Source organism: Chroicocephalus ridibundus, chromosome 4 (genome assembly GCF_963924245.1).
Source record: "Chroicocephalus ridibundus chromosome 4, bChrRid1.1, whole genome shotgun sequence".
NCBI classification, from domain to species: Eukaryota; Metazoa; Chordata; class Aves; order Charadriiformes; family Laridae; genus Chroicocephalus; species Chroicocephalus ridibundus.
Window position 1 is genome coordinate 2,827,976 of NC_086287.1, and position 72,089 is coordinate 2,900,064.

Consider the following 72,089-nt stretch of genomic DNA (forward strand, 5'->3'; position numbering starts at 1 on the left):
ACAGTCTTCCCTATGCAGCCCAGGATTCCATTGGCCTTTTTGGCAACAAGGGCGCATTGTTGGCTCATGGATAATTTACTGTCTACCAGGACCCCCAGACCCTTCTCCTCAGAACTACTTCCCAGCAGGTCCACCCCTAACCTATACTGGTGCTTAGCATTCTTCCTCCCCAGGTGCAGGACCTTGCACTTGCTTTTGTTGAACCTCATTAGGTTCTTCTCTGCCCAGCTCTCCAGCCTGTCCAGGTCATGCTGGATGGCAGCACGGCCCTCCGGAGTGTCAGCCACCCCTCCCAGTTTGGTATCATCAGCGAACTTGCTGAGCATACACTCTGTCCCATCATCCAAGTCGTTAATGAATATACTGAACAAAATTGGACCGAGTATTGACCCCTGGGGGACACCACTGGTTACAGGCCTCCAACTGGACTCTGTGCCGCTGATCACAACCCTCTGAGTTCTGTCACTCAGCCAGCTCTCGATCCACCTCACTATCACCTCATCTAGCCCATACTTCCTCAGCTTCCTAATGAGGATGTTATGGGAGACAGTGTCAAAAGCCTTGCTAAGGTCAAGGTAGATGACATCTACGGCTCTCCCCTCATCCAGCCAACCAGCTATAACATCATAGAAAGCTATCAGATTGGTCAGGCATGATTTGCCTTTGGTAAATCCATGCTGACCACTTCCAATAACTTCCTGTTCCCCTACGTGTTTGGAGATGACATCCAGAATGAGTCGCTCCATTACCTTCCCAGGGACGGAGGTGATACTAACTGGTCTGTAGTTCCCTGGCTCCTCCTTCTTGCCTTTTTTGAAGATTGAAGTGAAGTCAGCCTTCCTCCAGTCCTCAGGCACCTCTCCTGTTCCCCATGACCTTTCAAAGACGATGGAGAGCGGTCTAGCGATAACATCTGCCAGCTCTCTCAGCACTCGCGGGTGCATCTCGTCAGGACCCATGGACTTATGAATGTCCAGATTGGCCAAGTGGTCTCTGACCTGGTCCTCCTCAACTGAGGGAAAATCTTCTTCTCTCCAGACCTTCCCCCTTGCCTCCAGGGTATGGGATTCGTGAGAGACAGCTTTAGCAGTGAAGACCGAAGAAAAGAAGGCATTCGATAACTCTGCCTTCTCTGTGTCTTCCACCACTAGGGCACCTGTCTCATTCATCAGTGGGCCTACATTTTCCCTAGTCTTCCTTTTTCTGTTGATATACTGAAAGAATCTCTTCTTATTGTCTTTAACTGCAGTGGCCAAGCTGAGTTCTGATTGAGCCTTGGCCCTTCTAATTTTCCCCCTACCCAGCTTCGTTATATCTTGATAATCCTCATCAGTTGCCAACCCCCTTTTCCAGAGAATGTAAGCTTTCCGTTTTTTCCTAAGGTCCAGCCAAAGCTCTCTATTTAGCCAGGCTGGTCTTCTTCCCCGTCGGCTCATTTTTCGAGACATGGGGATGGCCCTCTCCAGTGCATCTAAGAGCACCTGCTTGAAGTATGACCAGCTTTCCTGGGCACCTTTGCTCTTCAAAACTGCCTCCCAAGGGACACTCTCGACCATGCTCCTAAACAGGCTAAAGTCTGCCCTTCGGAAATCCAAGGTGGCAGTTCTGCTGGGTCCCCGCCTTGCTTCACCAAGAATTGAAAATTCTACCATTTCATGGTCACTCTGCCCAAGACGACCTCCAACCTTTACATCCCCCACAAGACCTTCTCTGTTAACAAACAGTAGGTCCAGTAGGGCACTTCTCCTAGTTGGTTCCTTCACCAGCTGTGTTAGGAAGTTGTCTTCCACACACTCCAGGAACCTCCGGGACTGTTCCCTCTCTGCTGTGTTATATTTCCAGCAGACATCTGGGAAGTTGAAGTCCCCCACAAGAACAAGGGCAAATGCTCGTGAGACCTCTGCCAGCTGCTTATAGAATATTTCATCAGATGCTACATCCTGATTAGGGGGTCTATAACAAACTCCCATCACGATGTCTGCCTTGTTGGCCTTCCCCTTAATTCTTATCCATACGCACTCAACACTGTCATTCACACTGCTAAATTCTACACATTCAAAACTGCCCCTAACATAGAGGGCCACCCCGCCACCTCTCCTTCCTTGCCTATCCCTTCTGAAAAGTTGGTAGCCATCGATTACAGCACTCCACTTGTGTGTGTCTTCCCACCACGTTTCTGTGATGGCAACTATATCATAGTTTCCTTGCTGAACAATGGCCTCCAGCTCCTCCTGTTCATTCCCCATGCTGCGTGCATTAGTGTAGATGCACTTCAGCTGGGTTAACTGTCCTGCTACTTCCTTGCGGGGACAAGCCCTAATTCGCACCTGATCATGCTCGGACACTTCTGTAGTTCCCAAATTATCACTACCCCTCATGTCTTTGCTACCACACAAATCACCATCCCCCACCATCACTGAGACAGATTGCAAGACCTTGCTAACACTTTTACCCAGAAGCACTGGTATGCTGCTCCCAGGCACCACTTTTGTAATCCTGGTTTCATCCCCATCCCCCTTCAAACCTAGTTTAAAGCCCTATTTGTTTTGTTCATTTATATTTCGTTCTGGCTTACTCATCTTAATTAGCACTTTTTCTTTTTTTGTGTGTGCGCTGTTTTCAGAGGCCCCAGTTTATGGAGATCTGGGGGTATGTTTTGTGTCTGGCTGCTCTGATAATATCCTTTGGTGCTGTTGAAATTCATAGCGTCATCTATCACTGAAATTGTTGCTGCTGCCCACACAACTGTAATGAAAGAGGAACCCATTAAAAAGATTTTCTTGAGTTACAGTAACAAAGGAGGCAGCCTGTGCAAGCCATTGAATTGATTTTCTACCACTCCAAAATAGCAAACGGAGGAAGGCACGTGGAGTCTGACATGCTGCTTATCGGCAAATCAATACCCTGCTTCCTTCCTTGCTATTCACCACAATTCAAAATATTTTTCAGAGGCAAAGTGTTGCAAATGTATTGGCAGCTGCCCCTTCTGCCAGGATAAAAGGACAAGCCTATGCCACAAAATAGTGTGTTAGCAGATAGGGACACACTGAGTCTAAAGCACGGCAGGAGTGCAAGCACTAAACAACCCAAATCCCCTTGGATTACCTGGTTGGACATTTCCCAAATGTGGGAACTGGTTATGGAGTCCATCAGTATTCAGGTTGTACTCGGTGTGGAAATATGAAACTCTAACTTTGCAGCAGTTGTGCAGGCTAAGGGAGGCGACAGTAAGACTACCTCATACGTTGGCACACCTAAGACTTTCTGAAACAAATTTGATCCTGCATTCTCTCTTCCAAATGCACATGGCACCCGTAATTGCATGTGGCCCCATCCCATCAAGTTTCCTAAATCATGGAAGATGGGGATAGGTAGCAATCCTTAAAACACAAAGGGTTCCTACGATTGGTTGATGATTCTACATCAATAGGGTCCCATCAACTGGAGCTACATCTGGGTGGTGACTGGTTGCCAGCGATGTTCCTCAGGACTCGATTCTAGGGCCAGTTCAGTTCAATATTTTTATCGATGATCTGGATGCAGAAGTTGAATGCACCATTAGAAAGTTTGCTGATGATACCAAACTGGGAGGTGCTGATGACTCTTTTGAGGGACAAGAGGCCTTGCAGAGGGACCTAGATAGGTTGGAACATTGGGCAACAATCAATGGCATGAAGTTTAACTTGAGTGCATTCAGAGGAGGGCAACAAAGCTGGTGAAAGGGCTGGAAGGCATGTCCTATGAGGAGTGGCTGAGGACTTTGGGTTTGTCTAGTTTGGAGAAAAGGAGGCTGAGGGGCGACCTCATTGCTCTCTGCAGCTTCCTGAGGAGGGGACGTGGAGAGGTAGGTGCTGATCTCTTCTCCCTGGGATCCAGTGATAGGACGTGTGGGAATGGTTCAAAGCTGCATCAGGGGAGGTTTAGGCTGGACATTAGGAAACATTTCTTTACCAAGAGGGTGGTCAAACACTGCAACAGGCTTTCTATTGAGGTGGTCAACACCCCAAGCCTGTCAGTGTTTAAGAGGCATTCGGGCAATCATGGAATCACGGAATCACGGAATCTTCAGAGTTGGAAGGGACCTCTAGAGATCATCTAGTCCAACTCCCCTGCTAGAGCAGGATTGCCTAAAGCACATCCCTCAGGGCTGCATCCAGGCAGGTCTTGAAAATCTCCAGAGAACGGGACTCCACACCCTCCCTGGGCAGCCTGTTCCAGTGCTCTGTCACCCTCACCGTAAAGAAGTTTTTCCGTGTATTTGAACGGAACTTCCTGTGTTCTAGCTTGTGCCCATTGCCCAATGCTTTTAATAACGTGATTTAGCTTTTGGTCAGCCCTGAAGTGGTCAGGCAGTTGGACTAAGTGATAGTTGTAGGTCCCTTCCAGCTCAACTCAACTCAACTCAACTCAACTCAACTCAACTCATCTCTTCCAGTCTAGTCTAGTCCAGTCTAGTCTACCCTATTCTATCCCATCCCATCCCATCCCATCCCATCCCATCCTGTCCTGTCCTGTCCTGTCCTGCCACCAGGGGAAAGTTCCTGCTTGTACAAATAACAAGGTGTTTGACCTCCCCATGTCTTTTGTGTCATTCATCTAGATAATGTTTCTCTGGTGTTCAAGAATCTGCCATGTCCTCGATGTGCAGAAAGGGAACTAATAGAGTTCATTTGAGAGTCAGCAAAAATCTTAATGTTCGGATTTTAACCTGCACACAAGATGCATTTAGCCCCACCCCAAATCTTGTTGTTGTTGTTGTTGTTGTTTCTGTTAAGCTTGATGATGTATGTATTGACACAAGAGTTCCAGGAAGGACCATAATGCAGGTTTGCTCCAATTCACCCTAATGCAAGGAAAGGAAGAATGGATTACAGCACATAAAAATGTGGGATACGGGAGAGAACAAGTGGATATCAGGTAGCTACCAAGTCATAATTTGATGTTTATCTTTTTAGCAGCTGAGATCTTTTCTTGTGAAAAGAGACATTGCAAAACATCAAAGCAGAGAGCTGCAATACTGGAAAGGCCTAAGTTTAGCTTAATGTGGGGTTCCAGTAAAAAATTGAGTAGCTGGCAACTTGATGCAATAGCTGGGGTTTGGATTAATGAAGTGTTTGTTACCAAATGTATCGTTCCATTGTTAACACTGGCTGATACAATAGCAATTATTATTCCTATCAGCATTTCTATCAGAGTAATGTCTACAGGCTGATACAACCCATGTGACAGACAGGTCCTTCTCTCAACGGGTTATGTGGCTCCTTCTTGGGTAATTAAAGCTTCAGTTATCCAAGGGTTTGACATACATCCATGGAAGGACTTAAAATCCTGTCTACCATTTGAGGTGCTCGAGGGCAGTTGTTAAAATCGGAAGCTCCAGCTAAGCTGTTGCCTGTCTCCTGGAATAGCCAGGCTCTCAGTAATGTTCTCAAACACCAGTTTCTGAACCATGCAAAGAAGTCGTTTCTTGGTTCGGCTGTGGGCTTTCTCGGGTTTTTTTGTTTGGTTGTTGGTGGTTTTTTTAGTGTTTGTTTTGGGGTTTTTTGTGACCTCAACAGTGGCTGTCTAAGGGCACACACACCCTTCACCCGGTCAAGAAGCTTACCAGGGGCAGCTGAGCAGCCGGATGCTCAGTACACTGAAAACCACAGGGTGAAAAAGCTTCTCCCCACGTGGTTTACTGGTCTAGCAGTAGCTGCAGCTTTACCTCAAAGAAAACAGGAAAAGAAGGTACTTTTCCATTTCATTCCGCAAACTGTGATCCACTGAAAAGGTAAAATATCAAGGGGATTCCAACTCATTTCTCCTGCGTGCTGCTAGATTGCCCTGGCCATCTGAGCATCCTCGGAAAGGTGGGGAAAAAGATGAAACAGGAAACATCTCAGTCATATTGTTGAAGCTTTTTAACTTTGTGCAGGATTTTAGGGGCAGAAAAAGCAGCTGAGGAGGCGTGAACATAGGACAAGGGGGCTGAATTCTTCCTCCTTTTCTGCTGAATATTCAGTGTAAGAGGGAAGCTAAAAGGAACAAGACCTGCTGTACTGCCAAAGGTGCGTACTGGCGCACTAGAGATGGCTTATCTCAAATGTTATAAAAATATGACATTAAAAAGTAGCAAATTTGAACCTAAGGGATGGCAAAGCCCAGGAACATGAAGGAAAAGTTGCTTTCTGACTGCCTACTATGACAGGAGAGAAGCAAAGAAACAGAACGGGGACTTTGGCAATTAAACTTCTTTTTAAGGCATCTTATTTCGTTGGCTGTCATTGGGAGTGGGGCTGAGAAATCAACTTTAGCCTTTTCACACCTTCTTATAAAAGGGAAGAGTCATAAACACTATTTAAGTAACTTAACTGTGATAACTAGATGAGATTTCTCCTGGTTCTTTAGATCAGCATTTCTCACTGGAAGTACAGACTGCAGAATTATTATCAGGGTGAGAACTTTACCAGCCCAAGCAGCCTCAAAAGCAAATGAGCCCCGAGGAAAAAAAATGCAAGTAGGTGTGCAATTAAATGTTACAGACGTATAGTAATCAATACAAATTAAATACTGCAAACCATCAAAAGTTAGTAACTCAGAGAAATTCATTTCAGCTTTGACCGCATGCTTTGAAAACTAATTGTGAGCTTCTCCGCCTGGGTTGATGCTGATGTGGGCTTTAACATACGTCAGCATATGTCAGCAAATCATTGCTGACATCCCGGAAGGCTGTGCTGCCATCCAGAGAGACCTGGCCAGGCTGGAGACTTGGGCAGAGAGGAACCTTATCAAATTCAACAGGGGCAAGTGCAGGGTGCTGCACCTGGGGAGGAATAACCCCCCGCACCAGGACAGGTTAGGGGTGACCTGCTGGAGAGCAGCTCGGTGGGAAGAGACCTGGGAGTCCTGGGGGACAACAGGATGACCATGAGCCAGCAATGGGCCCTTGTGGCCAAAAAGGCCAATGGCATCCTCGGGGGCATCAAGAAGAGTGTGGCCATCAGGTGGAGGGAGGTCATCCTCCCACTCTGCTCTGCCCTGGGGAGGGCACATCTGGAGTCCTGTGTCCAGTTCTGGGCTCCCCGGTTCAAGAGGGACAGGGAACTGCTGGAGAGGGGACAGCAAAGGGCTACCAAGATGCTGAGGGGACTGGAACATCTCTCTGATGAAGAAAGGCTGAGGGATTTGGGTCTCCTCAGTCTGGAAAAACGATGGCTGAGGGGGAACCTTATCAACACTTAGAATCATAGAATCTTCATGGTTGGAAAGGACCTTTGAGATCATCGAGTCCAACCATACACACACCAAAACAAACAAAGAAACAAAAAAACCAACAAAAAAACACCACCCCACAAACAAACAACCTACAATCTCTGCCACTAGAGCATGCCCTGAAGTGCCACATCTAGACGTTCCTTAAACACCTCTAGGGCTGGTGACTCAACCCCCTCCCTGGGCAGGCTGTCCCAGCGCCTGACCACTCTTTCAGTAAAGTAATTCTTCCTAATATCTAACCTAAACCTCCCCTGCCGCAGCTTCAGACCATTTCCTCTGGTCCTGTCATTATTCCCCTGGGAGAAGAGGCCAACACCCACCTCTCTCCAGCCTCCTTTCAGGTGGTTGTAGAGGGCAATGAGGTCTCCCCTCAGCCTCCTCTTCTCCAGGCTAAACATGCCCAGCTCCCTCAGCCTCTCCTCATATGCCCTGGTCTCCAGAGCCCTCACCAGCCTGGTCGCTCTCCTCTGGACACGCTCCAGCACCTCAATGTCCCTCTTGTACAGAGAGGCCCAGAACTGGACACAGCACTCGAGGTGAGGCCTCGCCAGTGCCGAGTACAGAGGCACCATCACTCCCCTGCTCCTGCTGGCCACGCTATTCCTGATACAAGCCAGAATGCTGTTGGCCTTCTTGGCCACCTGGGCACACTGCTGGCTCATGTGAAGCTGGCCGTCCACCAGCACCCCCAGGTCCTTTTCTGCCAGGCAGCTTTCCAGCCACTCTTCCCCAAGCCTGTAGCGTTGCTGGGGGTTGTTGTGACCAAAATGCAGGACCCGGCACTTGGCCTTATTAAACCTCATACAGTTGGCCTTGGCCCATCGATCCAGCCTGTCCAGGTCCCTCTGTAGAGCCTTCCTACCCTCAAGCAGATCAACGCTCCCACCTAGTTTGGTGTCATCTGCAAACTTACTGAGGGTGCACTCAATCCCCTCATCCAGATCACTGATAAAGATATTAAACAAAACTGGCCCCAAAACTGAGCCCTGAGGGACACCACTGGTGACCGGCCGCCAAGAGGATTTCACCCCCTTGATCCCAACTCTCTGGGCACGGCCATCCAGCCAGTTTTTAACCCAGCGAAGAGTACACTTGTCTATGCCATGAATCGCCAGCTTCTCCAGGAGGATGCTGTGGGGGACGGTGTCAAAGGCCTTACCAAAGTCCAGACAGACAACGTCCACAGCCTTCCCCGCATCCAGAAGGCGGGTGACATGGTCATAGAAAGAGATCAGGTTGGTTAAGCAGGACCTCCCCTTCCTAAACCCATGCTGGCTGGCCCTGATCCTTTGTCTGCCCTGCACTTGCCGTGAGAGCTCACTCAGGATGATCCTCTCCATGATCTTTCCTGGTACCGAGGTCAGGCTGACAGGCCTGTAGTTCCCTGGATCCTCCTTCCGACCCTTCTTGTAGATGGGCGTCACATTAGCCACCCTCCGGTCATCTGGCACCTGCCCTGTTGACCAGGATTGTTGATCAATGATGGAGAGAGGCTTGGTGAGCTCTCCCACCACCAGCTCTCCCGCCAGCTCCCTGAGTACTCTACTTGTAAATACTGAAAGGGGGGGTGTCAGGAGGATGGGGCCAGGCTCTTCTCAGTGGTGCCCAGCAACAGGACAAGGGGTAACAGGCACAAACTTGACCATAGGAAGTTCCACCTAAACATGAGGAGGAACTTCTTTGCTGTGAGGGTGGCAGAGCCCTGGCACAGGCTGCCCAGAGAGGTGGGGGAGTCTCCGTCTCTGGAGACATTCAAACCCGCCTGGACGCGTTCCTGTGCCACCTGCTCTGGGTGACCCTGCTCTGGCAGGGGGTTGGAGGGGATGATCTCCAGAGGGCCCTGCCAGCCCTATGGTTCTATGATTCTGTGATTGCCTTGGTTTTATAATGTTTTGAAATTTTTATGGTCTGTTTTGAAAAGAGAAAATTATGTGAATGCTACGACTGCTTTAGAAAGATAGGAAAAGCTGAACCAAGCATTGTTTTGCAATTAACACTAATTTCCTGGAATCCACGAGTCGATAGTTTGCTTAGCAATTTTACAAACAAGAAGGGGGCAGGAGGGGGGCAAGAAAAAGCTGTTTCACAACCTGCCACCAGAACCTGGTATAACATTTTGTGTTGCCACCCCTGGCTCATCCCAGGGAACAGCAGCATCAAGCGCAGAGCTCCGAGGAGAGGACTATGGCTGTAAAGGGCACTGGGAAGCCTCCTCCACCCTGCCCCGTTCTTGCTGTGAGTGCTGGAGAACTGGAAATACAGAAATATGGAGTTTCATCAGGTTCTAAATATAATACTGATTTCTTAAGAGATTGGCTTGTTTTTGGTTGGGTGGGGTTTTTTTGTTTGGTTGTTTTTTTTGTTTGGTTTTTTTTTTTTTTTTTTTAACTGGGCATAAGAATGTGCATAACTTGTGTTTCTTCCAAAGGGTTTTGTGGACCGTAACATCTAAACCAAGCTGCAGAGTGATATTATTTTTCTGGTTAGCAGCAGGTTAATCAGGGGTGTATTTTCAATGTGATTTTCCCTGCGTGTCAGAGCCCAGTAAGTCCCTCTTGGGAACAGAATGAGCTACCCAAGGAAAAAAAACCCGAAGCGGCGAGATACTCCTTACCCGGAGTTACTTACAATGAGCACCTAAACAGGTAGACAACAACAAATCTGGACACGGACTTATTTTCTCGTGTCTTCTGTTTGTCCGTCAAGGGGAATTGTTACACCTTTTGGTGGCTGGAGGATTTTATCTCCCAGTGAGCAAAGTTTCTGTGTTGTACAATATCTGCGGCGTTCAGCCGGGAAGGAGGAGATGCTTCCATTCTAAAAAAAAAATTAAATTGTTTTTATTTTGGAATGCACAGTGAGTATTGCCCTCACGTTTTAATGAGTGCTGGGCTGGCACTGCGGGGGCCGGAGCGGGTTTTGGGGTGGAAACCCGGAGCGGCAGGAGCGATGCCGAAGTGCCGGGGATGGGGAGAGGAGGAGAAGGGCGTGGTCTGGGCGTGGCCGGGGCGTGTCCCACCCGTATATCCCGTGGCGGGAGCGGGGCGCTGGGGCTGGCGAGGAAAGAAAGAAAGAGGGAAGGAAGGAAGAAAGAAAGAGGGAAGGAAGGAAGAAAGAAAGAAAGAAAGAGGGAAGGAGGGAGATGGCACCGCTGCGGGGGGCCGGGGAGGTGCGTGAAGAGCGGGCCGGGGCCCCCGCGGCCAGCCCGGGGCTGCGGCGCTTCACCTGGGAGGAGATCCGGGAGCGGAGCGGGCGGGGGTCGCCGCCGCAGGAGCGCTGGCTGGTGATCGAGAGGAAGGTGTACGACATCAGCCACTTCTACCGCCGGCATCCCGGGGGGGCCCGGCTCATCGGCAGCCACGCCGGGCAGGACGCCACGGTGAGCGGCGGGGAGGAGTTTGGTACCTGCTGGCTTGGAGATGCGGGGAGGAGGAGGCTGGTACCCGGCAAGCATCCTGCAGCGAGAGCTCGGGAGGTGGCTTTGCTGGGCACTGGTGGGGCCGGGGGATATATAGTGTGGCAGGAGGTATATAGCACGGTGAGGAGCAGGACGTGGACCTGTTGGAGCGGTACTAGAGGAGGCCGTGGAGATGCTCAGATGGCTGGAGCCCCTCTGCTGTGAGGACAGGAGAGAGACAACTGAGAGTTGGGGGTTTTCAGCCTGGAGAAGAGAAGGCTCTAGGGAGACCTTAGAGCCCCTTCCACTACCCAAAGGGGCTACAGGAAAGCTGGGGAGGGTCTTTTCACATGTAGTGATAGGACAAGGGGTAATGGCTTCAAGCTGAAAGAGGAGAGATTTAGATGAGATCTGAGGAAGAAATTTTTCACTCTGAGGGTGGTAAGCCCCTGGCCCAGGTCGCCCAGAGAAGCTGTGGCTGCCCCATCCCTGGAGGGGTTCAAGGCCAGGTTGGACGGGGCTTGGAGCAACCTGGGCTGGTGGGAGGTGTCCCTGCCCAGGGCAGGGGGTGGCACTGGGTGGGCTTTAATGTCCCTTCCAACCCAAACCATTCTATGTAGCCTGGTTGGGGATATGTGATGTCACTGCTACATGCAAGCTTTCCAACATCATGCAATGGAAACAGGCAAATACAGAGGCTTACTCAGTGGGGAACCACGTTGTCCCAAATCTGGGTTCTTCATCCAGCATGCAAAAACCAATTGACGCATAGAGTCAGGATATTTGCTCTATTCTGGTCCTGTGTGGGTAAAGGTGCTAGGTGATAATTCGCAAAGCTAGCACACCTTTTGAGAAATACCAAAGGAGAAACTACAGTAAATGATTGGTCAGTCATTCTTCACTCCTAACTTTACATACAAAAGCAGAAATTTACCATTCTCTTATCTCGAGACTCCTGCTGTCTTCGGTTGAGGTCAGCTTGGTGCCACCAAGGTCTGATGCCCTGGGGCTGTCCCTTGCTGTCCCCCGCTCACCAGCTACACAAGCCGACCTGGATTTTTTGTGACTGATAACCCTTTTGACAACCACCAGACTGTAACCGTTTATCCAGCTAAAGTCTTTAGAAGTAGTCTTATCTCCTGATCTCACTTCTGCAGCTACTGTGGACTGCAGTGATTTATTGCAGCCAGGGCAAGGTGGGGAAGCTGCCCCAAGCCCTGTGGCAATGACAGCACCTGCTTCCAGAAATGTACCTTTAGGAAAGTTATCCCCCTGGTCATAACTTGGAAGGAGAGCAAAGACGGCTTTCCCAAGCAGTCTTCCAGAAGAGTTTCTGTAGTTACTGCATATGGTCCTTCTGACCCTTGAGATGAACACAATTGAAAGCATCAGCCATTAACAAGGGCCCAATTGTGGGCAAAAAGACTTCTGCTCATCACGTTTCCTTGTCTGACTGCTATTTTAATGCCACAGAAAACTGTGGTAACGCACACCGGAACGTTCAGCAAATTCCCTGGAGTTCTTGCCTTGTGGTACATGCAGGAAGGGTGGAAAAGAGTGGTGAAGTAACACCTATGTGAAGATGTGGTAAATGTGATTGCTTCCTTGCTGTGTATTTTGGAAGAAAAAAACCCAAGGCGAGCAGTTCCCTCATCTTCCATATATAAGGGATGCTTGAGGCTCATGGAAATAAAAACAAATGTCAATCCACAAAGTTTAAATTTCAAATTCTGTATTAGCTGCACTTTGCATTCTATATTTTCCATCATTAATTTCTCCAGTTAGTACTGTCCGTCTTCTTTCATTTTAGTATGCTGGAATACCCCAGCCAATGGATGAACTTGGAAAATGCAGCTATTTTGTATCTGGGATCTGAGCTGGTTCTTCTAGGTTGGTTCTGTGTCTGAGTCATTAAATTCGGCAAAACTTCAGCCGCTTTTGCGTGACACCAGCTCAACTGTCTTCACACGCGAGTGCGAAGCACGTCAAATAAGCTGTTCACTATAATGGAAAAATGCCAGGTTATTTCCCCCTCTCTCTTTTTAAGTATATATGATAACACTCCAGGTCAGGGGCTGTAAGTGAAATTAATAGGAAGGGGTTTTATTTTACTCCAGAGATGCTGAAGGAACACATAAATCTTCATCAACTCGGCGATTTTGGATAACAACAGCATCACCACTTCTGACGAGGCACGATACTCAGAATATATATTTATTCCAAGGCAAACTGATACACGTGATACTGGAGCATCTTGCCCTGTTTGAACTCTGCGCTCCTGCAAGCTGTGTATCCTGGCTTTGGCAAAACTTGTGGAAGGGAGTAAAAGGTGGAATATTTGCCGTAGGTTCGTGTAATCCAGCCCAGAGAAAGCCACGCTGGCACTGGTCAGCCTCTAACAGAAGCTGGCTAAAATAGCGTGTGTCGACTTCTGCGCTCTCCTGCATAGGCTGGTTATGTGCGAACTGTCTGTTTTAGAGCAAACTTGGTTATATCCACATTGAGTTGCAGTGGGAATAGATCCAGGACGTTGTGGGTGAAGTAAGAAACTCCTCTTCGTTATTAAGAGTGGTTTCACTCTTAAGTCGCTGAATTCCCTGTGTGAATTCAACAGACTCTTCAGTTAGTCTGGGAGGCAGAGACAAAAATAAATCAAAGAAGCTTTTATTAAGAAAATCCATAAGACCTTAGTGAGGTCTTCGCATCTTGGAATAGGTCAATTGCCTAATCTTTTGAACGTGTGTTATGAAAAATTAAGAAACGACCTTAGTTTGACTGGAAGATTTTACCAAGAGCATATAGCCAGCCTTGCAAGGTGCTAATGTAGGAGAGGATGAAAAACACAGAAGGGTCTCAGTAAGAAAAGAAACCCGAGGAATGGAAAACTGAGTATAATTAATGCCACAATATTAGTAAGGGTGACACTGAAGAGGAGTCCTTTTATTGACGCTTTTTATTGCGCTGTTTTCTCACGAAAGGTGGAAGAGCAGGGTTAAGGAATGGGGTGACTTGGGAGACGGGAGCAACAATCTGGAACTTTTGGCTGAATTTGGCAAAACCTGATTGAATTTTGGAGACTGCAGAAACATCTGGTGTTGCAACAGCATGAAATAACCAGGTACTTGCAGTAGGTTATTTTGCAGAGAAACTGCTGATTTTTAGGTGCATCGGTGACAGTGATTATGTGCATGGCAATTAAACCCGCTGTATGTTACGTATGTGCCTCAGTGTTATGCAGTGGCCTGAACCTATGTCACTTTGGAGTAGAGGACAGGAATTCTGTAGCAATTTGCTCAAAGAGTTTAACTAAACAACATCACTTCTTCGCACAACCATTCTTAATAAACATTTGCCCATTTGCTGGAATGTAGTAAAGCACGGATTCTGGTCAGTTTAGGATGACTAAATTGAATTGGATGAAAGACGGCGCAAAAGCAGGCGTGCAAGCAGATCAATAAGTTGGACATGAATGTACAAAGGCAATTTTCCATGGCTGGAGAATCCTTTCTGTCCCCAGCCCTGCCTCGAGGCTGTCACACCATTGTTTTTCCATGCTCGTTATCTAGGAGATATCAATAACACCGGGCCTGTGCTTGTGAATCGTGTCCTTACATTCATTTCCTTCTGAATACTTCCAAGTACTAGAGAAAACCAGAAAGTTCTCTGGTATCACTTGGTCCTTGATGAAATGCTTCCTGTCTTAGTTAATTTGGGAGTGGAGTTCTCTACCCGGTGAATAATAGGAACCACATTTTTCTTATAAGCGGTCGGATTTAAAGGGCGATTTTCTCTTTTGACAAATTGCACAACAAAAAAAGATTCTAGTCTGCTGATAAGAAAGGTTTTTTGGGCACCTGGGTGTCCAGGAAGATGGAAAAGTCACTCATACTGGAGTTGAGAAGAAGGGGAAGAAGAAAGGCAGGGGAACTAGCCTCTGCTTCAGGCATACGATGGAGATTCATTCAAATTTGTGTTACGGAGCTTGCACACCTGTAGTCATTGCAGTAGTGGAAGTCAGACCTCTTGCGTTTGCCACCTGAAATAAGATCTCGTTTAAGAGCATAGGACAAACACGAGAAGAAAGAGGTCAACAAAAGCTTGTGGAGATAGAAAGGTAAGCCAGGCAGCTTTGCTGTTGTGGATCCTCCACAGCGAATGTCTTGCTGTGCAGAGCAGATTGAGGTTACTAACACAGAATTTGTTTTTCTCACCTCTTCCTTTACTCTTGTGCATTTGCAGGACGCCTTTGTAGCATTCCATGTTGACAAGGTGCTGGTGAGCAAATACTTGAAGTCGCTGCAGATTGGGGAGCTGGCACCAGATCAACCCAGTATTGAGCCCACTAAAAATGTAAGTTTATCCTCATAAATCAGATCAAAGATAGAATAAAGGGAAGGATTCTGAGATTAGATTATGTTCTTGTATGAGCATAGCTCCTGGAACAATGGGATCCAGGTTCTTCATAATTTTTTATGCTACTATTTAGAAACAATACATGAATATTAGTCTAAATCCACAGTACGTGGTTGAGAGATTCCTGAAGATGAATTTTTCTTATCACAGCAACTCCACATAAATAGCAGAGCCTTGTTTTGCTCTCATGAATATCACAGCTCTCACCTTTTCTTCTTTCCCTTGCTTTGAGAAAGAGCTAACCAAAAATTAAGTAATTTTTTCCAGCTGATAGTAAATTTTCAGACTGTACTCCCTTCCGTGGTAGGTATCTGTAGGGAGAGGCTGCAGGTAGAGCGTTTTAGCCCTGAATTAAGTTTCACAGGGTGTATTGGCATTGCCCTTTTGGACAGCCTTCTTCTAGCAGTCTCAAGGTCCAATTGCATGATCATTCACAGAAGAGCTGTTGATGGCCCTGTTGAGAGTAGAGAGTCTGGTGTGTCAAAGAAAACCTCGTGGGAGAAACACAAAGAACAGAACAGGAATAGTCTTAGAGTACAAATATTCCCTGGGCTGTTTGGTCCTCATTGCTTCCCACTATCCCAGACTATCTGTTTTCCCCATTCCTCCCAGCCTGTCCCGACTTTTCCTTTGTGTAGTCCCACACTGCATGCTGAAGGGGGGAAAAATGATATATGGCCCATGTAACTCGGGCATTAGAAACACAATTCAGAGCAGTCTGGCTCTCCCAGAGTGGCATGGCCATGCTTCCTATGTAAGTGGGAACCCCATGAACCCTCTTACCCATCTGTGGCCATGCCTTGCCTTTTTCTTGATCCCGTGGTTGACCTGCACCAGAGCCTGCATGTGCCTTGCTCCATGCAAACTCCATTTCACCCCAAATGATTGGGAAAGTAGGCTGGCAAGCTCCTTTGTGGGTTGGGTTGCATGGAGACAGGAATCAGGCTTGGGAGGCACCTGCAGAGCTGGCAAAGCCAAAGGTGGTTGGTCTAGCTGTGATCGCTTCTTCCATCCTCCTTCCTCAGTGCCTGAGGCCAGCAGAGCTGTAGGTGCCATTTTCAGATAGGTATTTAACCCTCTCCTGTCAATCTTGGGAAGGGTAAAGTGAAAACACGTATTGGTCTATTGGAACCGGTCGCAGAAGAGGAATAAGTTCATTCCAAAGGCCTACCACAAGATGGCATGCTATGTTCATGTACGTACGGCACACCTGCTGCTGCACACAACTTCCACCTGAGCCCTGTGCTACCTGCCATAGAAGATGATGGAAGAAGCACCAAAGATACAGTCTTAGGGGTTGGGGGGTACAGGCATTGTGCTCTGCGGTGGCTGCTGCTTGCTCCTCTGCTCTACGTACCTTATCTGGGAAAGACACAAAGCAGCTGTAGGAGAGCGATGATGAAGTTTACCAGGGTACAAAGCCATCTCTTGCCTGTTTGGCCAGATCCTTTGCTCTTTCTTTCCTCCACTAAAGTGGTCCTTGGCTTTAGAGGCTGCTGCGCTACACTCTAGAAACAGGGAACATGTAACACTGGTGATTCCCACAGAAAATGCTGGTGAAAGACTTCCGTGAATTGCGTGCTACTGTTGAGAAAATGGGACTTCTGGAGCCAAATCAACTCTTCTTCTTCCTGCACCTCGCTCACATCCTCCTGTTGGATACTGCTGCTTGGCTCATTCTCTTCTACTTTGGGACATCCTTAATGCCCTTTATTGTCTCTCTGGTGGTGCTGACCATTTCCCAGGTAAGCAACTAAGTCCACAGCACGTATGCATGGACTTGAATCAATTTTCATACACATAAATTGCAGTTTTCCGGTCCTCTGTTTCCTTACTTGGCATAGTTCTCCTTTGTCATAAGAAGACATCACTGTATGCCATGTGGTTACAGAAGATCTAGTAGATCTAGAAGATCTGATCTGGTTAAAGATGTCCCTGCTCACTTCAGGGGGGTTGGACTAGATGGCCTTTAAAGGTCCCTTCCAACCCAACACATTCTATGATTGGAAGATGTAAAGAAGGAATTCTGCATGTGGGGAGCTCCCACTAAACCCAGTCTGGGATTCTTTCAGTAAGATTTATTCTGGGGGAAACCTTAAGGGTATCAGGATTTCATAGTTCCTTTCTGAGAAGTCCCGTCTGAGAAATAAATCTTAATATTTCAAAGGAAAGGACAGGTGTGGCACCATCCTGATCTCAGTTCCTGCTTTTCTCCCCTCCTAATGTCTTTTTGCACTTCCAGGTCCAGGCTTCATGGTTACAACACGATTTAGGACATCTTTCAGTATTCAGGAAGACCAAATGGAACCACTTGCTGCATAAGTTTGTGATGTGCCATTTGATTGTAAGTACCCGATACTGGAAAAACTTCTTAGATTCGATGGCTTTCCTGTAAAAGCCTGTGTTCTGAAGGCTCTGTGGAGGATAGTGTGTTCAGCATTGGGCAAAGGAGGGGAATTATAGACAATCTATCTCTGGAAGCATTGTACTTTTCATACTTTGCTCTTCACTAAAACAGGGGGCATCAGCCAAATGGTGGACTCTCCTGCACTCCCGGCACCATGCCAAACCCAACTGCTTCCGGAAAGATCCTGACATTGATATGCACCCTTTCTTGTTTACTTTGGGGAAGAAATTCTCTGTGGAGGTGCGTGTGTGTGAATGTGTGCGCAGTCAGGTGCCAGGAACTGGGAAGAACACCCTAGTCAACAAAAAGCATGCTGTACCGTAAAGATCTAAAACTAAGACGTGATGGCAGTTTCTAAAAAAAGAAGGCTTTCACCTGTGTCTGCTTTCTTCAGCCTTTGTAAGCAGGTCACAGGGCACATTAAGTTCCTTTAAAAATTTCTAGAACCGTTGACAAGTAGTTCTAAATAAATTAGACATGATGTACGTACGTATGTCCATCAGGAAAAAAACTATTAATGGTTATAGCGACTTAGTGGCCTAGTAGGACAACTTGGTAATTAATGATTATTAGATAACTTGTAAACATTACTATAAAGCATGTCTGCAGTTGGCCTGGGATTACTACTTTGATATTCATGTCTGAGGCTCAGAGATACAGGTGGCTTTGGCATAGAATCGTAGAATTGCCTAGGCGGGAAGGGACCTTTCAGACCATCTAGTCCAACCATCAACCTAACTCTGACAAAAACCATCACTAAACCATATCTCTAAGCACTGTGTCTACCCAGCTTTTAAATACCTCCAGGCGTGGTGCTCCAACCACTTCCCTGGGCAGCCTGTTCCATGGCAGGTCGATGCCTTCGAGGAGAAGGCAGAAGCCTTGCTGTGACAGGCAGCCAGCACGGCAGGACTGAATAACCAAGTCCTGTGGCTGTGTAGGACTGGCTGTCAGCAGACCCCTCCAGTGGGCAGAAGTCGCTTGACCACGCAGGATGTTCTCAGCTCGTGCTGCCAGGCCTCTTCCAGGAGCAACACCCTAAGGAAATGCTGAACCCCCTTTTGTTGTCCAGCTTCATCGGTTCTTGAGACCCTGTCAGAGTAGATACAGCAGGCAATTATTTTTCTCCTTGGAAGACCTTTGCTACCATGAAACTGTCACTTAAATGTACAGAATCAGAGAAGATAGTAGTCAGGGGAGAAAAAAAAAAGAGAAAATACATATGACTATTTTTGACTGATAACTTAGCCTTGAAATACTAATATTTCACCAAATGAATTATGAATGTGGTAAGAACACAAACCCGAGGAAATTCACCAGTTAAAATTCAGCCCTATCCACCCTCAAAATAATTTTAATCATAACTTACAGATAACTTACACCATCTTTTAATGGATGAAATGTTCTGGCGTAGTTTCTACTACATCACTCCGTTTCAACCCAGACAGTGGTGGTATCTGGGACAGTGGTTTCCTTCCTACCAGATATCAACGTAGGTTTTTCTTGTGGGCTGTTACCTCTGTTTTGGCTTGTCATAAGCATATCTAGAACTGCTTTTCAGCAATCACTTATTTATTTTCCCCTGCCGGAGAAAAATCTCAAGCTTGCTTAACAGCTTATCTCTGAAGGACTTTACAAAGCTGTAAGTCATTTAAGCCTTATATTAATGGAATGAGTGTTTAGAGAAAAGGTGTATTATATATGTAAACTAATAGGATGCATACAAAAGAGGGAGACAGAAGGAACACGGGTTGTGGGAAGAATGGAAGGAGAGTGTCTCTGGGGAAGAAAGAGGAAAACAGCAAGTTACCTGTGCGGGTTGCTTAGTTCCCACTCAGTGCTTTTTTTCTGCTGTCTCTGTTCACAGCTCGGGATCAAAAAGAAAAAATACATGCCATACAATCACCAACACAAATACTTCTTCATCAGTGAGTATCTCCATTCTCCTGCCATGAGGGACACCATGAGGGGTACTAATAGGGCTTGTAGGTCCTACTTTTTGACCTGTAGGACTTGAGCAGAACTAAGGTGCCTGCATCAAAGAACATAATAATCAGTTTGCATCAAATTTTTGGAAGAGCTGAAAAGCAGACTGGATAAAACCACAAGTAACCCGGTCTATCCTCATAGCTGCTACTGCTCTGAGATCCTGAGGTCCTTTCCAGCCTGAATTATCATACAGATCAGGTTTCTGTGCCCTTCTCGACTTGAAACACATTGATTTGCTTTGAGAATTTCTAGCCAAATGGGTTAAGTTTGTTCCAGGGTAGAAAAAGTAGGAGGGTATACATATCCCAGGTCATCTGAAAACCGTACAGCTTTGCAAAAACAAGTCTACATCTATTTGGGCAGAGAAAAGGAGAAAGACTCTTAACTTACTAATTAAGGAAGTTACTTGGGAGAGCGTGATGAGGGCTCCGGGAACTCTTTATGTGAGCTGTATAATGTATGGCTAATAGAGCGCGTAAACTGAGCGGATGAAAAAAAAATAATCAGAATTTCTCCACTGTCAGTTCCCTGATCTCTAGGCTCACTCCTGCCTCCGTCTTCCCACCATAGTACAGCTTTATTCCTTTTGTAAAGCAGCACAATTTCAACACGGGACAAGGAGATACCGCTTCTTGCGTCTCTCCGGAACAGTCTGTTCTGCTGCTCAGGACGCTTGCCTGAAAAAAGGACAGTATGAATTTGAACCCTAAAACCCAGCAGAAATAGGCACCTTCAAGGTGCGATTCATTTGACCTGTTTTTAACCTTGACCTCCGGAGATGGCAGGAACTGCAGTCCAGCAGCGGCTGTTCTCTCAGGTGGCTAGACACAGCCGGCAGGGTTGGTTCAGATGTGCCTATCCCAGGTACGCAACTCGGAGATGCCCAGCTAAGGAAGGTGATCCCATCTCCCAGGTCTTCCACATCCTCCACAGTGGCTCTGAGTTACAAGGTCATACCACATCTTTCAGTAGTATCCAAATTTAAAGAATAGTTTGTGGGGTTTTTTTGTTTTGTTTAAGTACAAGTGAGGTGTCCATTTGGAAGGTTGAGCTCTTGCAACCCAAAATTCCTGGTAGGCAAGAGATTTCGGATGTATTCCCGCTGTTCTCCTCCTTTGAGCAACTGAACGGGGAGGTACATAAGCTTTGGGGCCGTGGAAGCCGCTTCTGAAAATACTCCTCTGTGGCTCCTCCTCAGTTAAAAGCCTAAAATGAAATCTCGTGTTTGTAAGGACTATCAGATTAATGGGCAGACCTAAAAATGTTTAGAGGCAGCACTAGGAGAGCATCCTGACCAGTATCAGTCATCGGTTTCTTGCAAAGTGGTTACGGTGATGCTCAAGAGGATTATCAAGTTGCTGGGGTCTTGTCCTCCTTATTTTTCAGGATTCAACGCACCTCTTTTTGTTTTCACTCTTTTCTAAAAGAAGCTCTCCGTGAGGAAACGGTGGGCGATGCTACCTGTGTTGGCAGGTGCCGTAAGCAGTAGCAGGCTGTCGTGCTGAAGAGCAGGACCTGTCCTCAATCAAGCTCCAGAGAGCTTCTTGTCATACCTTCGTTTTGCCTCTTGAGGTCAGCAGGCTCCCAGATTGCTCACTGCTTGTCTGCGTTGGTGCATACTGATATCATCCCGAAAATTCTGCACCCCTAAAGCTTCCCAGACTATTCTCCATGCTGAGCAGCTGTGCAGGGATCCTTTGCTTGAAGTTTGATTCCCTGTCATTCAGGCCGTGACGTTACCGGTGATAATGAATTCTCCCTTACAGCTCTTCCTCCGCTCCTGTTTCCCACCTACTTCCACTGCCACACGTTTTATATTGCATACACCAAAAGGTACTGGGCGGTAAGTATTGCTACTTGTGCGGCCAAGAGGGGGGTCAGTTGTGGGCCTTCAAACTTTCTCCTGAATGTGAAGCCACCTTCTTTCCAGAGCTCAGTCCCTGCTGTGTGACGCTGAATGCCATTCAGTTAGGTCTAACATGACGGTCGGTTTGTTGCAGTATTTGCAGTGGCTCTGCACGCTTTCTGCTAAACCCATTATGTTCTTTAGCTCGATGATAAAGGCCTGAAAACAAGCAACAGGCTGTTTGGCTTCTCCTTGCTCTGCCTCCTTTGCAGAACCACAAAGTGTACCGTCTCCTTTGGTTTGGGAAGCAAATTGGAAGGTCCGTAGCAGTCAGGAACAAGAGGATGTGGACTTATAGGAACTGCTGTTGGTTTGTTAGCAGTACACATGTACTTGGCATTACTTTCTATGCCAGGCGGCCGGAATTAATGCTTCATCCTTCCTCCGTTCGCGTGTGTTAAGCATACAGGAGGACAGAGCAACTTCCAGCCAAAACGCAATCGTTGGTCTAGCACTTAATTCACTGTGGGGTCCTGGGCAGTGACTTGATACAAGCCTCCAACTCGTGTTTCTGAATGCGTAGTTATTTGCTAATATATTAATCTACTTACAAGGTGTGAATGCTCAGATTCATCTCTATTGTAACAAGCCGTGAAAAGAAAGCGTTATTAGCTTATGTTAACTTGGATTGCTCCAGATGATTCAATTTGGCAAAAAAGCTACAGAAGTTGGAAGTAGATTGTTTTCTTGTACATATAACGTGAAGTTTAGAGAAAGATTTCTACAAATGTAATTTATAATTATTTTCTTTTCTTGTTGTCTCTGGCTTTGGTAGGACTTGGCCTGGATGCTGACCTTCTATATCAGATTCTTTTTTACTTATGGATCATTACTAGAAGTAAAGAGTCTCCTCGCGTATTACTTTATATTCAGGTGATACCTCTTTAGAAGGTTCTTCAGCCTTCCTCTACACATACTTTCCATCTATGCCTGCCTGCCTTTCTCTACCTTTGCTTATCTTTCCACGTTCTCCTTTATCATCTCATTTTTTTTTGCTTAGTTTTTTAATTCCATAAAGTTAAACTAAGACTCTTCTGCTCAATTGCTCAACTTGTTCAAGTTTTATGTTGCCTCATTGGCTCTGCCAGCAAAGAGACTTCACCGAGTGCTGGCCAAACTGAGGAATTGTCACCTTACACAACATTTAGGGCTTTGGGTGTTGGTTCTCTACTGGTTAGAGAAAGAGAACACTTAACAGAAACAGCTGAGCCTGGGCTTGCAAATGCGCAGGTGTTATCCAGCAGCATTGACTTGAATGGACAATAAACTCTCCATTTGGATCATTTTACTGATTCTAATCAGTTTGGTCCTTGGATACAGATAAAACAAGATGAATATCAGGCTGCATCAGTTTCATCACAGAATCTATTAAATAATCATGAGTTTCATAAGGAAGTATGAAACTTCCAGGTGCCGGATCAGCAAGGCTGGTGTTCAGCCGTGTGTTTGTAAGTCTGGCTGTGCGGTTATTCCAATGGCTCAGCATCGATTTCCTTATTTGTTACTGAATTCTGGCCTCTTGTCTGATTGCACAGGATGCTCGAGAGCAGCTGGTTTGTCTGGGTTTCACAGATGAACCATATCCCTATGGATATTTACTACGACAACAATTTGGACTGGGTGTCTACTCAGGTAAAATGTTTTCCATTCTTAAGACTTGTGGCCATACAGGTTCAAATTCCAACCATAAGACAAGCAAGACCTCTATTGTGTTAAGGGTGAAAACCTGTTGGTAACTGGGAAATGAAGGTTAATAGGATAACAGGATTCAGTTACGGTTACAGTTGAGGACAGCAATGACAAGTTCATGAGCAATCTAAAATCAAAGCTAGGTCCCAGCTCTATTTCTGAAACATACCCACCTCCCCACTTAGAATCATAGAACGTGTTGGGTTGGAAGGGACCGCTAAAGGCCATCTAGTCCAACCCCCCTGCAGTAGCAGGGACATCTTCAACTAGACCAGGTTGCTCAGAGCCTCATCCAGCCTGGCCTTGAATGTCTCCAGGGATGGGGCCTCCACCCCCTCTCTGGGCAACCTGGGCCAGTGTCTCACCACCCTCAGTGTAAAGAACTTCTTCTAAATGTCTAATCTAAACCTGCCCTGCTCTAGTTTAAACCATTGCCCCTCGTCCTATCGCTACGTGCCCTTGCAAACAGCCCCTCCCAGCTTCCTTGTAGGCTCCCTTTAGGGACTGGAAGGCTGCTATAAGGTCTCCCCGGAGCCTTCTCTTCTCCAGGCTGAACAACCCCAACTCTCTCAGCGGGTCACTTACTGCATTGTTCTGTCTTGGACCTTTTCCACTTATGCGGAGACGGAAATTTGTGTCCTGCTCTTGCTGAGCAATTTTGCACTAGTAGAACACCAGCGTGGTGTCCCCTCTTTGCAGAGAAACTTACTGGAGTCCAGCAGTAAAGTCTGACCACCACAGAAGTACCCTGCCATCTCTGCTTTTTCTGCAGACGTAGGTTTGAGAAGACCCAGGAGGAACTTTTGCCTGTCTGTTCGCACGCATTCACAGGAGCACAGATCCATGTTAGCCACTCTACGCACAGCTGCTGGTCCACAAAGCTGAAGGAGGGTTATGATCCCTGCCTTGAGGTAGCTCAGCTTAGGCTAACAGAAAACAATAGACCAGAGCAGCACGGCGTACTGTGCTTTTTAGACAAACGAGAAAGGCTGTAGTCACCACTCTGTACTGACTTTGCTTTCCTCTCGCCTCCTCTAGCTCCAGGCAACATGCAATGTTGAGCAGTCTCCGTTCAATGACTGGTTTACTGGGCATCTGAACTTCCAGATAGAACATCAGTGAGTACGCACCCCGAGAGAGAATTTTCATCCCTCTTTTTTTTTTTTTTTTAAAATATTTTTTCATGGCTCTTTTTTTCTTTTCCCTGTTCTTTGCTCTGAATTCTACAAATAGTTGTGAGGCACCAAAGGGTTTGTCTTTAAAAAGACTGAAAACCCTAGAGAATCATAATCAAAAACCTTCACCAGACACAGGAAGGTGAGAAGGACTAGTGAAAACTGAACGTGGGCAGGACCTATAAACCAGGCAGACAGGAACAGGGTCTATCCAAAGTAGTAGCTTGTAAGCATTAGTGAAAATGTACGTGCTGAGGCATCCTGTTTATAGTCCGATACAGTATTTTAAGCCTGCCTGTACTAAGTACTTATGCTATTACTGTAGAGACTGAGAGATGCAATGGCAGGATGGGCTCATCGCCTTTTCCCTGCTATGGAGATGGCTACTTCTGGAGAAAAGGGAGTGGGGGAAGTAGTTTCCTCCAGCTTACGGCATCACTTAATTTGGAGAAATGTCACTTCAGAGATGCTAGAGACAACAGTGGAAAATAACGGAGGGGGAAAGCAGGAAAGTCTTAAGAATTACCTGTGCTAAAAGCACACCAAAGGGAAAGCAGAGCCAGGAGCAGCTGGAGACGCTCCTTAATGTGAGCTGGGTGGTTCCTGGGAAGTAATAATGAATGTGAACACGTGAAAAGTGATATTCCTTATAGAGCACTGGAAGAGAATTTGTCTGTCTCCTGTTCACAGCCTATTCCCCACCATGCCAAGACACAACTACTGGAAGGTGGCTCCTCTGGTGAAGTCCTTGTGTGCCAAACACGGCCTGGAGTACCAGTGTAAGCCGTTGCTCACGGCTTTTGCAGACATTGTGCAGTAAGTAACAACGCACTGGCAAAAAATTGCAGAAGGACGTAGGGGAGACCGGAATCCTAAGAACAAGAGCTGGCTTTTTCTCCTCTTACAAATCACACACAAAACTCTCATTTCCCTTGTCCCCACCTACACTCCCTTAAGCAATCCTACATAACGTGGCCTCTTGCATTCTTTTTCTCTCTCTCAGCTCTCTGAAGAATTCAGGAGAGCTCTGGCTTGATGCCTACCTGCACAAATAAGAAGACAAGGCATTCACAGCCTGCCACGTCTTTGCATTCCCAGCAAGCTGAGGAGCAGGGACCACAAGGGACTCCATGGCAGAAGAAAATGAATAAGAACTGAAGGATATGATTCCAATCGATATGAAGTTACCTGAATTTTACTTCTGGTCTTTCCTGGTGTTTTGGTTCAGATATGTTAAGGGTGGATAAGGCAAGCAGGACATGACTGGTTGGAACAGAAGAAACTCTCTGAGAAAATATGGCCAAGAGCATTTCTGAGCCTGAGTATGTGTTCAAGTCAGACTATGGGCTGCTGCAGCTGCACACACTTCATGTCAGAGTCCTCTAACGAGTTGTTTGGGGTTTTGTTGGTGGTTTTTTTTTTTTTTTGGTACTCCTCATGTCGGGGGTTTAATGCTTGAAACAATGTTTACTTATTTGAAGTCATTCAAAATCGTACAGGATTTTGAATTAACAGGGTGTTCCAGCAATGTGCTGAAATCATAATAAATTATAATAAAGTACATATCACACTTAAGAGTAGAGCAATTGCAATCTGCAGTTGAATACCACTGCATTACTGTTCTCTACAGCATCCTCATCGTCACAGGGCCAGGCATCCCCTGTTGTCAGGAAGAAATACAGGGGCTGAAACCAGCTCAAGCCTGCTGCTCTCTTCTACGTTTCGCTATTTCTTGTTGGGTTTTTTTGCTGGTCTGGCTGAGTTATTTATAACCATGAGGTCTCCACTGTCACATCTGTAAAGCGCAGAGTATGCTGTCCTGTAACTTTGGGAGATCCAAATGGACCGTGACAGGCACTAACTCCAACCTGAAACTTAATAGGCCCAAAACCTAATGGCCCTGAACCCAGCCCTAACTTTAATGCTGATCATAACACTAATTCTAATAGGCCTTAACCCTAAAAACTCAAACCCTAATAGGCCCTAACCATAACACTAACCCTAAACCTAACCCTTACCTTAAGGGCCCAAACCCTAATATTAATAGGCCCCAACCAAAACACCAACAGGCCCCAACCAAAACACCAACAGGCCCCAAACCTTACCTTAACCCTAACTCTAATGTCCCTAACCATTATGCTAATAGGCTGTAACACTAAGCATAACTCTAACCCCAATGACCCTAACCTTCACCCTAATCCTAACGCTTATTTGCCTGAACCCTAATAGTCCCTAACCCTAATGGCTCTAGCACTAAACCTAACCCTAGGCCATTCAAAAGACAGATTCAAGGATTTTTTGACTGACGTAACACACATGTTTAACTTCCTATGCCTTGATACATGGCGGGGGGGAGTTTATTTTACAATTTACAGAATCACAGAATCTTCATGGATGGAAAGGACCCTTAAGATCATCGAGTCCAACCAAACAACCTACAATTTCTGCCACTAGAACATGCCCTGAAGTGCCACATCTAGATGTTCCTTAAACACCTCTAGGGATGGCGACTCAACCCCCTCCCTGGGCAGGCTGTCCCAGTGCCTGACCACTCTTTCAGTAAAGTAATTCTTCCTAATATCTAATCTAAACCTCCCCTCATTTTTTTGGAGCTCATTCTTATTGTGTAGTTACAGAAAGTCACATCATGTTTCCAAGCACCCTAGGAAGTTTTGGGGGGCAGTAAGCTTCCTTGCTTCCCAGTGAGGTTTACAGCTCTGGAAAGGAACCGGAGAGTTTGGACAACAAATAAAATCCAGTGAGGAAGGTGGGACAAGAAAGCAGGGAAAAGGGTAGAGTTGGGCAGTTGCTTGTGCAATTTTGGCTTGCAGGAACAGCAGCCACGTGAACCCATCATGATGCAAAGCTTCTCTTGCTCCAGAATAGATCCTGGCTACTTTTTAAATCCTCACCACACAAGGTTGAGTGCCAGCCATTTGGACTCAAGCCCTGGCTCTATACTGTAAGGGAACAAGAGTACAGGATCCAGCAAGGCTAATTATTAAGCTCAAGCTTATTAAGGCAGTTTTGAGAGTTCAAGAGTAAACTGAGTTACCTGAGTGGACGCAGATTTTGGCTCAATCAGGCACAAGGTGAGTGAGAGAAAGAAGCCAACCTAGGTATCTTGATTCATCCTTGAGAGGAGGCAAAATCTTGCCATTAGTCAGTAAGAGAGCACTTACTTTGTCTGGAGTGGGTACCATCACGAGTGCATACACAGACCCTGAAATAAGAGACTAACTTTAGGAAAGAGGACTTTGGGAACAAAAAAATTCATTTGACTCCATTTGATAAAATCAGCAGGTAAGAACGCTTTCTTACAATAATGAAAGCGATGAGGCTAATAAATCACCCGGTAAAAAGAAAGATATAAAAAAAGTCTCTGATTAGATAATGAATGGACTTTGTATTGTTTGTGCAATGATTGTCTGAATTATACATGCCATGCTTGGCACTGACTTTTACTTAAAAACCTTTAACCTGGTACAGCCATGCAGAAGATTTGTTATTAAGCCATTTTTGGCTTTGGAAAACATGCAATAATATTTAGAGGTTAACAGCACAAAGTACCATTCCCAAACCATGGGATTAAAAGAAGTGATTCCTGAAAAACTCTGTGGGAAAGGTAAGGAACAAAGCAGGACTCGGAACGCTCTCAGTTATTCACAAACACATTTCCACTATTTTAAAAAGCCTTTTAAAATTACCGTTAGTAGCCTTTGAAAATAATTTCCTTGGGTAGAAGAGAGACCCGATTTTGAAGACCAGCATTTGATTTTTGGACCTTCAACATCATTGGGCTTCTAGTGTAATTTGCAGTCAGGACCCCTGTGAGTAAAAATGGAATTAAAAAAAAAAAAAAGCCGCAAATATTTTCATTAGTTGAGGACCCACCACTGTGCAAATGAGGAAGGGTGCGCAAGAAGGTTGAGCAAGACTGAGACGAAGGGCTGCGCATAAATGTGGAATAAAGCCTAAGCGATATGGATGAACGCCAGAGCAAACAGGAGGAGTCACCAATTTTTCCCCAGGTATCTTCGATCAATCTTAAGAGTATGGTAGGCAGTATTGGTTTAGATGAAAGGCTGCCTGTATTACCCCAGGAAAACGTTTAATAGCTTGGTGAGATTTTACAAAGAAGGTATCACTGAGAGGGCCAAAGAAGGAAACATTTACAAATTCGTTACACAACCCAACAGAAAGGCATAAAAAATAAGACTCTTATATAAAGAAGTTACGGTAGATGAAAACAGAGTGGAAATAAAACCAGCATCACCAACAGAATATCTTCTCTAAATGTGAGGAATGATGGAAATAATACAAAATATTAACTGACTTATCCTAAAATACAGCCTTTATGCCTGCAACTCTGAAATGCAAATTCTATTCTTTTCCGATGATCGTATCTTGAAATCGGAGGTCCAGGGCAGACAGTTTCCACTGGAAATAACATTGGAAGTTTGAATTTAAAATGAAGTGGGCTTTTTTCTGATAAATTTGCTTTGGAGAAGGGTATGTTTTAAGAAATATCAGTGTGTGAAAAAGTTTTGGTTTATATATGGCACCTCATATTAATAGCTAGATATCAAGTAAACAAAATAAGCACATTCATTGTCTTCTGTTTTATAAAGCTGAATAGTAAATAATTTACAAAAAATCTTTAAACAAAAAGCTGTATCTGTTAAAAGGTTGACAGATCATAGACAAACTTTTTATAGTATAATCACACTGTTTATTTCATAAAAAACCGTTGAAACTATTCCTCATCCCGCAGTCTTCACAAACTCGTACATAGACATGTATCAGATGCACAACTTCACTGAATAAAGCTTGTAGCTTATTTGTTTGAAATCTAAAGAGCGAGCAGCCTTTAGGAAAAGTAATGAGCATCAAAAGCACCTCGGACTCTGCACGTACGCAATAAGTAAAGCAGGGAAAACGAGCAGAGGTTTCTTTACCTTTGCTTTTCCAACTTCCCCCCACAAAGCCAAGAGCACTGTCAAGACCCTACAGACAATCGGAGAGCTACAATTATGCAGAGCTACGTGCTTTCATCTCCTTCCTATATATTCTATATATTTTGATTTTCACCCTCATCTCAAGCTACACAAAGAGGAACCCCAGACTTCTTGCCTTATTTAACCAGGTCCAAGAGAAAGCTAGAGGAAAAAATGCAAACGAGGCAAAAGTATGTTGGAATTCTGTTAAAGATTGCACCTTTGGGCAGAGAAACCATTGCATAACGTAAAGCAGCACTGGTTTGGGCAGCTCGTGGCTTCAGCAGAGCCGGCTGGGAACAGGTCGCGCAGACCTCTGCTCGGTCACACGAAAGCGTTCAACCGAAGACGATGGTTGATCAAACAGGCAATTTACTCCGCATGTTTTCCTTTGATCTATTATGTCAAGACAACGCTAATGTGAAGAAACAACTTGTTTAATTACACTGTTTTCTAAAAGTGAGGAGGAACCAAAAAGAAGGCTGGATGCCATCTATGAGGGTGAAGTAACTGCAGTGGACTAAATAAAGCAAGCTGAAGGGGAAGTGGGAGATGGGTGTTTGGACTCAGGTCTCCCTAGGGTCTCTGCCTCCTTGACACCCTCACCGTTTCACAGTCTTATAGACCAACACAGTCCAAGTAGACAAAAAGAGACTCCACCTTGCATAAGAACTCAGTTCCCTGCTCATTCACACGTTTCCAAGGGCAACCCTGGCAGCACCCGTGAGTGAAAGCCAGACTTCAAGCTGAAAACCGGCCCGGCTGTCGCCCCAAGCACAGAGGCAGGGAAGGCTGCCTTAAGGCATTTTGTATTTTCATCCTGTTTGGGGAGTGTTGCAACCGCAGCTTAGTCTGTAAACTGTATCTCCCATCATCCTTATTCCTCAATAATTCTTACAACATATATGCACAAGGTCAAAGATAAATTCCTGAGACTTAAGCATAGAAAATAGGAAAAAGATGATTCTTCCTCAGCTATCTGTTCGTAAAAGAGTGTAGCCATTTGTATGTCAATGCTCTTGCTGTCAATCTTGAATCAACAATCACTGTGAGACAAGGATTTATTGCACTGGGGGGGGGGGGGGGGGGGGGAAATCAATAAAAAAAATAAAGTTCTCAATATGGGTCAAAGTTTTTAAATGGTGAAATCTGAGAGGAAGGAGCAAAAAATAAACACTGAAGTTAACAGACACAGCAAATCTATATAAAGCATTTTTGTGATTTATCACATGCTCTGAAACAGGGAACGAAGTTTTTCTTCCGACTTGTTCCCTTACAGCTTTCCACTATTTGAATGGGATCGTTGGTCCAACTCTGATTACAGCAACCAAGCGCCTTTATAATCTTGTAACGATTTGAATGAGATGGATTAAGATCCAGGTGAACATTTCTGAGGTTTTCAAGAAGCTATCAAGACGTTGTCCGCAAGTTCTTGTGGAAAACAAAAGAAAAAAAAAAAAGGCAAAGCAACCAGTGTCTACTGTTTTGTTTTTTTCAAGGTAAAGAGCAATGTATCATCATTTAATGAAACAGGTCAGGTTGCAACTTATAGGCTGAAAAATGTCACAATTGATCACGTCACAGTACTAGACCTACTTGATCCAGCTACTTTGCTCTGGTAAACAGTAATTTTTTTTTTTTTTTTTAATTAAAAAAGTACAACTATCAGTTTACCAAGCTTTAGTGTGTGACCTGAAAATAAGTTTCAGCACAGCTCCCGAGGGCCTGTTTACTCTCGGACGGCAATGCAGTGAGATTTCCAGCTGCACTGGGGTTGAAGTTTGACTTTGGGTGGAACCCCACCACGACAAAGTTCGAGCTTTTATCACGCAACTAAATCATACAGGCTCTACACAGCAATCCAGCCTGGAGAAGTGTCATCATTAGCAGTGAACTGAGTATTAAGCTACTGCACTTATTATTTTTACACTGCTGCCTCATTTTTTAGCCTTGATGAACTTTCCTAGACTACGTAAATACGCAACCCTTTACAACCTTTTGCAAACGTCGGGCTTTGTCAGGAATCTTTCTCATGATTCATCCCCACAACTGAAACCATCCTGAACTAGAGAAGTACCTCAGAACCTCTCACATGGAAGAAGTTTTCACAAGAACTGTACGTTGATATTTGCTTAATGGGACAGGAGAGAACGGGAACATGACAGATGCTTTGCAGGTATCTTAATCAGCTACTTGCGAGACAATGGCACAGCACAGAATCCCAGACTGGCAGGGGCTGGAAGGGACCTCTGGAGACCATCCAAGTCCAACCCCCTGCCAGAGCAGGGTCACCCAGAGCAGGTGGCACAGGAACGCGTCCAGGTGGGTTTGGAATGTCTCAAGAGATTATAAAGGTCTTTTAACTCTTTGTCTGGAATTCAAGAGCTAAGCAGGAATCTAGCAACTACTGACAGACAAATGACAAATCAGCAAAATTGCCTTTATTTCATTTACAATCAAACTAGAGCCTTAGTTCTTTCCCCAGTTCTGTCCAAAACAGCCTTATGCAACTGCTTAAGCTACATCCTCAGCGCCAGCTGAGTCAAGGCTATGCTCAAGTCCAGCTCTGCATGTCACGGTCCCACAGTTGTAAACCCAAACATCAGCTCAGATTAAGCTCTGCAATATTGCCCAGGAGGAAAGGTCAAGCTTTACCACGCACCGCGTATCTTCATGTAATCTACTGTCAACGAGAGATAAGAACATACACCCTATCACTGCATCGATCCGCTTCTGCGGCACTGGTTTGAGGCCCTAAACCTCACAGCAAACAAAACTCAAAGCGCAGAAAGGATCATAGACTTGTTTGGGTTGGAAGGGACCTTTAAAGGCCGTCTGGTCCAATTTATTTAATGGATGCTAAAGTCATAGACACCAACACACTGCTTAGTAGACAATTTCCCTCAAAGCCTTTCACCAGGTAATGCACTTCAAGAGAGGAATTCAGGGATAACTTCTTCCCACATACTTAAAGCAGTAACTATCTGATCCAAACCTACCTCACCCTTTTTCCCCTGGAGAAGATTTAGCAACTCCGTATACTCACTCATCCCCCGGCACAGCCCACTTCAACAAACATCCACCGAGATTCTGGAATCTGCTGCTGCTTTTGGCTACTCCAGTCCAAACATTTTGGAAAAGGGAAAGCAGCCAAGGAATAAAAGGGAAGGACCCATGAGAAGGAGAGGTGCTCCGGGAGAAGCTGTTGTTCCTGGAACATAAGTCTCAAATTCACCCCCAATTCCACAGTAACAGATGTGCATCTAAAATAAAACAGTAATAGGAAGATGTTGAGCAATTCTTTACGTATAACTGAAAATTGTATTGCAACAACCCACCAAAGGAACATTTGATTTTACTTGAGCAGAACACAAAGTCAAAACACAAATGAGGTCATGTCATGTCATGTAAACAGTCTTTTTATTCTCATGGTAAGTAGCCGTTAATGGATTTATCATCTTGTTTATTTGAAGAAACAGCATTATTGTTCTTCCGGCATTGCCTAACCCTCTCAGTGCCTTTTGAAAAAGCCAAGTTTTACTGTACAATACTTGTCATGGTCAGTTTAGCAGCACAGAACACGGGTCAGCCTTTTAAGCACTGAAATTGTGAGCTTTCAAAACAAAGGTAGCTGTAGAAAGTATGTACGACCTACCTAGCCCATTCTAGGTCTTCTCAACGTTATTGCACAAGTTTCCTCTCTCTTCTCCATTCCTTAGTGCTTGATTTTCTTCTCTGACTTGACACCAACAAAATTTCAGCCTAACATTTACTCTAAACTAGCGTAACTTACAGTAGAATTTCTTAGTGATAATCATGTATGGCTGCAGTCAGATAAAGGCCACCTGGACAAAGTTCAGAAAATAGCTGCTCCTGTTAAAGCTCTACTAAAGCCTCCACGAGTCCATGTCACAGTGCCCTTCCCAGCACACGCTCAGTCGCTGCACTTGGCCACTTCTGTAAAGGTTACCTTACAACGTACAATGGGGCACACGGTTCCTTACCTGTGAAACAAAGAGTAGGGATTTAGGAACAAAGTAACTGCAATAAGAAAAGCAGAACCCAACCCTTGGGTAATGCCGCATTTCAACTTCACAGCCTCTGGTAAACTATTAAGAACCACCCCCTTCACTAAAATTTGAATGAACCATGATGAAAAACTAGATACGCTTGTGACAATTCTGTAAATCGCCACCAAAGTTTTTGGATCAAAAATAACAAAAGGTTCTTCAGCAGAGGCTTAAGTACGGCATCATCAACAAAAGCCCTAGTAAAGCAGGACCGCAATTTTTCCCTGTTCATACGGTGCACATGACTGTAGGCAATGCTATACCACAGACGTGAGCAGCATTCCCTTTTCCGAAGGCTTAGGAAATTAAACAGAAGGTTCCTAACAAGTAATTTCACATACAAGACCTGAGCAGAATTTAGTGTTTGGCCCCTACACAGCAATTCCAAGCACCAGCCTTGAGTCCGAGTCTATTGTTGGCAGTCAGGGCCTGTGAAGGACATGTAACTAATTTCTGAAATAGATACCAGTTACCCAGAACTTCAACAGCTTCTGCACAATTTAAAAAAAAAAAAATCAGATGAAGGTATGAACTTCCTAGACTAAAATAAACTATTTGAAAGCATTTACACAGAGAACAGACAACACGTTGCCAGGAGATCTTTAATTTCAGTTTTATTTCAGAAATCAGAGAAAGACAATATAATTCATTTAGCAGACACAACCAAAATTAAAGATTAAGCCTTGGTTACTCTTTTTCCAAACTCTTTAGGATTCCGTGTTCCAGCAAGAAATATTCCCACCCATTCGTGTAGTTCCTTCAGCTCCCATCTGCCTGATCAGGTAAAAATCCAAACCGAATCCCAGAATAGAGCAGGCTATTGGTTCATATTATTTTATTGCATCTGTATCACAGCTGATTTTTCACAATAGGTTAGTAGATAAGTGAGTGGGAGAAGAAGTAGCTTTCTACAATTTAATGGAACGGCACTTAGCATCTACTCTTCTTTACCATTCCACTTCTTGGAATGCTAATTCACATTTAAATGCCAAATCAGAAAGTACTCCTATTCAAAATACAACTCAGGACAGACTGAGAAATGCTCTGAATATTAAAAACTGCTATGATTTGAAGTTTGCAAAACATTTGCTTGAGTTTAGAGATAGTGGTTGGGCTCTGAAATCCTTTATACCATAATTCATGCTTCTTCCAAATGCAAATGAGGCAGTATCATCAGGCAAACAAGGAAAGCAAATAATTCAAACAAGGGGCAATGCAGCACAACTAGGATCTGGACTAATTACACATATACACCGATCTTTCTCTTTGTCAAGAGAAGAGGAAGAAGTAACAGGCAGAGCAGTTATTAAAACTTGCCAGGACTTCAGACGCATGGGGAATTGCCTGATCCTACTGAGTGCACTTCTGAAACTCTTTTGGTCTGTTAGGACTAACTTCAATGTCCAACAGACAGGACAGATTTTTATTCTAAACTCCAACAGTCACCTTGGACGCTAATTACTCCATAACCGGGTAACACTTTCCAAATTAAGAAAAATTCCTAAGTGAGATTTTGGCCTTTATAAAACAATAATCTAAGTTTTGTATAGTAAAGTATTCAGATGCTGACAAGGTGCTTTCTTAGGTGATCACTACTCATAGTCAACCAAGGTAGTTTTATACGTATATCTAGCTACAGATACCCACATTCATTCAAACTTGCCACTTGAATTCAAGTCGAACTCTGAGAACTAGCTCTGGCTTGATCAATATAGAGCATTATTAGATTGGGCAGTAAACGAGCAGAATTTCAGGAACCACTGAGAATAGTTCTGAAAGTGCTTGAGATAGAATTTGGCCAAGATAGGAATATTCACGCATTTGGAGGTTAATTTCTCAGACACTCAGAAAATTAATATTGTTCATTTTAAATTCTTACAGATTAGAAAGAACAATTTCCTCCCCACTAAAGACCTGTAAGATGTAATCAATTTAGTTGTAAAGTGTATGTAATAAGAAAATATCCTTTCTTATCTCCCTTAGGTCAGCTATATCCCAACCTAGCATTCGTAAGCAAAGATTATCTTAAAATATATATTGGGAATAAAATTTACATATGTTGAGATTAAACTTTCTAGTTAGCTTCATTTCAGTCATAAGGAATACGACATAACCAACACTTTACTCAAACTACTACTTATCATTTTACCTTTTTATCATTTACCACATTTGGATAGCCAAAAGTGAAATTCAAAAGGAAGCGTCTACAAATGCATACAGATAACTATTTTATCAGAAATATCAAGCAACTTCAACTTCTTAACATGAACACATTTATCTGTAAGGATAATCACAGTGTCATTACAGAAGTTTTATTGCATGATTAGGCAGGGAAGTTTTATAATGAAAAAAAAGTGAAAGTATTTTAATTAAACTTATGTTTACTTCTAGAAACAGAGACAATTTTTAATCATGAGTTTCCTGAAAAACATCACGTGTTGTTAATAAGCAGCAAAGCACTAGTGTTGAAAGGCACTAGGATTGTTAGTTTGTTACCTAGTTTCCAATACAGATACAGGCACTTGAAAGCTTAATAAATCAAGCCTGTAAAACACTTCTATACTTGTGCGGAAGTCTGCTACACTCAACAGGTTGTCCTGCGGTTGTAGGGACGGAAAATTCATAGAATAAATCTCTGCAGCACACTTTACAAGTTGGATCTTTCTTTGGCAGACACACTAGATGTGGACTGTGAATATGTCCTAATTACATCCTATAAATAACAAAAAAAGAAATAGTCAGAGCAAGTCCCATTGAAAGCAGAGAGGAAAGTTTCAGAAAAAAACCTAACAAACAAGTACTTGAAGCAACACTGTTATTCTACATAGCAAGCAGGGAGCCCAGGGAAGGCTTGTGGAAACGTTTCATTACTATTACAAAGAGCGGGTAATCATTTGGCCTGAAGAACCAGCCTGAACACACTGCATGTCATGTACACTTACCTTCCAGAAACCTCACAAAAACCCAACTGAAACAACTGTACATCGTTGGCATGACTGGATGGATAGATGAGGGGAGGGCAGTGGATGTTGCCTACCTTGACTTAAGCAAGGCGTTTGACACAGTCTCCTACAGCATCCTCACAGGGAAGCTTAGGAAGAGTGGGTTTGACGAATGGACAGTGGGGTGGATTGAGAACTGGTTGAAAGACAGAGCTCAGAGTGTCGTGATTAGGGGCACAGAGTCCAGTTGGAGGTCAGTGACGAGTGGTGTTCCCCAGGGGTCTGTGCTGGGTCCAGTCCCAGTCAATATACTCATCAATGACCTGGACGAGGGGATAGAGTGCACCCTCAGCAAGTTTGCTGATGACACAAAGTTGGGAAGGGTGGCTGACACACCAGAAGGCTGTGCCACCATACAGAGAGACCTGGCCAGGCTGGAGACTTGGGCAGAGAGGAACCTTATTAAATTCAACAAAGGCAAGTGTAGGGTGCTGCACCTGGGGAGGAATAACCCCCCGCACCAGGACAGGTTGGGGGTAACCTGCTGGAGAGCAGCTCGGTGGGAAGAGACCTGGGAGTCCTGGGGGACAACAGGATGACCATGAGACAGCAGTGTGCCCTTGTGGCCAAGAAGGCCAATGGCATCCTGGGGGGCATCAAGAAGAGTGTGGCCAGCAGGTGGAGGGAGGTCATCCTCCCCCTCTGCTCTGCCCTGGGGAGGGCACAGCTGGAGCGCTGTGTCCAATTCTGGGCTCCCCAGCTCAAGAAGGACAGGGAACTGCTGGAGAGGGGACAGCAAAGGGCTACCAAGATGCTGAGGGGACTGGAACATCTCTCTGATGAAGAAAGGCTGAGGGATTTGGGTCTCTTCAGTCTTGAAAAAAAGACGGCTGAGGGGGGATCTTATCAAGGCTTGTAAATACTGAAAGGGGGGTGTCAGGAGGATGGGGCCAGGCTCTTCTCAGTGGTGCCTGGCAACAGGACAAGGGGTAACGGGCACAAACTTGACCATGGGAAGTTCCATCTCAACACGAGGAGGAACTTCTTTGCTGTGAGGGTGGCAGAGCCCTGGCACAGGCTGCCCAGAGAGGTGGGGGAGTCTCCGTCTCTGGAGACATTCAAACCCGCCTGGACGCGTTCCTGTGCCACCTGCTCTGGGTGACCCTGCTCTGGCAGGGGGTTGGAGGGGATGATCTCCAGAGGGCCCTGCCAACCCTATGGTTCTATGATTGGTTAATCAACATTTAATCAAATGTAATTAGAGAGCTGTTTCCTCGTTTTGTTTTTTACATGCACTGACTTCTGCCATTGCAGACGACACCAAGCTGAGTGGTACAGCTGACACGCTTGAGGGACGGCATGCCATCCAGAGGGACCTGGACAAGCTCAAAAACTGGGCCCATGTGAACCTCATGAGATTCAACAAGGCCAAGTGCAGGGTCCTGCACCTGGTTTGGGGCAACCCCCAGTATGAACACAGGCTGGGGGATGAAGGGATGGAGAGCCAAGAAGGACTTGGGGATACTGGTGGATGAGAAGCTCAAGAAAACCCAGCAAATGTGCACTGGCAGCCCAGCAGGCCAACCATATCCTGGGCTGCATCCCCAGCAGCGTGTCCAGCAGGGCAAGGGGGGGGATTCTGCCCCTCTGCTCCCCTCTGGGGAGACCCCCCCCCTGCAGTGCTGCCTCCAGCGCTGGGGCACCAACAGCAGAAGGACACGGAGGTGTTGGAGCGGGGCCAGAGGAGGCCCCGGAGATGCTGGGAGGGCTGGAGCCCCTCTGCTGGGAGGACAGGCTGAGAGAGCTGGGGGGGTTCAGCCTGGAGAAGAGAAGGCTCCACAGAGACCTTCCAGCCCCCCCTCAAGGGGCTCCAGGAAAGCTGGGGAGGGACTCTGGATCAGGGAGGGGAGCCATGGGACGAGGGGGAAGGGTTTTACACTGGAAGAGGGGAGATTTAGATGAGATCTGAGGAGAAATTCTTTGCTGTGAGGGTGGTGAGACGTTGCCCAGAGAGGTGGTAGATACCTCATCCCTGGAAGCATTCAAGATGCAGTTGGATGGGGCTGTGAGCAATCTGATCTAGTTAAAGATGTCCCTGCTTACCTCAGGGCAGGTTGGACTAGATGACCTTTAAAGGTCCCTTCCCACCCAAACTATTCTATGGTTCTATGATTTAAATCAAATGGGAATCCAGACCAGTTTCCCATTTTTTGGGGGGTTTACAAAAGAAGCTAAGACAATTCACAGCCAGTCAAATTTCAAATACAGAAATCATTAGCTTACTTTTTTCCCACTGTCAGCATTGTATTTGTCCAGCAAAGCCTGAATACGGGCACCATAGTCAGGATGAACATCAGTGAAGTTTTTCACCTAAACAGGAAGACAGAACAGAAGAGTCAACAAATTTTTTTCCCTCCACTTGAAACATATTCCTTAACACATTTTCAGCTCTGTGGTCTACAAGCAGTACATACCATAAGGAAGAAAAGAAGGATGAAAACTCTTTTCTAAAAGTTTAATTCTGACCAACCAGAAAGGAGCTATGAACAACATCAAACACTATGCCTGTTGTCTCACACAAACCTCTTTCTTGATGTAAGCAAAGTTCCACTGTGAAGGATAAAGATCCAATCCCTCCCCAGCCCTCACTGTTTTTTCCTGGTTTAAAGCAAAACATTACACTGGCAGTCACCTGACTTTGAAACACCAAGCTAAACACATAGTGACATCCTTGACGTGTTACTTTAACATGTTATACATTATTTATGTTATATTATGTAAATACAAAAATATTTAAGTGTTCTGTACTGATAACTCCTGTGTAAGAAAAATCTAGAAGTTGCCTGCTCAAGAAGAATTTCTCATATTCCTTTCCACAAGCATATGGTCATTTTGACAAAGTCAGTAGACTGCAAGAAAATCTGGAATAAAGAGCAAAAGCTAAAAACCAAAACAGGCCACTTACAGCTCTCTTCTGAATGAAGAGTTGCGCATCTTTAAGATGATCAGCAATATTTTTACACAGCCTTTGACGTTCATCCTCCTTCAGCACTTTGGTATAGAATTCTCGTACCTTATGATTAGAGACAAAGTTTTATTTTGACATTTCCAAGAGCAAGTCATTCTACCCGTAGCAGCCAATAATACTTACTAGACTAAGAGGATTCATTATTACTAAAAAAAAAATAGTTTTCACTCTTAATAGTAAGGCAACACTTAATAAAATATTTAAGCTCAAAAGGCAACCAATTTGTGGGGGTCTTTTTGGCAAACCTGCTAACAATTCTTTCTATGTCTAGCTTTAAAAAACCCTGTTGCTTATTGAATTAAAGAAAATAAATATTGCTGTTGGGGTCCAGTTCAGGAGCTGATGATTATGACGTTACATGAATACTCTAGCCTGGTTATCTGCAGACAGCAATTGCAAGAAGACAGAAGTCACAGCCTCTAGATATCTGGGCCCAGAATATGGATGGCAAAAGTCTGTGAGAATTCATTAACTATCCTGTCAGCAAAAATTCAGTTATTCATTAAATTAAGCTGTATGGAGATTTTCCAAGCTGAACTTCGTGTTAGCCCAGATGCTTCAGAGAGAAGTCACGCTTCACTGATTCTTATTAATATTCTCTAAACTCATCCTATAAACTCATCTTATGTAATAAGCAATATAAAGCCTTTTCATACGTCATACCTGAGTCACATTATCTTCATTTGCACTATTGAAGCGCTGCACATCTCCGGAAACAGACACACGGCATTCCTTTACCATGGGCTGATCTTCCGGACCAGTAAAACTATTTGGATAATAGTTTGGGGCACCACCTGAAAACGAACAAAAAAGCCCCACAAAAACAAACCAGTCAGACTCCAGCTCTCTCAGATTAAGTCGTAAGACAGAAAGTGTTCTTTGCCTACAAGAACCTAAAACAATTACCCAGTTATGATTCACTCTAATAAAAACAGTTGTCAGTATTTTTCTGTCAACATACAGCTCAACATCAGGAGCTGTGTCTTCAAGCCAGTACTTCACAGCACTTACTGCAAACAGAATTTCAATAGCTTTTTTGGGGAAAAACTGATCTGTTTCAGATATAAGGAGGTCTGGCCGCTCTCGCAGAAACATTGCTCAGAATTTTAATAGACAAAGTTATGAAAGTTATTAAAAGTTTTAGTCCAAGGCAGCATAAAAATACACTTTCATCTGCACATTTGAAGTATTACTAATCTTAATTATGGAGGGGCTTTATTTTAAACACATAATGTACTTACAGAACTGCATAAAAATAAACTTATTATCTCTTCTTGGACAGAAGCAGCTGTTTTCAAGTTCCCATTTTACAAATATTTCCCTCTCCTCCCTTCAAGTAAGTATTAGAATTCATAGCCCAGAGGAATACAGTGTTTTTGGCAGGAGGCATAGCTTAAGCATATCCTTGTTCACTCCCAGGTGTAAAACAGTCACTATTGGGCAAACGTTGACAGAACGGAGACTGCTGAATAGAGGTGAAGTTAAAGCTTGGCATTCATACTCTTGCCTTGCACAATCTCTTGGAAATCAGACAGCAAAGCAGTTTAACAAAGTGGACCGAGTATAAGAAAGCCAGTCTTTAAATTTAGAAAAATGCGAATACAGATTTCTCAAAGACATTTAGGCCATCTCTACTATTTTTAGATTACATTTTTGCATAGAAGTAGAAACAAAGTAGTGGTAATTAACTCCTGTGAAATAATTTCTCTAGCATATTTCATTTTAAATAATTAACAATTTAGAACTTTTTCAATTAAATCCCTTTAACGAGCATGTTTCTAGAAGTCTTTAAAGGAACGTAAACTAGGGACATTACTGAATTCTTTGACCGTTGTCCTGCAAACCCCCTTTCTTTTAAAGGCCTATTTGTAAGTTATTAAACACACCTTAAGATTCACTTGTTTTTTACACTTTTAAACAGAGTCCACATCCCCTGTCCAAACATCCAAACAAAGTTACACAGTGATGTACGAGCTGGGGGGAGGAGTCACAAGAGACACTGAACGGTAGGAAAGAGGAAAAAGTAGCATTTCTTACAGTATAATTGTTAGTAATAGCAAGACACCCACATCTGTTTAGCAAGTATCTTACACCTCCCGTGAACAGAGGAGAGTTCTGCAGTGCATGCATAGGTATCATTATATTTAAAGGTATTTCCATTACTACCTTGGTTGTCAGAAACACACATCGGCCCATCCCTCTGGTAATTGGCCACACGAGTTCTGAAGGGGCAGTTCACAGGAATTTGGAGATAGTTAGGTCCCAGCCGGTGTCTGTGAGTGTCAGGATACGAAAAGAGACGACCCTAAAACATTTAATCACAAACGTTAACTACTACTTGCTGAAAGAGATCACTTAAGTGGTATATACCAATTCAAAGCACTATACATTTGTTGTAAAAGGGAGAAGACTGTTTCCTTTCCATATAATTTAAAGCACATCAGGAACATATGTCCAGAGCAACACTCAAAACACAAACTAACTTTGCTGGAACACCAGTGAAGAATGGCAGGCTGAGTTGCATTTATGCAGCTTGGGTATTTCCTACCAATTCCAGAATGCCAAACCTACTCTCAAGCAGGAAAATGGTCACACATGTAGAGATGAAAGTGACTATCACTGTGCTAAACGTTCTTAAGGAATAATATAGTGTTTTCCTACTTATTTCCAAACTTAGATTTAAAAATTTATTACATCTGAAATACGGTAGTCCCTTATTTATGTGACGAACCGTATCTGAAGCAGTTCTAGTGACATCTGGGTGCCAAGAAGACAGGCTGATTCTGACCATGAAGTTTGTGGGAGCAAAGAGAGGCAAAACAGAACCACCACATGATGGTTCAAAAGTTTATCCAGTTAAAACTGTCAAAATACCTTCTTGTTTACATGGATATAATTTGAAACAACAACCTGGTTTTAATCTGAAAAAGCTTAATATGCCAACACCCATGACTCTGCAGACAGTATAGTCTGCTGCAGCCAGTCTTATTATGTATTTTGACCTGTTTGTATCAGGGATTAGTTATACCTGTATTTTAGAGCATTTGAAGTCCACCTTATACTCATAAGAGTTTGTAATTTTAAGATATACTGTAAAAGCACAAGTAAATATGCATTGATGCTATGGTTTTATCCCATACCTTTTGCCAGACTGACAGAATTCCTCATCAGCTTTTATAGCTACTGCAGATGTCCTCTAAATTCTATGTTTTCTATTCCTTTAGTTCTTTCCCATTCTTTTTATATTTAATTTTTTAATGAGCACATCAAATGGTGATGATTAAGAAAACCAAACACTAAAATAATTCAAAAAAACCCCAACACTAAAATTAAAAAAACCAAACAAAAAATTAGTTGCTTTCCATTTGTCAGGTTTACTGTTTCTACACAAACAGGGACAGGAATGCTTTCATAAACAGCAAAGCAAACATAATGCTCTTCAGGTAAAACCTTCCGTGCGTTGTGGCTTACCTGCAGCATTTTATCAGGGCTAGGTTCAATACCAGGCGGCATGTTGCTGGGATCATAGGCCATCTGTTCTACCTCTGCAAAGTAATTGACAGGATTCCTGTTCAAGACAAGCTTTCCCACAGGGATGAGAGGGTAGTCACCGTGCGGCCAAATCTACAAGACATAACACATACATTAAAAATCAACATTATTATAGGTTTGTGCAGCTTAAGTAATTACAAGGCAACATTTGCCTGATTTAAGTTTTGATTGAGAAAATACGTTACTGAAGAAATTTATTTTTTTTGCTAACAAACATTTTGAGAAATGTCTTATTTTACACAGTCTTTTGCAATCAATACAGAGTACTAATGCAATTTATTTCATCATCCCAGCATAATCTCAGCACTTGGCTACTTAAATGAAATACCCACTGGCGCTTGAAAAACTGCTTAGGAATGCAATATTGTAGGCGGAACTGGTAGCATGATTGTTTTCAGCTACTTCAAAATGCAACCAGCTTAACTAGCCTTTTCTTTGTCATCTTAGCGTGTATGTTCAAGTTCAAGAGTCTTCAGCAATTTGGGGAGAGCAATATTAGAGGAAAAAAAAAAAGTAACACAAGTTTACATTAGTATCTTTCAACAAGCCATTGCTTGGAACAGCAATTGGAAGCCTGACAAAAATCAGATTAACAGTCAGAAGCCACATTATCAACAATACTTAAAACTAGCAAGCTCAGGGTGTGACTGTATGATCCGGGATCACACTTTGGAAATGCTGTTCAGTTGTAATCTTAAGGCCTGGAATCAAGCCCTATCCATATTTCACCGAGGAAGAGTAACATCAGATCTAACATCAGTGTAATTTCATTACCAGAATTTCTGACTCATCATGACCATATAATAAAAAGCACACTTAAAATATAGAAGGGAAGAATAACAGGACATTGACACGGACTAGTAACTACTAGTTACTAGCTACTCCATGGAAATTGTTACACTTTATTGTGTAAAAAAACCCAACAACTCAGTTATGGCATTTGCTACATTCTGATGTCATGGCCTTTCTTAAACTAGCCGAAATTGAGTTTCACAACAGCATCAGAGATACCTTAGTTAAATCAAAAGGATTGAATGGAAATTGCTCTGCTTCTTCAAACGTCATAACTTGAATGTAGAAAGACCACGATGGATAGTCCCCTTTGGCAATGGCATTGTAAAGATCGCGTATTCCATAGTCAGGATCAGTAGAAGCCAATCTTTCTGCTTCTTCAACAGAAAGATTTTTGATGCCCTGGTCAGTCTAAAAGCAATAAAAGCAATTACGACACACAAAGTATTACAGAAACCATTAATAAGAATGTACTTTAACAAGACTTAGAATCAAAGAATATGACTGTCCATCTTCCAATCCCCAATAACTTGAGTTCAGAATAACAGTACATTCAATAACAGCCATCCAGATAAAAATTACTTCTCTGATAAAAGTGAAATAAATATGTAATGCTATACCACAAAACGCAAGGTATCAACCATGAAGGTATGATCCCTGCAGCACGTCAAGTAAAGCAGTTTGCCCTCTCCCCTTTGAGGATGCAGTGCTCCTTTACCAACCCATCATCCCACCTTTTCCTACAGACCACGTGCCAACACAAAGTGCTAAAATGGTTGCAGCCCTCTGGGCTGAAAGTTCTGGATTCTATATGAATCTCAGTCTCCCACCGCTATTTGTGACATCTTTAGCGCTAACTAAAGATCTCATTTTAACAAGCTTTTGACAACCCAAAGGCTAAAACCTGCTATACCGTCCCTCCTAGTTTAACATAATGGTTTACAAAGTCTTGCTTCAGAGGTAGATGTCCAAATAGGTAAGAAGTTGTATTGTCTTTAAAACCTTGAAAGGAAGCTGGTTTCACGTGAGATATGCTAGAGACTGCTTTCTCACAGAAGTGTGGAAGTTCTGTGAGCTTTAGCTGCAGAGCTCTTGTAAGCAGAGTTTTTATATTTTGACAAACAGTTGAGTCTTAAAAATACTAGATCAATGCAGCTCATATCCAGAAGATAAACAGAAACAAAAACCAGATCCAGACAGAGAACTTTTACCTGTAGAAGCACCTGCTGAATCTGAACTACTGCGTAGCCATGAACATGAAACAGAAGATACACGCTGAATAAAACACATTTCCAAAGGGCTACAGATTCTTGCATCTGCACTAAATGACAGCAAGGGAGTCTGAAATGCAATAAACTGACCAAGATGCTCGGAGCTCGCCATACAAGTAGACCAAGTTCTCCACTAACAAGAGACAACTCCTCAAAGAAGAGTTTTTTATAGCATAGTAAATACCTACTGTGTCATAGCAGGAAAACTGATGTTCATCATGCTTGTTAAAGGCATGGAAATGATATAGGAAAAACCCACACATCTTTTTGATTGAGTCTATGCACTAACAAGTCTTTTCTGGATGAAACTTGAGAAGTGACAGACCTTTTTTACTCAATTTAATCTGGTTTTTATCCAATATGATATATGCTTCTAATTGAGAACTGTAAAAGGAATATCAATACCTTCACATGGAATTTGCAGTAAACTGCTCTTCCACTAGCATTAACTAGTTTAAAAGTATGTGATCCATATCCATTCATGTGGCGATAGCCGTCGGGAATACCACGATCACTGAACAAGAAAGACACCTAAGAGAAGAATCAAACAATATTAACGGACTCACCAGTCCATAGATAAAGTGACCATTCAAGACAAAGTTCATTTACTGCAGTAATCTGCATCACTGGAAGTTATCTTAATGTTATGAATTCCTTGAGGAATTCCTAGTTTAAGAGTGTTAAAGACATAAGACTGCTTTGGTTTTGCATGAAGAACAACTGTGAATTAGACCTATGTGAAGTTCTACACCCACATGAAATATATGTTGAAATACAAGACATTAACCTAATGATAATGTTATGATTGTCGCTATAAGCACGGAGTAGTTATGCATGGATAATTGAAGTTACAAATATAAATCAGATTTTTTTTTTCCCCTCAAGTTAAAGACAAAAATCTGAAAACCAAAGTCCTTAACAACTAGTTCTTCAAAGTCTTCAAGCAGTAACATACCACCATGCATACACATTCAAAATGCTGCTTTTCTTAAGGCTTATGATCACAAACAATGCTTGTGATACCTCTTTTTCCAATTAGTAATTACTGGAAGGCTTCTGTATTAACCCCTTTTTTTTAAAAAAAAAAGTACAACTGCATTTTTAATTTTATATTAGCTTTTTCGCATAACATTCTTGGACACAAATACATTTCAGAATATTCAGAATGCACTGTGAATTCTAGTGATTTTTGGAGTTGTTCTAATGCGCTACACAATACACAGCTTTAAATAAACTTATATGCAATAGCATTACTTTCCCAGTATTTTACTGTTCTCTAACATTGTTTGCTGCTCACCAGTACCTCCAGTGCTTCAGCATTAGAAAACTTAGCAACTTCCCCTTCATCCCTATATAAAACATGATTGTGAAAACAGAAGAACCCCACCCATTTCACAGAGTCATTAAAAGAAAAAGCACTAGATACACATACTAATGGCCTTAAAAGTTATTGTAGGCCTTTCACCTTTACTGTTCCTAAAAGACGATGTAGGCTTGTAGACAAAACATGGAAGAGAGACAGTTAAAAATACATGCTGTCATAACATGATTTTCTTCATAATATAAAATAAAGTCAAAGGAGAACCTTACTTGATGCAAGGACTCAGGGCGAAGACTCCAGAAGTCCCACATCATGTCAGGATCCCTCAAATGAGTCTGAGGGTTCCTCTTTTGGCTATGGATGAAGGACGGAAACTAATTTGTCCAGAAGTGGAGGAGAGAAGAAGGAGGGGGAGAAAAAAAAAAGTTCTGTAACATCTCCAAATTATTTGGGCTACATGGCATATACTAAGCAACTCCTGGTACAAAACAAAGACAAACAGTTTTTTCATTACCTTCAACTATGAAAGGAACAGCACACTGAAAAATGAGACAAAGATTTAACATCACTGAAAAAAAATCTTCTATTGTCATACACCTCCTGCAACCAGTTTCATTACCCCAATTTTATTGGTCTCTGAAAGTGAAACATTTACAATTAGGATAAACGGGCTGTTCAAAGCTAAAGAATGCTTTCCTTTTGTGATTGATAAAGTGAGGGAAAAATCTTTTCAAATTTGTATATCTGAACTTTACTGAATATCTGACTCCTAAATGAATACAGAGATACTATGAAGTACCTTTGCAGAACTCCTCCACTCAAGGAAAGCCTCTCCACTTACAAAGCACTGTTAAACTTAAATTTAAAGTAAAAAAAATTTAAAAAAAATCAGATTTAATAAAAAGAATTTGCAAGAAGTTTTTAAGGTGAAAAGTCTTCCCCCCTCTCCCCCCAGTGGCCTCAAAATGAAAAAGCCATCTACAGAGTAAACCAGCAAATTTGAACACAACTAAGTGCATGTGCTATTTGTGGCATGAAACCACATAAGTAATCAAGCATTAGTTCTTAATTTTCTTTCAAATAACACCTTTTCAAGTCAAAAATGTCTGGACCATCTAACAGACAAAAGGTGCACCAGAAGAACAGCTTTTGCTTCTCAGTGAAGCATGAACAAGACGTGAACAAGCTTCTGGACTCTTTCACAAAGTACCCTCACCTTTTGTGCTTACTCACCAACATCGCATCCCGAATGAAGAAGATAGGAGTATTATTTCCCACAAGATCCCAGTTACCCTCTTCTGTATAGAATTTCATTGCAAATCCTCGAGGGTCACGAACTGTATCAGCTGACCCAGATTCTCCAGCTTGAAGAAACACATGAACGTACAGAAGTGTTACGATAGGAAATGGATACAAACTATAAGCTTAAAAACAGAACTTAAGAATATGCCATAAAATCCTAAAAGGGTGGGGTTGATTTAATTTAAGTCTTTTCTACACCAAGGAATTTTTGGCATATTTTCAACGATACTTCAGGCGCTGAAAGTTTCCAAAGTGTGAACAGACACCCTCCCAAGCATTTAGGCCACAATTATAAGAAAGAAAAAACAAGTATATCCACTTGAACCAGTTAAGAGTGGAATTTGCTTTACCACTAACAGAGACAACATCAGATTATAAGGCAGAATCGGGTGAAAAACACATTAATTTCTCTGCATCAAACGCCAGCGTGAAAGCTCTCATTTGGAAGGTAGCAATCTAAATAGCATGCCTAATAAAAAGGTAACTTATAGAAGAGTTGTAACCCTTTTAATTCCCCTTGTGCTTTATCCAAAACAGTCCTTTCAATGGGTAACTTTATAACAGAGCAGAAGTGCTCCAGAAGTATTCAGGAACAGCCAACACTGAACATCATGATGAAATAAGAAGGACACTCTTTCTCTCATTGAAAAAGACGTGTACTACAGAACAGCTAGGAAGAAACATGTTCAAACAGAGCAGGGAAAAAAAGGCACCGTTGCAATAACCCACTTCAGCACACAATCTACAGATCACACTCAGCTGCACATCTTTCTCCCGTAAAACATTCCAGGACTCCTTAAGGTTTGGTGACAGGGAAAAGGCAGTAGGCCAAAACCAGCAGCTCTCCGAGCCCTGTTGGACTACTTTCTCTCCAATATTAACTTCGAGAACTGAATCCTCATTAGCACTTCTTTTCTTTTAAATACAGATAGAGTAGCAACACAAGTTTTGAAAGATCATTTTTCTATCAGACAAGATATTGATGCTAATGCATGTTTTAACTAACACCACTTAAGATTTTGCTAGTTTATGCATTCAGCTCTTTAAGAAATAAGAGTTTATTTATGGAAGATTGTTTATTCTTCTTTGCCTAGCACATACTTTGCAGCATTGATCCCCAAAACATTCCTACAGCATAAAAGGTTATAGGTATTTAACTTTCAAGCGTTAAACCACAGCATGCAAGTGTTGATACAATCCACCCAGAAACAAAGCAAACTTTCTGTCAGAAAAAAAATAGCTCAGGCTATCCTTTCTCTCACATTCTAGAGGGAAAAGGGTCTACAGAGAGCTCTGGCAGAAAGATGCAGAAGCTGCTTAAGGTCTTGCAATTTAAATTAAATTCACAAAAGAGGAACTGGTTGGCAGAAAGCACTTCAAACTACCTTAAGCACATTAAGTGTTCCACAACGCAAACGTTGCTATCAGTGTAACTATGGTACACATGTAAGAAGACACACAATAACTTTAAAGCCTTACCAACAGTGGAGAATCGTATAGCAATCGGAGTTCTTTTTCCAATGTGTTCAAACACTTTGGCCTTACAATACTGGGTAATATCATGCGTGACTTCAAAATAGCCAAAAGCTCCTGAAAAAGTCATTTCAAAATATCAGATCTAGATAACTTCCTTCCACTCACAGCGTATCTGTTATTCCACTATGGTCCAAACAGCTTTAAGTCAAAAGGAAACATGGAAATACACCAGTCTAAACAGAGTTTATATCTATGCACTAGAACACTCTATTTATTTTCACAGAATGAAATTTACTTAACTAAAACTACTATTTGCTTGGTGCTCCCTCTCCCCTCCTTAACACATTGCTAACAGTTCCCAGCAGCAATACAGACCTCATTTGTACTGTGCGGAATAACAAACAGAAGCTTTTTGGATGCTCTTCTGCCAAGATTTGCATATTTACCTCAGAGCAAGACAAGTGTTTCTTTAATCCTGATAAGTGTTGCAGAATTTTTGGTCCATCTGTAAGCTGGATGAAGCAACAAAGTTCTTCCCACCCCCACAGAGGATTTTTCCCATGTACATTCACATTATAATAGAATTCAGTCCCCTATTTTCTTCTTCTAGGGCAATAGGCAACAACAAAAAAGTCAGACCTGACAGTTCTACCCTACTAAGATCAATAACAAATTTTAAAATGAGTTGTTTTTTTCATTTTTAATTTAAATATTAGACCATTATCTTGCTTTGTCAGACAGATACATCAGATGACAACGACAAGAATCTCTATCAAATAACATGCAAACAGACATTAAAATAGAGACGGGTAAGTCTTCCCTTCCAGAGGAACAGGGTGCTATGGAGTAACAGACAGAGGAAGCAGAAATTACAGCAAACACAATAAAGATTTAAGGGCTGTAACTACATTTTGTCTCAGTTCTTTTTTATTCCCTTAAGAGTTTTTCAGTGCTTCAAGTTTTGACATTGAGTTCTTTTAAGCCAGGCCATACCACTACTGTTGATACACAATCTACAATGCCAAATTATGGCTAACATGATGCAGTTTATCTGTCACAATCTATGCATTAACTCAAAAGCTTTTTAAAATCTAATTCTACACAGAGAAAAAAACATGTGTTTTTAAACGTACCTGCCCCTTTTGCATGCACAACTCTTTCAGGAATCCTCTCTCTGTCAAAATGAGCCATCTCATCAGTGAAAACAACATCTTGAACAAGAAGAGGTCCACGCGGCCCCGCTGTCAGAACATTAAGCTTATCCCCTACTGGGTTCCCAGCACCAGTGGTCAAGACATCTGGTTTCTGAAAGCAATAGATAGATAATATCACACCACCAGAAATTAAAACCCTTCTATATTTAAGCCACATAATGTGCATGCCAGTTCAACCATTATGTGTCACAGAATGTATCAACAAGTATATAGCACAACAGCATGAGATTCTGAACTGCTTACAGAAAATATAGATGTCTAACTACATCACAGTACCAGATTTGTGGCTATTTAAGAAGGGGAATTCAAGTCATGTATAATCCAAGAATGTTTTCCATGGTTCAGAAATTTTATTTGTTAAGCCTGTATATCTTGCTTCAAGAAAAATAGGGAGCGTCATCCTTAAAACATGAGTTAAGGTTCAGTTTGCCCCCCACCTCAACAGGAGAAGATGTAAAGAGAGCACGCTACAAAAGGAGTAGCTGCTGGAAAGTAACAAGGGAGAAAGGAGAGGAGGAAGGTAAGGTCAGTACAGGGATGGAGGCATTAAGAAAGAGCTATAGTCACACAGCATAAAGACTAGTGGGAGGTACCCATGATTACCATTGGTCTGGAAGAGCTAGATGGAAAATATAATAAGTAAGAATACCTGAGGAATCATCATTCTAGACTCTTGAACCATGGAAGGGCTAAGATTAACAAAAGGCCTAAAGAATTCCTACTGTCAATACATGTCCTATCAAAAGGACAGCAAACCAGAACATTTTGTTTGTGTATATATATTTTTTTTTTTTTTACTAACATCATTATTGTCTTTAAAGAAACTGCCCAGACAGCCCTACTCATCCTTTTCCCCTTCCTTTCATACTAAGTTAACCGTTTTCATAGGCTACTTAGAGCCGCAGCATCTTGTACAGTCGGAGTGACCCCGTACCTGAAAAAAAACAGCCACTCCAAGATAACTTCAAGAAACATCTGGGGGAACTCTGTAGCACTATAATTGAGTGTACTCCCACCTTCTTAAGAAAACACCCAGTAAAAAAGGCTTTATCTGCATCAGATATGGGGTCATATATTCTCTAAGGCAACAGTCCTATTTTACTGGGTATTGCAGAAAACAGCAAGAAAGGTACATCAGCTCCAGAGAGCTGATGGCTGCAGGTGCCAGTTTTTCCTGGAGCACATTTATTAATTGTTACGAGCCAGGGCAATGTTTGTAAAGGACTCAGAGGAACAAAGGAAGAAACAAGAGAAAGAGTTTGCAACAGGGTCACAGATTATGACCAGTTAACACTAAATCCACAGTTACATGTTGCACTAAACTGACATACACCCAATATGGGCTCTCCGTCCATACCATCCTACCCTCTTCTGCCAGCAGCACCCACGCACCTGAACCACAGGAAATGCACCAGAATAAACTCACTCATCCCCTCCCAACTAGTTCTCCTTCTTTTAAAGTTCTATAAACGAAAAGAGATGGTGAAGAGAAGGAAAGAGTAATTCTCGATGAGAAGGCCTTCATTATTTTATCAGCAACTTTATGGTGTTCCAACTCCCATACTGACAATCTAAGTTTTGCTTTAAGTGCTTTAATTACTGTAAACAGGCAAAATTCCCAACTGTATCTCATGGAATAGTGTACTGAACTGGACTAGCCCCCAGGCTGTTGTTCCCCCCCCCCCAAAGGCAACCCACAAAGGCAGGGGAAATAGCAATTATTCAACATCTACACCCAGAGTTCTGGATGAGGCAGAGTACGCAGGGAGAGTTATATACACTCAGGCACATGAATAACCACATGAAAGACATCTGACAGGATAACTGCATCTCCAATGTGTTCTTACTAATATGCAACACACTACTCTAGCTGGCTTGAATTCCCAAAATATCTAGGTTCTTTATTCTTCATTCGCCACTTCATTAGCATAAAGCTATAAGCATAAATTCAACTCCTTAAGTATGATGAAATCCTAACCTATACTGAAATCTGTACAAGCATTTAAAAAAAGACAATATATATCCTGTTACACACAGGAACACGATGTTCAGAAACTTAGAGGAAAGTTACCACTTTAGCTTTATTTAAAGTATTTTTAAGTCAAAGGAACATCTGTTTAAATCAAAACATTATCTATACTTTGTCAACCGAAATACACAAGAGCAGAAACTGTTCTCAGTATTCTTTCCACTGCTTACATAGCACATGCTTCCTACCTTATATTTCGCTCAGTTTTAAATAAGCCAAAGAAAATTATTTCGCTGCTCACCTTGAGAAATCGCCCAGTCAGATCGCACGGGAACCTCTCCCATCCTGAGTCAGTCTAAGAGTTCAACTTCTTAAAATTACATCCTAACATCCCATATAATTTAGCACCCTTAAATATGTATGCGGTATTATGTTTTTAGCTATCGTCTTAAACTAGAAGTTGTTTAAATTGCCATTACAAATGAACTTTTTGAATTAGGATTTAATTTCATACCTTAAAGTAGGTAGAAGGGCACTACCATATTCAAGGGACATTAAGAGAAAGCTCATTCATCCATTCCATGATTCAGCCTAGTAAGCGCAAAATATTCTACTTCAAGATATTCACCTAGCGTAAATTAATGCAATTATATTATCAGCTCATTATCCTGACATATTTTCTGTACTGAGGTATGAAAGCTACAAACCCATCTTGAAACCCATTCTAAGCCTCTGCTTTGAAGAGCCCTTTCTTAGAACACAGTAGAGTCTGCAGATGACGAGACTATAAAATGCTCACACATCACATTTTTGACTGAACATTTTGATCAATAATTTTTTTTCAGAGTTTGCTTAGGGAGATCTACTTCATTTTTTTTTTTTAATCCAGCTTCTAGCACTGCCAGTATTTTTATCTTCATTAGTTTTGCTGATTAAAAGTTTCAAGTTTCTCACAGCTAAACCCCAATGTACTGGTTTTCCTAATGATAAATTCATTGGGGTTTTTTGTATTGATCTGTCATATTCATTTAAGACAGGCAAGCTCACTGTAATGAAGAAAAAGAACAGATCCTACCAATGGAATCCTAAGCTTCTGCATTTTCCTCTCCAACCTTCTTGTATTATCATTTGTTACAGACATTTCCGTCCTTCTCACATGTTCTACGTATACACAGAGACTTCCACTTCATCCCCGTTCTAAGGCAGCCTGTGACACTGTTATACAAAAATCCTGTGTATAACTTCAGCATCGTTTATCAATCTGACTACTGTAATTCTAAGAAGAGCAAACCTGGGGACTGTATCCTGGTAACTTTTTTTTTTTTTAAAAATGAGACATAGCTCTTAAGACCCCTCTAGTCCATATAGTGACCTTTTAAAGTCACTAATACTTATGTCATCTTGAAGAAGTGACCAAGTTTCACTCAGCCCATTGAGAAAAACAAAAGTTATGTTGAGTTAGAGCCCTGTTAATTCTGGAGTTCTTCATAAATTCTGAGAATCCCAGTAGGTTTAAGCATGCAGTGGTAGGACTATAATACATACACCTACACCTATGACCTTCTCCTCTACAAAGTCCTTGAGAACACTTGGTAAAAGACAGAAGAAAAAAAAAGAACAGAGGAAAAAGAAAAAAGTGAAAGCTTAGTCTGAAGAAGACTTTTTGAGTCGTTTTGATTCACCTATGCATTTATAATACCTTCCATGTAATTACCTCAAGGGTAGAAGAAAACCTTGCATATTATTTGTAAACTATGCACACAACAAAGAATAAAGGTTTCTAGAGGTAATACAGCCCTTCTCAAACCAAGAAGTTATTCTGTTGTCTGAAAACCACTTTTATAATGCTAATATTTAAGACTACTAGTAGTAGTAGCTAAAACCACATGTTTTTGAAACTAAACCTATAAAAAAAAAATTTTAAGAACTTTGTGGTTGTACAGTCCCTTTTGTGTAGGCAGACTTTCTGAAAGTTTTTTTTTTTGTAATGTTCACATTAGAAGTACAAACATTTATTTTAATTTTTTTTTAAACGGTAGAATATATTCACTTTAATTTCAAGATATTATGCAGTGCACACAAAACAAGTTCCATCAGTGTGAAGGGACAGAAAAACCCCACAGTTTTAAGAAGAAATCTCACACTACTTTTGGACTTGAGTTTGTTTGATGCCTATATTTTCATATGGTTGGGAGCTGCATACAGTCAAAACCTTAAAAGATAAGAACTTTCCAATCTGTATGCGTATTTCATTACAGCACTAACCCGCCATGACAGAAAGAAGGGAAACAAAGCCAGGAGAATTTTAGTCACAGCTGTTGTAAACACCGTACATCAAAGCACATACTTGCAGGCATTAGCGATACTTTGCACCTTATACAAGCCACTTTAAAATTCTAATAAGTCCTCCCTACTTTCTATCTTAAGGTCTCATGACTCCTTATGCAACACAGACTTTGCATTGCCTCCCAATCTTCAAATTAACCTTGGCTTGGATCAAGTACTGCTTTGTTTCAGAAAAGCCAAGATCCATACAAGAATTATTACTCACAGTACAAAAAGAAATTATTATGAAACACGCTAGGATATGATGAAGTCACAATTCATCACTGGAAGGTAGCTTTCATACAACACCTTTTAAAGCCAAGGGGAAAAAAAAAATTAAGTCAAGATGATTTAACATCTACAAACAGTGGGAACTGAGGCATCCACTCGTGTCTCATAAGGTGTCTGCTTCATACAACCAGCTGAAAAAGTATTTAATGTCAAATACACATTTCTGTCAAAAAATACACAGTAGAGACTGCCACAGGGATTTGAAGAAGGATGGAAATCAACTCTTGGAGCATTTATGTGTTTATCCAACTATTCTGGGGTATATCCTACACCTTCAGAAGATGGAGTGATTACACGTTCTTACGATTTCAGTCAACCGCTTGCCCCAAACCACTTCAACCTGGTAAAGAAGCCTCCACACATTGCCGAATGTGCCTTAGCTTCTGTTTTATTCCTTCATTACATTTTCACTGGGCTCTACCCATGGGGTTGCAGAATTCAAAATGTAAGCATCCGATTTGAGATGAGGGGAAAAAAATAAATAAAATAATATCTCTGCCCAAGGAGCTGCCTGTTAGGGCGCAGAGAGGCCCCACTCCTGCCTAACAGGGGAGGCTGTGACCAGGCCGTGCCCTTGTCCCTCGGGCCCAGCTGGCAGCCACCGGCCCCTTCGTGCTCCAGTTTGCCCGGGCACGGCCCCAAGCCGAGCTCCGCAGTACGGGTCGGGGGCGCCCGGCCCTTCGGACAACGCGGGCACCCTCCAGCACCGGGGCTCACCCGCTCCCCTCAGGCCCCTAACGTGGGGACGACAACGACAAACAACGGTGCGCCGTCCGTCCCCCCCCGCAGCGGCACGGACCGTTACCGGCCCAGCGGCGAGCTGGGTGCCGAGGGTCGCAGCCCCTCAGGCCTCACCGTCCACCCCGCGAAGCCCCGGCGGATACCTGCGAGCCCCGCTGGCTCCGCCAGTGCTTCAGCTGGTCCGAGGCGTCGTCCCGGCTGTCAGCCATTTTGCAAGCTCAAGCGACCCCCCCCCCGCCTTCCCTCCTTTAAGGCAGGAAGGGCGGTGCGAAGAGAAACAAGCGCTGGGGCTACCCAGTGGGGCTGTGCTCGCTACCAGCGAGGAGGCAGCACCAGAGAGGTCACCTCGCGGGGACCCACCGCCACCGGAGCCGCAGCCGCCGCCGCACCCTGCAGCACCAGCACGTAGCGGGAGCTCCCGCACCTACAGCTTCTACCCCAGCGCTGCGCCCGCCCACCGCTACCTCTTCGGCCAATCGCGCTGCGCCCAGCGGGCACCGCGAGCTGTGAATGGCTGAGGGGAACGTCAATCAGTCACTGTAAAGGGGGGTGGCGGCGGCAGCCTCCCGCCGCCTCAGCCTGTGGGGCGGCGGCAGCAGGGTTGCATTGTTACTCGAGTTTGAGTAATTAGCTGAGTTGGAGGTGTGTAAGTAGCTTAATTTTTTGGTGTGCATTTTCAGATTTGAGACCTCGGAACTTTCTAAAGCTGCTGGTTGGGGGAGAAGTTATTCAGTGGCATAGGAAATGACATGACAAGGGCAGGATGAAAACTGCAATTGTTTAGGGAGTTCCAGAGGCAGGGTTTGTTTCAGCAGGGGGGACAAATGTTTTAAATTACGCAATCAAAATGATGAAGGGTATGGCTAAAAGTTCGCTCTTGTATCTGTACCTCAAATGAGGCACAGGTGATACATTAACTGGTCATGGTTCACGTGCCCCCATTTGTAAACAGTTTTTCTTTGGAGGCCCGAATTTGTTACCTTAAAAAAAACCCCAGTTCTGAATTAACAAGGGTTATACTTACAAATGATGAGGTAGACACAGCTGTCCCTTTGGGGAACTGTAGTTCAGCTCCTGAAAGTGCTGTCTTTGTGTGCTGAGTTTGCTGCACCACAGCCCTTAGGCCTATCCCTTGTCGGGGGACAGTCACAACACTGAGGGAGGTCCCCTGGCTTTGTGCCTAAAGAATGCACTGCAGGCGATAAAAGTGGTTAACAGGTGGTTATTTTTCCTATTTCTGAGGCAAAACCTTTCGGCAACACGAGTAATCTGTCTTAAACTGTAAGGTTACGTGACATTGGGCACTTCGAAGATAGCTGGATATCTCTGGCTTACATTCTGTGGACGTGCGCTTCATGGCGTGTACTTCTGTATGGGGCTTCTGGACCCAGACAGGTGGATAAGACTACCTGTACATGCTAGAAAACTGAAATATATATACCTTTCCACTTATTAGCTCTTCCCTAATGGCAATGATTTGGGGTAATCATAGCAGAGAGGGGACCTGTCTAAACAAACAGAAATTACCCAAATGTGTTTCGCAGGAGTACTGGTTTATAAAAGCAACTAAGCCAGCAAGTTTTGTGTGTGTGTGTTGGTACATTCCCTCCCATCGTGCTTGATAAGAATCCCAGTATGGTTCTTCACAGAATTCATATTACAACAATGAAGCAGAGCATCTCTGTTTACCCATAGCCTGTCAGAAAGAAAGGAAATGGGGAAAATGCTTATCTGCAAGATTACGTCTACATTTTATTCTCTTGACAGATACAAAGAATAGTCTAGCTCATTATTTCAATCGGAGAATTGCTTTATCTAGTATGTGTTATTACGTATTATAGGGCTAAGACTCCCAAATTCAGGTCTGTGCTACATAGGGAATATCACCAATGGTACTCTTTTTCCTCAGTGGTAAGAACAGCAAACTCCCTTCTCTCTGCTTCCGCCTTATTTGGGACATTTCTTTTATGTCTCCAGGTCTCATAATATTTTCTTTCTCAACATGATAGCCAACATGATAACCATAAAATGGATCAGCTGTGTTTCTAATACTTTTATACAAAATGCACATCATCAGACTACGCCTACTTCTGCATCTTCTGTGCAACCACTGATTGCTTCCATGTACCAGACTTCTGCTGCACTCAGAAAATCCTTGGTAAAGCTAAACAAGAGTAAATCCACAAAGATCTAAGCAGTCTTTGTACCGAGCAAGAAACCCTCTATAGTATCAGCCAAAGAAAAAAGTATCCAAGCTTCGCAACAAGATCTTAACCCAAAGAAAACTTGGTTTTCAGATGCTAGCTCCCGTTCTGCAAACTAAATTTGTGGGCCTCACCATCAGCTGTTTCTGAGAACATTTAATGATCTTTTCAGATACTCATTCAGACTTATGTGGTGTTCTTCTGTACCGATTTTATTTTTTAAGGTGACTGTTTTGTAAAAAAATGGTCTTTTCATAAGAAAAGACTGATTGACAAGTCCTATAGACTTAATATTAGGAGTGCATACACACATTTTTTTCGAATCAAGTAATTGATATTTCAGTTTTCTTAACCAGCAAAATCAGGGAAATGTAGACATGTTCATGAAGAGTTATTGTTTGCTTTTCCTTTAAAGTTTAACACTTCCTGTCAACAAATGTGTGCAGATAAACTTGCTCGTCGCAAATCTGTTTCAAAGTAAGAGTAACTTGCAAAAACTGCTTCTCTTTCACTTCCCATAAATCCTTCTTATTATAACTGTAATGCTAGAGGAAAGGATGTATGTGTATATATGCATGTATATGTGCATAAAAAAATCCAGAAGAGATTAAATATTGGTTAAGAAAATATGCAAAAAAAAACAACCAAGGGAGAGCAGGTGGCAACATGAATGGCATGTATTTTTCAAAATGCTTCCACTTTAGCTTTACTGAAACAAAGCAACTGTGTTTGATAAGAAAGGTCATATGCAAAGCTAAGTGTGAAAAAAATACAAAATTTTTCTCTCATCTCGCCTTACTCTTCTGTCTTTTCAGTGAAGAAAGCAGTGAATGCTGGTTTAAATTCCACAGGTACCTTGCTGTGGGTATCTTTTTTTCCCTTTTTCCCCCTTCTGTTTTGATATTTGACTCCTGCGGCATCTTATTTACTTGCATAAGCCTCCTGTTATATATGCATTAAGCAAACAAACTTCAAACAATTCCAAATTAATCATCTTCATTTAGCTGGGGAGACTGGTTCTATGTTGCTGCGTGTCTTTCTGAGGCATAATCCAAACCACACTTCACCCTTAATTAAGATTTAGTGAGATTAAAAATCATGATACTTAGCATTTGTATTTTGTTTTCTGTGTTTAAAGTAAGTTTAAACACAAACTACAAGGTCAATTTTACTCATGCACACAATGGTGCTGTCTATGAAGTTTACACATAGATTCGTGAATTACACCCACAGGAATGATCTAGAATTAGTAGAGTAGAAGGTCAATAGTGTCTGTTGCTTTGATAATTAAGTTACATAGGCACCTAAATCTTCATGATACATATGTCAGCCACTTCGCCTGGCTGACTTGGTACCTACTTCCTGCTTATGATTAAATCCGATTCATAAATATTCCCATGTTCCCTACAACCTCTGTTGAGTTGGTATATTCAGAGTACACCTACTACATAGCCAAAGCATTTAACTTCAGCACAGAGCACGGGGCCCACAATGACTGTCATTCTAAAAGATCAGAAGACAGAAGCAAAAGACAGAGTGCTCATTTTTAATTAAACTAATTATTGGTGAGAACGCTTATCACAGGATTGGGACACTTAAATTTTTTCCCCTTCTACTAAAGATGTTCAAACTTGTATCTTTCAGAGTATCCAAATTATGTATCTAGACATGAGGCTTAGATATGTTTTCTACCTGTGCCACAAGGAATAAGATCAGAAAGAACAAAATAAAGGCTCTGTTTTAGGCTCATGTAATAAAAGTATGATTGATATTACTGAATGTATTTTCGGTCATGAAACAAATTCATCTACTGCATGTACTGCAACTATGAAGTAATATAATGAAACCATTCTCGAGACTTGAAACAATAATTGGCCTGGTTACAAATATCCAAACTTGGGATATTTACAGTACCTCAGGAACCACTACAAATGACTTTTCCACTGATCCATTTGCTGTCCCTTCTGGTGTAAGAACCAGGGCACAGAAAAAGCACTGAAAGAGGAACATATACTACTACTTAACTGTTCACATACATGACAGCGGATTGAGGGGTAGGTATGGCAAGTACAGTCAGAAAGTTGCTATTATATTTTAGAAAACAGAGAAATATCAATAAAACCAACAGATTAATGTCCATTGCAATACAGTAGACGGAACATATTGTCTGTCTTAATTCCAAAGTGGTAATACACACCCAAAGCAATTTTATATGTCAAACTTGCAATCAGATAGACATGAAGTCCATGCTATTAAAGGCCAGCCAGCATCTGGGTGACAGGTGCTAGGATCTTAGACATAATATATGGTGAGAAGAAGAGATGGAATATGAGATAGGTAATAATTAACTGGGGATCTCGGTGTATGCTCTGTAAATTATGTCTGAAAACAGTTTACTGGTTAAGCTATCATGATAATAAATTTATCCTTCAGTAACTTGCATTACATATAGTCTTTTTAATTTTGTATTGTCAGTCATCAGATCTAATGGAAAGCACTGAAAACACTGAAATATAACATCTTCAGAAACGGTGGACTTTAAGGGAGGACTGAGAGAACGATACTAGTGGAAAAGGTAAGCAGGCAGGAAGTAAAAACTGGCTTTTATGGGAAATAGCACATGTATATTGAGCTGTGAGTTGACAGAGTGAGAAACTGAGAGGCATAGCAAAGAGAAAACTTCAAAGAAAACACATGTAGAAGAAAACCAGGAAAAGGCAGATAGGAAACCTCTTTTTGTGTTTGTAATTTTCCACCATCCTCTGCTGTAGGTATGAGGGCAAGGTCTTAATTTAAACCACTAGAGAAAAAGACTAACCCCATAGATAGAAAACTGTTAGATCTTTTCCTCTGCTTCTTTCATTCTCCATAGACTTCAGTGGTTCTGGAGCAGACATCTTCAAACTTTAATAGTGTATGTCGTTAGTAAATGTCAACGGATACACCAGTCCTAGAGTCAAATATATTTTGCAATATTTTTATCAAAAAGGGAATTTCATTCATCTATATTCATGTTTTGCAATAATTTATTAATTTTCATAAACAGTAGTCCTGATCATCATAATCAAGACCTTGTGTTTCATATTTACTGCTGGAAAGACAGCTGCAATATACTTCTTGAGATAACTAAAAGAAGAAGAATAGAATAAGAAATGCAACACTTTTCAGGTGGTAAGGTATTCAAACATGTACTTAGCATCCTCGATATCTCAAGTTTCCTAGAAACTACATTATTACAATTATTTCACATCATATAAATACAATTTTCTTTTGTTAATGCATTTTCTTTTATTTTATTTCATCTTAGAGCACCAATAAGTAAGCTTATGAATGTTGTTCTGCATTCGTTCTCGGTATTATTAGCAGCATTGTCTGAAGCATTTACCTAACAGCAGTTAATAAAGCCTGTATTTTGAAACATGATTTTGCCCATTGATGCTTCATTCTGCATAAGAAAAGATTTAAAGCTAGGCACAGCAATATTTTTTTTTCTGTTGTTAGAATCAGAAGCTCTTAAGCTTTTAAATGGGTCGTCCATCCAGTATGACTTAGTCACATGTGCTTTAAATTAGTCAAGTGCTTAATTGGCTTGCTGGATGTTTGCATGTATAAATATAGATGCTTGATCCAAGAGATAGCTTGATACAATAGAGGTAATTTTATATGTTCTGATTCTGTAGAAAGAAGAGAATCCTAAATGAACTGGTTTTTCAAAGCAATTGAATGTTCAGAAACTTAAAGGCAATTAAAAACGTTGGCTGCCCAGCAGGACTGGAAAGTCAGGCTATTATTTCATTGCCAGTAAAAATTAGAGATATGCTTTTGAAAATTGTGGATATATGTCTGTAGCTAAATGCATCAGTATGGCTCTAGACTGATATAGAGATTATTCATAAAATTCATTAATATGCCAATAAAATGAACTAAAATGAAGCTGCTACTTGGCTGTATGAACAGAATTTGCCTGTTATATGTTTTCTATGATATGTAAGCAAAGAAAGGTTTGATGCTGTGCTGAAAAGTATCAGTGAAATATTTCAGATTAAAACGTAGAATTCCATGCTGCAAGTGAGAAGGTGTACCAGACACATGCTTTGTTAGAGGTCTACAGACTGTGAACAAAAGAGATCGCATATATGCCTGACATTTAGGTTGTGAGGTGAGTAACACCAGTAATGATGAATTTAGGCATGGTTCATACCTCGACTTTCAGTTAGTTTTGGTACTAAAACAATGTCAAAATTTGTGATCTGATCACACGTTGTTCTTTACAGTGATGATTTCTGAATTTTCCTATGAATATAGTATCACGCTTACGACTGGAAGAGACAATAATGTGATCATAGGAAACTTATGGGGGACAAAACCAAGCAAACCAGCCAGTGAAATGGCAACAAACAAGATGGATTTGCTGTAACCACAGCAAATGTGGATGCTGGGAAATAAGGAAAGTCAAAGAAGGTATGTTGCATTTGTAAGGTATGAAAAGAGAAAATGTCACTATCTTTGAATCCAAGAGGCACGTAGCTAGAAATTCGCCATACGTGATCTAGTCACTAAGTCAAAACTCCTTAACCTCAGGCATTTAAATTAGGCATCTAAGTAATGCTGAGGTATCTAAAGAAAGGCTGTATTGATTTTTTTCTATTTAATTAAGTTGTGAAAGATCTGACGCTCTTTAAGCAGAGATACATCAAAGACTATTACAATGCATGTGACAATCGTAATAGGTACACGTGATATTTGTATGCTAGAGTATCAGTAAGCATTTTACATATATAATAATCTAGTGTGCTGACTTGATGGGTCAGTTTCCCATGGAATCACCTGGAGGTAATTGTTGCAAATTCCCAGTGCAGAAATTGCCTGCCAGGATCCCATTAAGATAATAATATTTTCTAAGTTCAACATGCTTATAATCTACATGTAGTTTAATATGTTTTCTCTTTCACTTTTTTTCTGTCCTGAAAATACAAATACGCTTTAAAATATTTAATGGAAGCTAGCTCATCACTGATTCATTTTCATTGTCTTTAAACCAGCTGATTAATAGATGTTGAACATAACTCAGATTTTTAAAGATAATTTCAATGAATTGTGAAATAAATGCAGTTTAAAAAATCTGCTTTACTGTAGAAGAAATGTGGCTGTCTTTTTAGTTGCCCTGTTTAAGAGGGATAACAGCCAAAGACGTAAGACACAAGGTTTGTCCCTTGAGATGGTCACAAATAGAACCAAGGGAATAATTAATCCTAGGGTACTAGTACACTAATTAGTATTGTTTGAATTGAGATGAGTTGTAGGTTCTCAGTACCTTTGAAAATCTGTTTTTATTCTGGGGTGACTGTTTTAGCCTTTTTTTCCACTTTAAGTAGCTGTCATTCTCAGTATATTTTACATCATAATAGGAGGCATCTAAGGATGGAATACTGGCAAAAAGTCTGTATACCATCTGCTTACATATCTTAATTTTGACAATAAGAAAGAAAGACTACAAAAAATGCTGGGGTCTTAGGAGATTCAAAGAAGCCAGGGGCGCAGTCAGAGTGAAATACAGCACTGTTAGTAGCATATTAGATAAATATAAAAGAGCTTTTCTAGCCCAGAATAATTGGTCCACCACAGTGCCTGCCATATGGCTAGCAGCTTGCTGATGCCCTTTGCCCCAGCTGTCTTGTGTAATGGCAGCATTTGAGTTGCTGTTCCAGTCATTCTGATAAAAGCAGTTCTTCATACTGACTAGTTATATGTCATTATACGTTGCAAAGATGGCCGTTATTTTGTTTAAGACTTACACATTTGCCAGGGGCTACTTCTGATTTCTGCTGAAGTAGAATAAAAGGCCTGGATAAGCCCTTGACTGTTTTGACCACAGGTAGATGAGTGGAAAATGAACAGAGCAGATTTTTTTCTGTGTGTTTAGGTATGGCTATTCTTAAAGCCAAAGTTCTCTTCTGTGCATTTGACCTCATTTTTCTAAGGTTTTCTGTTCATAGAAAATTCATTGCGTCAAGTTGAAATTATGGAAGCATCTAATATACTAAAAAAAGCAAAATAATTCCACAACTACATTAGTCTTTACAGCATTTAGTTAGACATTTGGATCGGTTTTAGACATCCTGAAAATTCTCTGTTTTTTACATGTATGGAGAGCTATGTTTTTAAAATGTGCTCCTACTTTATAAAAGGTGCTAGGAGAAATAGTTGTTTTGACGTATCAGGACAGAACTTGGCTGTTTCATGATAACCAAGAAGGGGTGAAACTTATCTGGAAACTGTAACAAATTATTAGTTTGTTGTTTGGTTGTTTTGTTTTGGGTTTTTTTTTTCTGGAGGTTGATAGTAAGTCACCAGGTTAATTGTACTGCTACATGTCTTTCTAGCTACTAATTCTCCCTTGCACCCTGCCCGGCCATTTACAGGATATTTGCAAGAGGTTTACAAGCCATTTATTGGCAAGAAATTTACCACGTAGGGATAAAAATGAAATACAGATCATAACTTACAGACCATCAAATTTACAAACAGGCTGAAATCTTCTAAAAAGATCTACAGTGATCTATCTGCGTTACTGTCCAGCTTTGTTTGTGTGCATTTCCTATATTTGTTGGGTTAGAGCAGTGTTTGTTCTGTGTTTGGACAGCACAGTTGGGTCTTGATCCCTAACGTGGGCTTCTAAACAATTTTAAGAGGAATACACATTTTTCACTGAGTATGCTACTTTCATTTTTTTCAATACTTCTAGTCTAAAAATGTTTGATAAATGTTTACCGCTACAAGAAAGCAACGTGATAGCAACCATGCAAATTAGGCCAAGTTTTGACCACCAACTACTTTCAATTCACTGACAGTGAAAACAGCTATTTTTTAATAGTCCTCTGGTTATCATATTATTTGGCTGAAGAGGTTCATATTTCTTTTCTTCTGTTGTTAGTATAGTAGGGGGTTTCTTAATTTGTTTTTACAGTGTGCTAATACCTCTTCTGTTTAGTATTATTATTCATAAATTTTCCTGAAATCTGAAAGTAGGTTTCAGGATACAGAAGGTTGAGATACCTTGCTTTTCTGCCTGCATGCAGATTCCAGAGGCTCTTTGCCATCTTCTTCTGTATTGATGTTTTTACCCCTTTTCCTGCTTACCTGTCACAGGGTTTGTAACCAATATATCCTATTCATAAAAGGCTCCATTGTACTTGAAAGTTAACTGCCAAATATTTTCCTATGGATTGGGGATAGACCAAGGTTTTATTTTAATGCATTTGAACGAGGAGGTTCTTGTTGTGGTCCGGTTCTAATGACTTATCCTATGACATTCACCCACCCTTCTTCATTTAATTTAATTCTTTTGTCAACCTCTGATACATCTCTGATTCATCATTTTATTGAGCGCTGGTGGATCCCATACTTCGTAATCCTGGCACTAGCCCCACTTTTCCTGAATCATATAGACTATTCCTATATTTTTTTTAGGACCAGTTACTGAGATGTGCTATGCATAGGACATTATATAGCACTGTGATACTTCCATTACAGATGATGTGTCACAGGTATGCCTTCCCAATGATGCAGGTGGAAAAAAAAGGAGTTGGTAATTATCTACCCATTGCTTACAGCATATGTTTCATCCTGAGCGTCAATAACAAATTGCCCTGTGCCAGTGGTCTCCTTGTAGGAAAAATATTCCTGGGTTATACGATAACAAGCAACCCTGTGTCATAACTGGAATAAGGTATATAAGAGGGTAGATGGTGTTACGTTTATTAAGACAATGCATTGACTAGGTAGTTCTTCAGCCAATACTGCTGATTAACAACTTGGCTACATGTGCCGACAATGTACTCAACTGACAATGAGTTTTGGAACCTTATTATGCCATTGTTTCCCTACTGTTTTTCACGTGATTTTACTTTTTGGGTTGGAAGTACGCATGCTCTTCTGTTGTAGCAAAAACATGGTGGTATACACATTCAGCATCTTCACAAGAGTATGAGATGATAAAATGTGGTTAATTCACATGAAAAACTAGGAACAAGCATATTGAAAAGTATGAACAGTGCATTATGTAAGTTACTTTTTAACTGTCATATAAACTCAGAAAGTTTTCATTAATTAGTACACTCACTTGGGCAATAAGTGTCAAACTACAAATCCCTGCTCCAACATACTAAGATTAAATCTTCTCATCAAGAAGATTTCTTAAAGTTTTTAATATGGCCAGTATAATTTGGTGATGACTATTAGAATACTAGTTACTGTGCTGTTATGGTGTTATATAAAGTAAAAAGATCTTTTTGAGACTGTGTTACAGAATCTTTGAGAGAGAAACATGAAGATTTTACCTCTGTCTCAAACTTTCATGTTTCAGTGGCCTACTAGTGTTACAAAGCTTTGTTTTCTGTTTCATTTTTCATAAAAAGGCCAATATTGATGGTCATGCCGGGTGAGTTATAACACTTTTTGCATATGCCTTATAAGTTTTAGATATAATTTTATTAAAATTTCAGCGTAATTTTGGTCAATCACTCATTTATTTACTAAATTACCATTATATGATATTGTCTCTGAGGTACCTAAATATGAAGTATACCTCAAACTGAAACATTTATAAGATTCTATTCTAGGTTTATGAGTACGTAGGCAAAGTTTTCTAGTGTATGGTGGAAATATCTAAAATCTCTTGAGTTTATCAGAGAAATCAGAGAAAAAAATGAGAGATTGCAAAGTAAAATGATAGTTCTCTGCAAATTAAGATGTTTTGTTGTGTGGTTTTGGTTTTTTTTCCTTATTCTAACATGTTTGGCATTCTTTTGGTAATTAGTGGTTGTGCTGATTCATTGTACTTTTTCACACAAACGTGTGTGAACTTTTCTCTCCTACTTTCCAGATGAGTATGAGGGTGATAATACTGCAGCAATATGTCTATCTGGCTTGCTTGCCCTTTGCTACTGTGCTGGCTCTATGTGTTATTGATTTACTACCAAACCAAAACAGCAAATAGTTGGTGGCTAAAAGAGTTTCATAGAATACGGGAAGAATCAAGTTCAAATGTTAGATTTAGACAAGACTTAAAATGAGCCATGTGTGCCAGCTGCTAGGTCCTTTGTGGTGCTGAGGATTTCCTGGATATATCTACACTGCCCCTTTGCATAGCTCTCTCAACCCCTTGGCCTGGGCCTCCATGGCTTAAGTTGTATATTTAATTCACTCCTGAGGTCTCTCTGGATCGAATATACTAGGAGACTTGCTGATGAAGCCCTGGTGTGTCTGAAAGAATAGCTAAAAGACAATTGTAACAACAGCATGGAGGGCACGGCACAAAGACTGGCTTCCTCTGCTTGACTCTCCTCCAGTGCCATCCCAGAAGGCATCATACTCTCATATGCTTCATAATGCTGCCTTATTCCTTGCTAGAGTACACCACATCTAGCCTGAGAATATGGCTTTCTGGAGGGTGCAAAGCAACCTTGTCACTGCTCAGGATAACCTGAAAAACAACCCAGTAAGTCTGTGAACACAAAATCATCAGGCGTTTTAGCATTTTGGCTTGGGTTCATGAGAAGTCTTGGGCATAGCTCTGCTGTACCTGGAGATGGTCTAGACTGGAGGTGTCACTTCCAGCACCATCAGCTTAACACGCTGTTAGCAGGTCTTAGGACAGCTTCACACTCCTGAATTCCGTCAATAGTGGTGAGCAAGGCCATTTTAAATTTCAGAAAAGAAAGCAGAATGTATGTGAAGGAGAGCATGTGACTGCATTAAACACAGTAGGATGCGTGCATCTCCTGGCAAGAAGTGGCTTTGACAAGCATCCATACATTCCCATGTGTGTATATGCCTCCTTGGAATCTTTTCTGCACAGATCAGGAAAAAGTAGTGGTCCCTGTGTACAAACCCCATTTGACCCATACTTCCTATGGAAACAACATCAACAGCATACTGGAATGCAGTTTATAGAAATTATATGACATCATCTTGGTGAAGGGCTAGTCATCACACCTCCTGTCTTTTCCTATTGATGCTTTCGTGTACACTTCCTATCCAACTCCATTCTGAGGTTCCTAATTGCAGAAGACATCTTCCCATGGGTCTGTCACCCAAGGCCACACATAGCATCCTAGTAAGGATGGGAGGGAGAACGCTCCAGGCATTAGAGTGTACAGTGTAAGACAGGGTAGACACTACTGACCTCTTGGTGTAGGACAGTCTCAAAACACGGACAGAAAGAGGACAACTTAACACAAGCATGCCTTCTCTTGTTAGCCTTCAACCTAGGATTTCTGTTTCTGGCTGGAATACATGGACTGTACATGCTAACAGATGTGTTCACACAGCACAGGTTGGTTTACTCAGCTCAGTTTTTCACAGCTGGCTTACTCCTTTTACAGTAGGCATCCAAGGTAGCTGCACGCCCAAGAGTTAGCCAACAGTGAGCACAGGAGGCCTGGTGGGACACTTGCGGTAGAAACAATTCATTGACAGTGGGTGGCGTAGCGTGTACCAGCTCCACAGCAGACAGGAATGTACACTGCTGATCAGCTCAAAGGTGTGTTCCAATTCAAAGTGAGGCACCTGAAGCATCACAAAGTTTTTGATTCGCTCCTCACTGAGGGCAGGTTAGAAAAATACAGCAATGAGGTTCCACTACCACATTGCACTTCTCATAATGTGTCAGCTTGACTCTTATCCTCACTTTCTTTTCCCATCCGTGTCTCACTTGCTTTTTCCTTCCTTTTTCTTCCAGTTGCATTTTGTTGATGAGGAACATGTTACTGCACAGAGAGATGCCTAGATTGGTAGGCATGACACCTTGTCATGACGGGCCATCTCATCAGGTACTACTCTGGGAACACGACCTACAAATGAGTAAGTTTAAACCTCCTCCTCATGCAAAATTGCAGATTTTGTCTTCGTGAAGCAGGTGTTTGCAACAGTGCACTATGCAGTGTCTGTCTTGCCAATATATTGTGAACAGAAGGGGGTACTCCCTCTTCCAGAGGCTTCATGCTAGGGATAACGAAAGCAAGCAGATCTCTATTTCAAGTTTTTTAAATAGAAAGTCAGTGACTTCACTACCATGCAGTTCAGATGTTATGCTGGGCAATCCTGCAACTATTCTAAGCAGTTATGTATACAAGGCATTGCGCATTTGTTGATCACTCAGTGAGGCAAGACACCTTGTGGTGATAGTGCCACACGGTAGGATGTGATCTGTTTGAAGCTGTGCCGCATGTGCGGGGCCTCATCAGTGCTCACACGCACCCCCATTACCCGAGGTGTGTCAAACAGCAGTTGTTCACACAGCAATGGGAAAGCTGGTATTCGTCCTTCCCCTGAGCATTCTTCATCTTGCAGTGAATAGAATGACTACATGTTTGATAAGAAGTCCTGGAGCAGTTTAAGTACAGTGTTATCATGGTATTTCCATACAGCCAGCCTCAAGAGGGAGTCAGTGTTACTGACAGTGGGTTACTGTGTTACAGTGAAGCTGCCTAATCCTACAAAATTTGGTATTCCTTGGGAAAATAAAGCTCTCACTAAGCACAACCAGGGAGAAACAGAATTTGTGTATTAGCCTTTATAGACTGTGATGCAGTAGTAGCCCTTGTGAGAGCTGGTATGAACCTTGTGGAATGAGATTCTGCATCAGCTAGGAAACTGTTGCTAGACTGGTGTATGTCAGTACCGCAATAAATACTGCAGCAGTTGTCCTAATGCTGTGAATGATTCTGGACACGGTAGAAGGCATTTTTAAGACTTGGGGTTTGCCCTTGCATTATCGCCTATCATTTGTCTTCAATTCTTTTCAGCATTGTTTGCCATTTTATATAAACACTGTTCTCAGCATGGACTGATGCACTGGGGCATACACTTTATAGCAGTGTTAGAAGATAATACTTTATTTGGTTTCCTGACAGTTTTCTGACTGTTAAGGAGTACGAAAAATGCAATATTTAACTATAAATGTCTGTCTCTATGGCTATTCTTTCCATTGACTCTGTGATCATAGTGGTTGACTCTTGATAATGTTATTGTCAATACTGGCTGATACGAGAGGGTTGAGGACATGAACATTACTTTGGTACGCACGTGCCAGGAAGCATGACACACATCCGTTGCGATCTATACATGTAATTTGCTCTATCAAGTGCCTCATGAGACAGGTTAATCTTGCAGCCAGTGAATGGGTATAGTAATAATTGTAATTTTGATGTGAAGTTCATCCAAATATGTGAGTATCTGGCACATGGGACTGCAGCACATTTCCACACATATGCGATACAGTAGTGGAAACATGATGTGTCACCAGATAACTGAGATTATTGCAAGTGTCTCCAAAGAATTATTTTAGACTGGTAGCTAATCATATATAGACTTGTCAGACCTGGTGTTATATCAGAGATAGATATCTAGGTGACTAGGGAAGCTTATCCTGCTGTAACTTTATAGCTGGATGTTATAAATTAATATCAATTAAATGCTGAAGAACAGCATCATTATTTGCAGCTATTTTGGTAATGCCTAATGACTGTAGGAACATTCTAGTCATTTCATCCCTGCATAAGAAAGAAAATGCAGGCACTGTAAAATTTTAATTAACAGTAAGATCTAAAATGAGAAGAAAAGCGTTGGGAAAACAGGCCTCGGTAAGTTGCAGTACACCATTTGCCTTGAATAATGTCATGTGACGAAGCAAATACTTGTCTGTCTCCTTCATTTGATCTGATTCCCGATGATATAATATGATTCCCCCCACCAACCCTCACTGGTAAGACCTTGCTGCTAGTGATTGGGAAAATCTGGGATTGTACCAAGTTATCATCCAGGAATTTAATGCATTTTTCAGATGCTAGTCTTTCTTATTCTGACAGTTTTTCCCATCCTTTGTCATCACAGTCATTTTATTGTGTTATTCATACGACAAAAGGATCAAACATAGATCCATAATTTTTGTAGTTCCATAATCTTCCCAAATAAGGCCTACTATAATACTTGTTCAGTCGCCTGATGCATTTTAAAGTAAAAAATATTTTTATATCACCTCTTCATACAGTCTGAATTTCTGGAGAGAAATGTTTTTTCAGGATTACATTTTAAATTAGGTGAAATCTCATTGGTTATTTCCAATTAGCTTGCTTTTTCTATTTTAAAAATGTTTTCAAAGCAAACACGGAGTAAATGCATTACACATGAAACAGCTACTGAGGAGGGTGGCAATTTCCTACATCTAACAAGCGTAGGAAGCATCTTGAATACTACTTTCAGTCTTAGAAAGTGTTTGATTTAAAGATATCTTCACCTACAAAATGTCTTATGATGCAAAATGTTTTCCAACTGGTCAGCCCCCAGCATGTAGCAACGCATGGGGTTATTCCTAGACACAGGAGTCGGTGCTCACCTTGTTCATGAGGAACTTCACGAGATTCCTGTTTGACCATTTCTGCAGCCTGTTGAGGACCCTCTGAATGGCAGCACCTGCTGTATCAATCACTCCTCCCACTTTTGTCACCTGCAAACTTCCCGACTGGCTTCCAGCTCAACTTTGTGATGCTGATCACAAGCCTTTAAGCCCAGCAGCTCAGGCAGTTTCCAGTCTACCTCCCTGACTGCTTATCTAGGCTATAAGTCAGTGAGTGTTGAAAGTCCTGCTGAAGTGGAGATAAACAATATCAACTGCTCTTCCCTCATCCATCATGCTAGTGATTTCATCATAGAAGGCTGTCAGGTTAGTCAGGCATCATTTTCCTTTCATAAATCAATGCTGACTACTCTAAACAACTTTTTTGTCCTTAGCGTGTTTGCAAATGGTTTCCAGGATTATTTGTTCCATCCCTTTCCTGAGGATAATGATGAGGCTGACTGGTTTGTAGCTAGTTGCTTTGAATGAGGAGTGCAGTACAGCCAAAGCTGGCCAGTTAAGCTGTCTGTACAGCAGCAGCAGGAAACTACTTTTTTATTCATCTCAGGAATTACACACGTGCACAGAGATTTCACTCCAAGTTCCTTATCTCTAACTATATCTACTACAAAAGGCAGCTTTTGAAAGTAGAGAGGGTATTTTTAATGAATTCTCAATGTTTCTTATGCTTTTCATATCTGAACATGTGTGTCAGAAGCAGGCTGTTGTGGAAAATCTTCTTGTCAATCTTGTTCTTGAAATGGTCTTGCTTAACAGTCACTACCAGTCATGATAGACATGACCCCTTATTTCTTAACATTAGTAATAATTTTGAGAAGCAGTGCTTTATCTGTCACTGCAAATAACAGTAAAGCTAATCTGGGCTGATTTCCTATGCTAAGCAAACTTACTTTACCGAAAAAAAAAAAAGTGACCTTTTTAAAATAGAAATTCTGTTTTAATTG

General features: G+C 42.1%; 2 protein-coding genes across 2 annotated transcripts; one reads left to right on the forward strand and one right to left on the reverse strand.

Annotated features, from left to right (window-relative positions):
• Window positions 1-10,399: 10,399 nt before the first annotated feature.
• LOC134514410 (acyl-CoA (8-3)-desaturase-like) lies at window positions 10,400-25,288 on the forward strand. The gene is made up of 12 exons (XM_063332230.1): window positions 10,400-10,636; window positions 14,894-15,004; window positions 16,615-16,812; window positions 17,310-17,411; window positions 17,586-17,714; window positions 19,342-19,402; window positions 21,230-21,306; window positions 22,145-22,242; window positions 22,905-23,001; window positions 24,097-24,176; window positions 24,924-25,049; window positions 25,237-25,288. Exons 1-12 carry the CDS (start codon window positions 10,400-10,402, stop codon window positions 25,286-25,288), a joined length of 1,368 nt encoding a protein of 455 aa, XP_063188300.1.
• An 8,600-nt stretch (window positions 25,289-33,888) lies between these two features.
• CAT (catalase) lies at window positions 33,889-55,973 on the reverse strand. Its single transcript, XM_063332382.1, has 13 exons — window positions 55,668-55,973; window positions 50,118-50,289; window positions 48,988-49,098; window positions 47,440-47,570; window positions 46,476-46,580; window positions 45,291-45,416; window positions 43,834-44,025; window positions 42,742-42,894; window positions 41,437-41,575; window positions 39,934-40,064; window positions 39,208-39,315; window positions 38,526-38,612; window positions 33,889-36,013 (listed from the first exon to the last, which is right to left on the reverse strand). Exons 1-13 carry the CDS (start codon window positions 55,731-55,733, stop codon window positions 35,948-35,950), a joined length of 1,587 nt encoding a protein of 528 aa, XP_063188452.1. The 5' UTR covers window positions 55,734-55,973; the 3' UTR covers window positions 33,889-35,947.
• Window positions 55,974-72,089: the final 16,116 nt, after the last annotated feature.

Coding starts and splice junctions, on each gene's coding strand:
- LOC134514410 (XM_063332230.1), top strand. CDS start 10,400: ATGGCACCGCTGCGGGGGGCCGGGGAGGTGCGTGAAGAGCGGGCCGGG. Junction 10,637..14,893: donor ACGCCGGGCAGGACGCCACG/GTGAGCGGCGGG, acceptor GTGCATTTGCAG/GACGCCTTTGTAGCATTCCA. Junction 24,177..24,923: donor AACTTCCAGATAGAACATCA/GTGAGTACGCAC, acceptor TCCTGTTCACAG/CCTATTCCCCACCATGCCAA.
- CAT (XM_063332382.1), bottom strand. CDS start 55,733: ATGGCTGACAGCCGGGACGACGCCTCGGACCAGCTGAAGCACTGGCGG. Junction 47,571..48,987: donor TATACGATTCTCCACTGTTG/GTAAGGCTTTAA, acceptor TGTTTCTTCAAG/CTGGAGAATCTGGGTCAGCT. Junction 38,613..39,207: donor TCTTCATTCAGAAGAGAGCT/GTAAGTGGCCTG, acceptor CTTCCTGTTTAG/GTGAAAAACTTCACTGATGT.